General features: G+C 45.7%; 1 protein-coding gene and 5 non-coding genes across 6 annotated transcripts; 3 read left to right on the top strand and 3 right to left on the bottom strand.

Moving 5' to 3' along the window:
- Positions 1-46,433: 46,433 nt before the first annotated feature.
- trnak-uuu (transfer RNA lysine (anticodon UUU)) lies at positions 46,434-46,507 on the bottom strand. Its single transcript has one exon. It is a non-coding gene; the product is annotated as a tRNA-Lys (tRNA).
- Positions 46,508-48,479: 1,972 nt separating this feature from the next.
- On the bottom strand, positions 48,480-48,592 carry LOC128746868 (U5 spliceosomal RNA). The gene has a single exon (XR_008412610.1). It is a non-coding gene; the product is annotated as a U5 spliceosomal RNA (small nuclear RNA).
- A 2,119-nt stretch (positions 48,593-50,711) lies between these two features.
- On the top strand, positions 50,712-50,785 carry trnai-aau (transfer RNA isoleucine (anticodon AAU)). The gene has a single exon. It is a non-coding gene; the product is annotated as a tRNA-Ile (tRNA).
- Positions 50,786-51,992: 1,207 nt separating this feature from the next.
- LOC128746866 (U5 spliceosomal RNA) lies at positions 51,993-52,105 on the top strand. The gene has a single exon (XR_008412608.1). It is a non-coding gene; the product is annotated as a U5 spliceosomal RNA (small nuclear RNA).
- Positions 52,106-54,816: 2,711 nt separating this feature from the next.
- Positions 54,817-54,890, top strand: trnan-guu (transfer RNA asparagine (anticodon GUU)). The gene has a single exon. It is a non-coding gene; the product is annotated as a tRNA-Asn (tRNA).
- Positions 54,891-57,793: 2,903 nt separating this feature from the next.
- Positions 57,794-58,936, bottom strand: lmna (lamin A). Its single transcript, XM_053843988.1, has 2 exons — positions 58,609-58,936; positions 57,794-58,176 (listed from the first exon to the last, which is right to left on the bottom strand). The coding sequence occupies exons 1-2, from the start codon at positions 58,914-58,916 to the stop codon at positions 58,065-58,067; spliced, it is 420 nt and encodes a 139-aa protein (XP_053699963.1). The 5' UTR covers positions 58,917-58,936; the 3' UTR covers positions 57,794-58,064.
- Positions 58,937-72,089: the final 13,153 nt, after the last annotated feature.

Here is a 72,089-nt window from a genome sequence, read left to right as displayed (position 1 = left end):
CACCGGGAACAAGTCTGATTTACTGCCTGCAATGCGAACCATGCTCCCGCTCCAGTCATACAGGGACCGGGCAGCCCCTCGCAGAGGGCCCCGTACCCCATATTCTCAGAGCAGCCCCCACAGGACACCATGAGGGACACGGTCGAACGCCTTCTCCAAATCCACAAAGCACATGTGGGCTGGTTGGGCGAACACCCATGAACCCTCGAGCACCCGATGGGGGGGTATAGAGCTGGTCCAGTGTTAAACGACCGGGCCGAAAACCACACTGTTCCTAGTGAAGCCGAAGTTCGACTATTGGTCGAAGTCTCCTCTCTCGTACCCTGGAATAGGCTGAGGAGTGTGTTCCCCCTGTAGTTGGAACACACTCCGGTGCCCCTTCTTAAACTGGGGGATCGCCACCCCGGTCTGCCACGCCAGAGGCAGTGTCCCCGACTGCCTCGTGATGTTCCAGAGACGTGTCAACCACGACAGCCCTACAACATCCAGTGATTTTGAGGTCCTCAGGACAAATCTCATCCACCACAGAGGAGCTTATAAACAGCCTCGGTGACTACAGCCCAGGTGATGAAAGAGTCGTTCGAGTCCTCAGCCCCCGCTTCCTCAATGGAAGACGTGACGACACATAAAGGTGAACACGTGTTCAGCTCTATGGCTGTTCTCCATCTGTGACGGCTCAGACAAAGGGAACCCAAGCGCAGGAAGTACAGAAAAGCACAAACAGAGTTTATTACAAAAACGGCAGAGTCAACACAAATGGGACGCAGCCCAAGTCCAAATAACTAACTCAGTGAGTCTCCAACGGAGCAAGCTAATCGTAGCCCAGGGAGCAATCAAAGGAGTCTAGAAACACACAACAGGTCGGGCACGAGTGGCGAGGAATAAAGAAACAAAGAGAACATAAATTAGAATAAACTTACGAAAACTCTCAGGCGCAATGGCAGAAAACAGGGCAAACCAGGAAGTAACGACGGCGAAGTAAAAGTGCAAAAACGTTCAAAACAGGAGACCAAACGCATACCGCAGTGTAAAAATATTCACAATCTGGCGCTGCATCATCCTCCAGCTTCTCCTTAAGAGGTGGAGGTTCATCAGAGAGAAATTGATTGCAGCTGCCGATCGCGCCCGACACAGTCAAGACAGAAAGACACACACACAGGGGCAGGAAGTAGCTGACAAAATAAAAGTATGGCGGGAGGGGCCATGACACTAGTAGCAGCAGCACTAATTCTACCTCTCTGAAGTAGTTTCAGAGAGTTATCAACATTTTTATGATGGTCTGAAAACCACAGTCCCTCGGGCTGAAAACGCGTTATATGGACAGTTCACTCACTACTCAGTGATGCCACAGAACATGAAAATTTCACCCACCACTATAGCAGATGGAGTGTTTCTCGTAAGTGCCGAACGAATTCAACATGTTTGAAGTGGTTTCATTTTTATGTTTATTGGTCTGAAAACCACCGTCACTCGGGCTGAAAACACGTTTTTTGCACTGTTCAATCACAGATCAGTATAACATCAGAACATGAAAATATCACCTGCTACTACTAAGAAAAACAATCTTTAGAGTATATTCAGCACTAAATCTTCTGTATCTGAACTGTATTTCAGGGAGTTATCAACATTTTTTTTTGTCTCGGGCTGAAAACGCGTTTTCTGCACTGTTTACTCAATGCCCTGGGATGCCAGAGAACAAGAAAATTTCTTGTGCAACTTCAGGGAAAACACTCTTTTCTCGTACATTCAACACTGAACCTACATATGTGGACTGTTTTGGAGGGTTTATCAACATTTTTTATTTTTTTCTGCACTGCTCACTCACTGCTCAGCGATGCCTTAGAACATGACAATTTTAACAGCCAATATAGCAGAAGCGGTCATTCAAGTAGGTGCAGAACAAATTCAACATGTCTATAGTGGTTTCAGAGAGTTATCAACATTTTTATTTTTGTCTGTTTGAAAAACATCTTTTCTTGTGCTGAATACACGTTTTCTGCACTGTTCACTCACTGCTTAGGGGGGACTCAGAACATGGAAATTTCACCTGCAACTAAAGGAGAAAAACTCTTTCAAGTATATTCAACACTAAACCTACCTTTCTAAGCTGTATTTCAGAGGGTTATCAACTAGTTTTTTTCCTGGTCGGAAACCAAGCTTCTCTCGGACGGAAAACGTGCATTCTGCACTGTTCACTCACTCTGCTCGGAGATGCCTCAAAACATAAAGATTTCAACTGGAACTATAGGAAAAACTCTCATTCTCGTATATTCAACAGGAGAGTTATCAACAATTTTATTTTTGCCGGTACGAAACCCACTTCCTCTTTCGCCGGAAACCCATTTTCTGCACAGTTCGCTCACTGATCAGTAAAGCCTCAGAACATGAAAATATCACCTACAACTATAGGCAAAACGTTCTTTCTAGTATACTCGGGACTAAAATCTACCTTTCTCAACTCTATATCAGGGGGTTATCAACATTTTTTTCCTAGTTTGAAACCCAGCTTCTCTCGAACGCTTCTCTTCTCTGAAAACGCGTTTTCTGCACTGTTCACTCACACTGCTCATGAATGCCTCTCAACATGAAAATTTCACATGCCACTATAGCAGAAAGGGTCTTCTTAGTGGGTCCAGCACTAATTCAACCATTCTGAAGTGGTTTCAGAGAGATATCAACATTTTCATGTTTATGTTCAGTCACTGATCAGTATAACCTCAGGACATTGAAAATATCACCTGCAACTGTTGGAAAAACACTCCTCTCTGAACTGTTTTCAGAGGGTTATCAACAATTATAGTCTTGACCGAAACCCACATTCGCTCAGGCTGAAAACGCGTTTTCTGCTCAGTTCACTCACTGATCAGAATAGCCTCAGAACATAAAAATATCACCTGGAACTGTGGGAAAAACGTTCTTTCTAGTATATTCAGCACATTAAACAACCTTTCTGAATTGTATTTCAGGGGGTTGTCAACATTTCTTTTCCTGTATTGAAACCCAGCTTCTCTCAGGCTGAAAATGTGTTTTCTGCACTGTTCACTCACTGCTCAGCAAAGGCCTCAGAACATGACAATTTTACCTGCCAATATTACCAGAAAAGGTGTTTTGAGAGGTTGCAGAACTAATTCAACCTGTCTAAGGTGGTTTCAGAGAGTTGTCAAGAATTTTATTTGTGTCGGTCTGAAAACCACCTTTTCTTGAGCTGAATACGCATTTTCTGCTCTCTTCACTCACTGCTCAGGGATTACTCACAAAAATTTCACCTGCAACTATAGGATAAACACTCTTTTTAGAATATTCAACACTAAACCTACATTTCTGAACGGTATTTCAGGCCGTTAACTTTTTTTTTTCTGGTCTGAAACCCAGCTTTTGACGGGTTGAAAAGGCGTTTTCTGCACTGTTCACTGACTGATCGGAATAGCCTCTGAACATGAAAATATCACGTACAACTATCGGAAAAGCAGCCTTTCTAGTGTGACGCCCACTTATGTGTGGTCACAGAGTGTGTGTTAGATGTCATTTAATTGTTCAGCATGGAGTTGATTAACCGGCAGGTATATAATTAGGTCAGTAGAGTGCAGGATAGGACAGAGGTTGGGCATTGAATCTGTGGGGTTAAATAGGAAGTGACACTTTTTTTTCATTACTTTACTCACCATCGACAAATGTGGAAGCCTCGCGTGAATCTGTTCACATTTAGTTTCAGGTTAGTTGATTATATGGTTGTCATATCAGAATATAGTTTTTTGTGATTGCATTGTACAGTAGTTTTGTCGACCAAAGTGGCTTCAGGAGAGTGCAAGGACCGTGTTTTGTTGCATGAAAGCGAATAATTACATTTCACTGAGGTCCTGGTTCAACCGTTTAAACGAGAAAATCGAATGTCATCTATACATCATCTATACAAATACTCATCACATCTGTGACACTGCAGTCCTGAGTTTCAAACAAGATAAATATGATATTACTGGATGTAAGGCAGTAAAATTAATATTTTGCAAAATGTTTAAAAGAATAATTTACAATCATAAGAATCAACTGTTTATATTGTACAAAAACTGTATCATTTAAATGTAAAATCAGAGCGAAATACATGTCATGTTCTACTTTTATTTGAATTGTTTGATAAAAACAGATGGAAATGTGAATTGCAAACCTCATTGACATGATTTAAAAAGACAGCTTGTTGAGCAGATGTGATCTGCAGCAGCAGGGTCATTAGCACATCTTGTTTACTTCTCACTCGGTTGACAGCAGCATTTCCTGCCTATGGGACTGTGGATTTCCGGTCAGCAGACCCCACGCCCAAATGAAGCTCCATCCATCAACATGTACAAACGCCGGAGCGAAAAAAGTGCAGATGAAAACTTCTCCCACAAACTATTGCTTCATGTTTTCCATTGACAATGTGCCAACGTCGCTGTGATGCAAGCTAGGTCGGCCGCACCAGGGACCTCATCACTGGGGACCCAAAAACGCAGTTTATTTCCATGCTGCCTCCCAAGTCATGAGACTAGAGACGCTTAAAAGGGCCACTGTGGAGCAGCCAGTAAATGATGTGTTTCATGGGTGGTTTTTGAAGAGTTGATTAACCGGCAGGTATATAATTCGGTCAATAGAGGGCAGGAGAGGACAGAGGTTGGGCATTGAAGCTGTGGGGGAAAATATTAAGTGACACTTTTTTTCATTACTTATCTCACCATCGACAAATGTGGAAGCCTCGTGTGACTCTGTCCACATTTAGTTTCAGGTTAGTCAAATCCATTTGTTTATAATGTTTGTTCCACTTGGGATTGACTGATTTGGGGTCTGAGTGTGTGGATGGTGACGTGGTTTTTAAGTATATGGTTTTTCCTTCGTACTTTGAGTTTGCTCTGTGTGGATCTGGCGCTTGTAAGCTAATACTGACAACCTACGTTGACATGACACGGGTGATTGAGTTGTGTGGAGTTCGGTTTGCTTGTGGTGAATAACGGTGTTTGGTGAAAAGTAAAGTTTTATTATTTCTCAACACTAGCCAAAAGGTTTAATGGCAGAATTATACATTCAGATGAAAAGCAATTATGCATGTGGTTCATGATATCTGACAGTTGTTGTATGACAAAGTGAGATGTTTGTGAGTGATGTTTCAGAAAGAGATCTAATTGTGGTGTGGGTTACCACAATGGAAAAAAAAGAATCCCTTGGAATACTTGGATCTCACCATCGACACATGTGGAAGCCTTGTGTGACTCTGTCCGCATTTTGTTTCAGACGGCGTTCTACTGACCACATTGAGACACCACTTTTTAACTGTAGACAAGGTCACAGTATTCAGACCTGTTACAGATGCAAAGTTTTCTTCCTAAGCTTTTGGAGGGAGCAGAGGTGAGAGCAGCCGACTGGTCTCTCCAAGAGGAGCAGCAATGATCAACACTGCTATGATTTGGATGGGTGGGGTCACCCCGCCCCTTTGACCAGCGACGGTGTTCCCCCCCCCGGGCAGCGGCTGTGTGTGGAGTATGCGCCACGAGCGGAGCACCACGCTGACGGACTGTTGAAACTCCAAAATTTCTGGTCGAGTGAGAGAGGTTCTGTGATGGATGAGCCAGTCCACGGAGGTCATAAAGAGCACGATTATGTTCTCAAGCGCTGTGAGCTGGTTGCCGACGGCGTAAACACCATTCCACTGCGCTATGGTAGCTCTGTCAGAGGTGGGTGGGATGGTCACTCCTCAGGGGGGAGGTCGAGATTCCGGGACAAACGCATCAGGCATCGTGCATGACGGCTGAGTGAGCGGGAACGCCGCAACGCCAATCCAAACCCTGAACGTGGCAGTAAGCTCCGTACCTGACCAAGTGCGGTCCTAGTGGCAGTGGAGTGTCAGAACCGGGCCGGGAATAGTCCAGATTTCATGCAGTTGTGGGCAGACAACATGCGGTTGTGATCTGTGTGTAGTCTCGCCAACCAACGCCAGCTGGCCGTTAGTGAAGAGGGATGATTTTTGAGCTTCTGGTGGAGAGAGAGCTCAACTTCGATACGACGGCGGCGGATGACATGAGGCACAGGAGAAGATCAAGCGGGAACCTGACTCCACCATACGGAACTCAGCCAACTCTGGGAACACAATCTACAGATCCACCTCATAGCAGCGCCTGACTCTCGTCAAACTCATCCCATGGCTTGGAAGAAGGAAATGTGGAACGGTTCGACTGCTTGGAGGCCAGTCGCAGCGTCCTATTCGCAGAGGTTTAGCTTTGAATATACTAGAAATAGTTTTTTCGCTCTCGTTGCAGGTGAAACTTTGATGTTCTGAGGCATCGCTGAGTAGTGAGTGAACATTGCAGAAAACAGGTTTTCAGCCCGAGGCCAACAAACATAAAAATGTTGATAAGTCTCTGAAACCACTTCGGAGACATTGAATTTGTTCTGCAGCCACTAGAGAGACCCCTTTCTGCTAAGCTGGTGTGCGCTCATGACTCCTGTTTGGACTCTGGCTAGAATCAACCAGAAGTCCAGGTACGTCATAATCCGCAGACTCTGTCTCCTTAGTAGTTCGTGCCACTCCTCCATGCACTTGGCAAAAAAACGAGGCCCAAGACACTAGATACCATGTTGTGGAAGTAGGCGTCTGCAAGATCTATGGAGGTCATCGACTCTCACACCATGAATCACTCCAGGAGTCTGCTGGTAGTCCAGAACCGCTGTCTGGTCATGAATTGGTTGAGGAGACTGAGATCCAGAACAGGTTTCCACTCTCCTGTCTTCTTGGGTTCCAGAAAGAACCCGTCGTAAAATCCAGTGTAGGAGGATCGCTTTGGCACCAGCTCGATTATTTCCTTTGAGAGGAGATTGCGGTCCTCCTCCATCAGACGTGACCGCTTGTTCTCTGAGTTCACTCAGGTCCATGTGGTGACGCAGAACCTGGGGGTTGACTGTGAAGCTGAAGGGCGTGTCAATGACCGTTTATTTTCTCGATCCATATGGGGAGGTGAGGAGAGAGGTGTCCTGAGCACAGGAGCGGATCCGGCCTCCAGGGCGGGTCTAGGACGAAAGGGTTGTTGGTGCTCAGCGCCCACTCCTCTGGGGACAGTCCCGCCGGTTCTTCAAAAACAGACTCGCTTTTGTCATCTGAGTCGTCAGATGAATTCGGTTCACCAAACTTGCAGTGTACATTGATCTGACACCGGAGGGACTGGCCCAATCATCTTCAGAAAGAGATGACTCTGTAGATGACGATGTCCTACTTGCCTCTGAGAGGTTTGGAGGGCTGCAGAGAACAGAATCACAGACAGACATCGCATCAGACATCGCGTGAGGGAGCTGAGAACAGATCAGGTCTGGCACGCAGCGCCTACTGAGTGATCCTCTGACGAGGTGGCTTTCGCGGTCCTGTGGCGACCCCTGCTGGAAACTGGCGAGTCTGAGGAATAAGAAGAGTTAATGGCAGAATTGAAACTCTCCTGACTTTTGGCTGCAACCAGGATCTGTTGAGAGATGGAAAAGTGTTATTTGATGCCTATGCTTCTTATTATGGCGAATCTGAGGAAAAACTCCAGGCTCCAGAAACTTCCCCAGGTACAGTTCTGACGTCAGGGATAAGGTCGCAGATAAACCGTTACTTTACTGCTCGGTCTCATGAGACGATGTCAAACAAAAACAGATTTTTGAAGCCGGAGTTCGGACTGACTGGAACCGGAAGAGCAGGTGATGATCCCTAATTTTGGGCAGAGAAAAAACAGACCCGATACCAAAGTAATGAATCTTATTTTTTATCAAGGTAGACTTTGGTTTAGATGTATGCTTTTAGACACAAAGTTCTTCCTACGCTTTTGGAGGGCGGCGGCTGTGTGTGTAGGAGGCGCCGCGAGCAGAGCACCACGCCGACAGACAGTTGAATCTCCAAAATCTGTGGTGGACTGAGAGAGGTTCTGCGATGGATGAGCCTGTCCACGGAGCTCATATGGAGTGCGATGATGTTCTCAAGCGCTATGCGCCGGCTGGCGATGGCATAGACACGATTCTACTGTGCGATGGTGGCTCTGTCACCGCCAGGTGGGATGGTCACTCCTCAGGGAGGAGGTCAAGCTCCAGGGGCGAGGGCATCGCGCATCGCGCATTACGGCTGAGTGAGAGGGAACGCCGTGCCGCAAATCCAAACCCTCCACCTATTAAGCTCCGTACCTTTAGCATTTCAAATAGTGAACTGCACTTCGGGGGACAGAGGACCACCTGCTAGCCTTGAAGGAGCCATGCTGTGAGGGGACGCCCCAGGATCGGAGGTCCGCTCATAATTTCTGCCCCGTGCTAAAGGACTGTTTGGGAGGGAGGCAGACTCCAGGGACAGCTGGACACAAACATATTCTAGGAATATTACACCAGCCTTTCTACTTCACTGGAAGTGCCAGGGCACTCCGCAAAATGTGATTGTGAAATTACTGAGGCGTGAGTGAGTGACTCTGTAATTGTGAAATTACAGCCGGAGCTGGCGCACATGGCACATCAAGAGAAGAAGCTTGAGACTTGAAGAGGTGCGGAGCGGTTCATCTGGACCACGGAAACTTCATGCAGGACTGAGGTCTCATCGCAGTCAGGGGAGAACGATTGCCGCGCGTCCTGGCGAACCAGTCCACAGAAATATTTGTGAAAGTACTGCACCCCAAAAATTACTGCCAAGCCTTTATCCAACTGCGAATAGTTTTTTTCTGCTGCTGTGAGTTTGCGTGAGTCATAACCAATAGGCTTTTGTGCTCCCCCTTCCAGCCTGTGTGCCAAGACTGCCCCCACCCCATAAGGTGAGGTATCATATGACAGCAATAAGTTTTTGTTCATCATAATGAACCCACACTTGACTGCTTTGTAGTAACTTCTTTGCCTGCTTAAAAGCCTCTTCTAGCTCAACCTCCCACCTTCATTTCTCATCTTTCCTCAGTAACTTGTGTAATGGAGCCAACAAAGTAGACAAATTCGGCAAGAATTTGTAATAAAAGTTTAGCAGACCTAGAAAAGCTTTAACCCTCGTATTATGCTTAGGGTCTATTTGAACCATATCCGTTTTTGTGTTCATAAAAGTAGTGGTATCCTGACTTTTTCTTCATGAAATTTTGTGACTTTTCCTCATCAAGGGTCTTGAACAGGTGTGAAAAATCTGGACACTTTGATGTCAAGTGACATGTCTGTGCACAGTTTGTATACAAAGATGATGTTGCGGGTCATTTTGACCCGGATTCTTTAATGTGGGTAAGTGGCTGTTCAGATCCAAAATAAACATGTCTCTTTGATACACCTATTTAGACTGCCCAGCTATGTGTATTTTGATTGATTTGATTGTCTGAATAGCCATTCAGACCCCGCTGGCGTTGGATGGCGAGACTACACACAGGGCGGGACCGCATGTTGTCTGCCCACAACTGGAAGAAATCCGGACTATTACCGGTTCTGACACTCCACTGGCACTCGCACCACACGTGATCAGGTGCGGGGCTTACTGCCAGGTGGAGGGTTTGGATTTGCAGCGCTGTGTTCCATCTCACTCAGAAGTCATGCGCGATTTGCGATGCGCGATGCCCTCGCCGCTGGAGCTCGACTTCTCCCCTCAGGAGTGACCATCCCACCATCACGCAGTGGAATGGTGTATACGCCGTAGGCAACCAGCTCATAGCGCTTACGGACATTATTGTGCTCTTTATGAGCTCCGTGGACAGACGCATCCATCGCAGAACCTCTGTCACTCCACCAGAGATTTTGGAGATTCAACGCCTCCTCCACAGACAGCCGCCGCCTGGGTCGAACACCGTCGCTGGTCGAAGGGGCGAGGAGAGCCCAGCCGTCTGGATCATAGCCGCACTGATCATCACTGCTCCTCCTGGAGAAACCAGTTGGCTGCTCTCACCTCTGCTCCCTCCAAAAGTGTACGAAGAAAACTTTGTATCTAAAAATATGCATCTAAACCAAAGTCTAACTTGAATTAAAAATGAGATGTAATACTTTGGTATCGGGTCTGTTTCTTCTCTGCCCAAAATTAGGGTTTCTCACCGGACAAGTTCTCTTCCGGTTCCAGTCAGTGCGAACTCTGGGCTGAAAGATGTGTTTTTGTCAGATCAAGGTACACTGCAAGTTTGGGGGCCCTGCTTCCACTGACGGCTCAGCTGACAAAAGCAAGTCTGTTTTTGAAGAACCACCGGAGTTGAAGTGCCCTGAGGAGTGGGCGCTGAGAACCGACGACCCTTTCGTCCCTCGGTCATTGACACGTCCTTCAGTTTCACAGTCAACCCCAAGGTTCTGCAACAGCACGTGGACCTGGGTGAACTCAGAGAACCAGCGGTCATCTCTGATGGAGGAGGACCGCGCTCGCCTGTCAAAGGAAGTGATCGAGCTACTGCCAAAGCGATGCACCTACGCTGGGTTTTACTCCAGGTACTTTCTGGCATCCAAGAAGACAGGAGAGTGGAGACCTGTTCTGGACTTCAGTCTCCTCAACCAACTCATGACCAGACAGCAGTTCCGGAGTACCAGGAGACTCGTGGAGTGCGTCTGAGAGTGAGAGTGGATGACCTCCATAGATCTTGCAGACGCCTACTTCCACAACACGGTCTCTAGTGTCATGTGCCTCGTACCTTCGCCAAGTGCGTGGAGGCGGGGCTCAAACCACTAAGGAGAAAAGGTCTGAGGATTCTGACGTACTTGGACTACTAGTTGATTCTAGCCAGGTCCAAACAGGAGTCATGAGCGCACACCAGCTTTGTGTTGGACCACATCGCGCTAATGAGGCAGCGGGCCACGCCTTGGTCCGGCTGGGTCTGCTCAACATGCAAAGTCTTGAGAAGTGGTTTGGCGGCCTGCACCCTCACCCGAGTTGGGATCAGAGACCAGAACACAAATCTCGAGTCACGGGAATCGGGCCTGACCCGAGACAGAGTCCAGCATGAGCCCCAGGAAGGTCGTGCTCTGACTGGGACTCAGCGCGCTTTTCAGGATCCAGCAAGTCCTACAAGTCTTTACAGATGCATCTCTGTGAGGCTGGGAGGCCACATGGTTCAAATCAGCGTCAGCGGGATCTGGAGCAGTTCCGAAGGTCGTCACATTAACCTGCTGCAACTGTTGGCAGTTTTTAAAGTGTTGGTGGCTCTTTCTCCCTATCAAAGTGGGAACCACGTTATGGTGAGATCAAACAGCTCTGTCAACCGCCAGGGTAGGGTGAGGTCGTCTGCGTTACACAACCTAGCCAGAAATAATTGGTTCTGGGCTGATGTACATTTAGCCTCATTGAGGGCTCTGCATGTGCCAGGTGTCGACAATGTGGCAGCAGATGGATTATCTCGGAGACCACTGCCAGAAGAGTTGAGTTTATCTCACTGGGAGTGGACGCCCTGGCTCATCCAAGGTGGCCAAAAGGCCTCCTGTATGCCTTTCCTCCTCCTTCCCTTAATCTAAACAGCCCCAGCTCCAGCTGGGATCCAGAGAAGTGTCAGATGCGGATCAAAGGCGCCTGGGAGTTCCCTCCATCGAGGTCAGCACTTCTGCAAGCATCAGGACCCCCGAAGGCTCCCCCAATAAGTGGACGACCCCTCAAGGTTTGGCTTCTCCAGGGATAACAATCAGTCAATGCCCTGATGTCCAATTGACTCTTCAGAATGCTAAGGCTCCGTCAACCCTCAGAGCATCCAATGCTGATTGGACATTTTTCCCCGGTGGTGTGGAACCCAGTCAGCCTGCCCAGAATCAGCACCCGTTTCTCTAATCCTCTCTTTTTCTGCAGCAACTGGTTTACGAAGGTCGGAGCAGTGCTACATTACAGGTTTATGTAGCAGCCCTTTCCATGCTACACAATGGTCTGGACGACCACCCGGTCTGTGAGCTTCGTCTAGTGAGCCGTTTCATGAGAGGAGTGAAAAGGCTTAGACCAAACTCAAGACATTTATGTCACTTCTGGGACCTGCAGCTGGTACTCAATTCACTCTCCGAAGCCCCTTTTGAGCCACTTGATCAGGCCTCCAAGGAGCTAGTAGCTCTTTTTCGATCAGCCCTGATTGCATCTCTTTTGGAGACGATGACTCGGCGGAATCACATAGACACAACCCTGCCTTCGCACCCAAATGTCTCTCTTCTTCTTCACAGGTCAGCATCTTGGCAGTAAAGACTTTCTGCCCTCCTCCACATTCAGACGAGGAGCATGACAGTTTCCACAAAATGTGTCCGGTTAGAAAGCTAAAAGCTTATTTGGATCAAGTCCCACCCTTCAGAAAGTCGGACACTCTGTGGGTGGCTCTCCCAGGTGGAAAGAAGCGGCAGGCACTGCGCCCTCACAGGTTGTAAAATTGGTTTAGAATTTCCATCATGAAAGCCTATGAGACAGCGGGAAAACAGGCAGCGGACTCCCTGAGAGCACACTCGACCAGAGGCCTGGAAACATCTGTTGCTGCTTTCAAGGGAGTATCTCTTAACGAAAACTGCCAGGCAGCTTCTTGGTCATCAATGTCTACTTTTGCTGAACACTATGTGTCTAATGTGTCTGCATCCTCCTTCCCTCATGTCTTTCTGTTTTCAGGAGCAGCCGAACCCTGCGACCAGGAGGCCCTCATTCACAGCACTGGCTCTGGGACACCGGTATCTGCTTCATTTCAGTGCAGTGGAGTGTGCAGCGTCCCAAGATCCACCAGATTCCTGCATAATTGTTTATTCATTTGTGAATAAACTCCCTCTTTCTTGCTCAGCTCAGACGAGAACCCTGACTGTAGCTGCTCAGTAAATGTTTTCTCTCCAAGTATGGAGGATTGTTACTGCCACTTTCTATTTCAGCGGTATATTCGCTAAAAGAGAGCATCGCAGTCCTGCCACCCGGGGTGTAAAATTACACTCTATTTATGAGGGCTTGTTAAAGCTACATCTTCACAACCCATTCATTCATTCAGGCTGGATAGACCCTGGGAGTGGCGGTGAGGAAGGAACTCTCATAGGCAGGTCCCGTGTGAGGCCCTGGCCATCCGAGATAGCGACAGGACGCTGGACACACCACCTTCCGTCATACCAAAGCAACATCACCGGTGACATTGCAGGCGCTTTAGTGCAGTAAAACGTGCATCTCCTTGACGGCCGTCTGGCAAAGGAGCAAGCGGCGCAAGTTAGACGTCCGGTATGGAAAGCCATGGTAATTGCACATGGTTCTCAGGTCAGGCCACATTGCAAGGCTGGGGGTTAAGCTTTGTGGTCAAGATGACCTCATAGGTGTTCCAGAGTCCGTGGAGGTGTTCTGGACTGCGCAACTCTGCCACCTGTGCTCACACTCACACTCACACAAGGGTGTGCTGCAACCTGTTCATGTCCTGCAAACAGTCCTGCAGCAGGGGGCAGAAATTATGAGGGGACCGCCTATCCTGGGGCGTCCCCTCAAAGCATGGCTACTTCAAAGCTAGCAGGTGGTCCTCTGCCCCTGAGGTGCAGTTCACTATTCGAAATGCTAAATCACCACTCAAAGCATATAATGCTAAATGGGTGGGGACTGCTGTCCGTGGGGTAAACATCCACTGCTATTCCCATTCATGCAGGGATCTCGAAGACTCAGACCCACCTCCAGACGCATCTGCCCCTATTTTCCCAATAGGGGCAGATGCGTCTGGAGGTGGGTCTGAGTCTTCGAGATCCCTGCATGAAGGAGTCTTCAATTGGTATTAAAGTCTCTCCCTGAAGCTCCCTTCGAGCCACTTGATCAGTCTCCTTTAGAGCTGGAGGCTTACATAGCAACTCTCCTCCTAGTCCTGGCCTCCATCAGGAGGGTTTGGAGAACTATGTGCCTTCTCGATTAGTCTTTTTTCCCAAATTTATTTGTGCCTCTTCTGTGGTCAGGAATTTTTCAGTGAAGGCTTTCTGTCCTTCGCCCCACCCGGATGAGAACCACTAGTGCTTGCACCAGGTGTGTCCTGTGAGTGCACTGAGAGCATATCTGAATGGAGTCAAGGCCATCAGGAAAACATAGAAGCTGTGGGTGGCTCTGGCGGGTGATAAAAAGGGGCACCATCCATAGCTGCCTTCAGTGGGGTTTCTTTGGCAGAAACCTGCCAAGCAGCCTCGTGGGCTTCCGTCTCAACTTTTGCAGATTTCTATTTGTCTGACGTAGCAGCTTCTTCTTTGCCTCACGTTCCTTCCAACAGCTCTGGACAATAGATGAGAGAATCGCTTGCTGACCGAGGGGAGGCTCTCTTCATCTAAATGCACCTTTTTCCTTCGGTCAGGTGGTGCAACGCCCTCCCTCCTGACCGGAGCGAACTTTAAGAGGGCTGATGCTTTTGTGTTTTTGGTGCAATAAAGTGTTTGTCTTCGGCAGCGCTTCTTCATGGGCCAAACGTCTCTACGCTGCCGAGTTCTCCCTCCAAATATGGACGGTTATCAGTTCCATGTGTGTTCTTCCACGTTGGGCTCAAACTAGTGCTCTGGCTATGGGATGGCATCAGGTTCCCCTGTGGAGTCACCGGAGCAGGGAAGCACCTGATTTGGCAACGAGGGGGCCCCAGGGGGACACCCAGACCCACTGTATGGAGGGTTATTGGTGCCACTAAACTACATTCGGACTAACAATATTTTGCTCGACCTTTGGGGTGAGGTCATTGGCGCAAGACGTCTAGTAGGCCGGTAGGCCTGTTTGACACAAAATGTGTGACCACAATTTTTGTTATTAAAAATATATATTATAGTATTCAATTTTTTTTTTTTTTGTAGATAAGTTGGTTGCTTTTATTGGGGGCGTGGTTTCGGTGCAGGGGAAACACTTATAGTTAAATTTATTCAAGTATTTTATAAATTTAGATATTCTTGTCCTTTCCGTTGTTACGGTCCCATGGCCAGCAGGAGGCGAAGTGGTGCTGTTTGCATCCGGGGACGCTCTTGATTAACAGCATCGTCAGCACTGATCAGTCTGCTGAGCTGCGCTGAACGAAGTGGAAGCAGGTGTCGCCCCTGATCATTTCTACTGTTTTAAAACAGGTTTGTGAGAGTTCAGAGCTCATCTGGGTGTTATTGAACCTCATTGGTGAATGGTGGAATACAAATATAGTTAATTAAGATGTGTAGGAGCGAATATTTAAGTTTTCCCTTTCACGGACGATCCAAGATGGTGCACCCTATGCGAGTTCAGTGAACATGTGCCTGAGTAAACGTAGTTGTTTAAACTTTGTGGATTTGTTGTTTTGCCTGATGTGATTAGTTATGTTTATATGCAGAATGTTATTCCGTCTTTTGCTCAGAGACTTTTCTTTAATTGGTGTGACGTCGAGTATCATGAACAAGGTAGAAGGATCAACATTAAACCTCATTGATTTTCAGGAGATTATGAACCTGTTGTATTATGATGAATGCTTAATGAGTAATTATTATATGACGAGAGGACATCATTATTTTTGTTGTAGTATGTGTGTTGTGTATGATGGTAAGAACAGAGAAATGAATGTTTTGTTGTAATGTAAATAAAGTCTGCTGAGCTGCGCTGTACGGAGTGGAAGCAGGGGTCGCCTCGGATCATTTCTACTGTTTTAAAACGGGCAACTCATCTGTTGCTGGGCCTGGTAACTGAGACCTGTAACAGATTTGTGGGGTCTCGTCTGGGATCAGTGACCATCGTGAGCGAAGGACATCATCGATCCAGTGATTCCTGAATCCGTGGACCAGGGTGTTACACGTTGTTGGGCTGAGAGGTCCAGACCGTCTGCTGTCATCAGAGCGAGGGACTTCAAGAGGCCATCCGACAAGTGTTCATCATGACTGACGTCGAGAGGAAGAAGCTGGTGTGGGAAATCAAGCGGAAGCTGTTTTGTCTTCCTGCTGAAGAACTGTTCCAGCTTGCCACAGATCTTCCATCAGCACCAGGACTTGAACAAGATAAGTTGTCTCGACACGACGATGAGGGATGTATCAATCATATCTGTTCATACATGGACAGTACACTTTTACTGGAGTTAGAGGATGAGGGGATGTCACAGTTACTCAATCTGAACGAGGTGATCACCAACATGATTTTCAGAGATGAAAATCACAAGTTTTCGATCAAGGGTGGGGTTGAGACAACAGAGAAGAATGCGCTAGTGGCCACTACAGCTAATATTGTCCATACAGACCGACAGGAAGAACACATTCACACTGAACTAAGGTCTGAGGAGTAAAGCCCTCAAATCAATACAGTCGAGTCAAAGTTTAATCAGCTCCTCCTGAATTATGAAGCACTACGCACTCAGCTGTAACAGAGTAATGCTCCACCCAATCTATCCCAAGCCAACATCCATGACACAATGGATCAATGCTGCAGTCTCCCCATGATCCAAAGTTGATGCGTTCCCCACTTCCAAACACGGATCAGCATTCCGTTAACATCAATGAAAGTAGGGTTTCCCTGAGGGACTTTTCCCTGCTCCAGAGGAGAGAATTTAAAATTCACGGTGGACAAGTTGGAGATAATACCTCTGACATAACCTACAGCAACATCAGCAAGCAAATTGACCAGGGACTTAAAGAGAACTATTCAGAAGTCGAAGTTGTGAGAGCAGTGTTCCGCATCATAAAGCCTGGGAATTTCAAAGACATGCTCATTAGCAAAGATGAAATGAGCTGAAGAGTTTGCTACAATCACACCTGGGCGAAAGGAGTAGCACCGAACTATTTCAGGAGCTGATGAACACTAAGCTGTTTGAGCGTGAGACCCCACAACAGTTTCTTTATAGACTGATTGAGCTGAAGCAGAAAGTCATCTTCACCTCCAAACAGACAGATGGCGACATTAAGTGTGAGCCGACGACTGCCCAGAATGTTTTCCTACGAACAGTCTATCAGGGTTTGAGTGAAAAGCATGATGACATTAGACGTGAACTTTGGCCCCTCCTCTCTGACCCTACAGTTACGGATGAAGCACTCTTACGACAAGTCACAAAAACCACAAATGAAGAGAGTGAAAGGAAGCGACGGTTAGGGCGCAGCACTCGTTCAAAAATTACGCATGTACAGAGTAATGAAGTCAACGTGAGTAACTCAAACCAAGACAAGTGCAGCAATGACTCCGATACGAGGGACCAGATAATCCATCAACTCAACGCCCAAGTCCAGGCTCTAACTCAAGCAGTTAATTCTCTTCAATCAAATGCAGCAGCAGCAAAGCCGTCAACTCCTGAGTCTCAAGCAAAGTGTACCTGCCAATGCATTCCTAAACAGAATAGACAACCAAGGCGAGAGAGACCATATGGCTGCTCTACTTGTATCGCAAGGAATCGCACAGATTGCAATCACTGTTTCTTCTGTGGGAACGAAGCACACTAGGCTGTATGATGTCTGAAGACAAACACGATGTCGGGAATCGCATCTCGGTTACAGTCGGGGGCCAACCTGTGACCGACAGTGAGATTCAGTCCCACGCATGCTCCATTGAGCCAATGATAACACCAAGAAGCAACGACTCTGTAGTTTCTCCACCACCACAAACAAATGAAGAGGCAACATCACAACGAATAGCTAACTTAATTGGAGGAAAATGTTTATTGAAATGCAACTTAAGTTGATATGCCGTGACTGCACTTTTGGATTCTGCGGCACAAGTGAGTATTATTGATCAACCATGGAAACAAAAACATTTACCCCAGCAGGAAGTCCGTCCCCTCAGTGAGCACCTAGGAGACAGAGAACTTGATCTCACTGCCGCAAACGGGGCACCGATGCCATATGAGGGTTGGGTTGAACTCACCTTTAATCTGCCAAAAAATGAAGACCCAAGTCTCACTGTTCGGGTGCCATTCCTGGTCAGCTGTGTGGACTTAACAAGACCGACAGTCGGCTTCAACGTCATCCAAGAACTCATTCAGTTACAGACAAGTAGAATTAGAGCGAAAGCTATTGTGAACCATGTCCAGACCTTTGTGCCTACATGTGACCATGCACTAGTGAAAGTTGGTCGGCAAGATATCGTCACGCACCCTGGACAGGTTTTCCACCTCAAATGTAAAGTGCCAGTTGAGTTCAGCCACCCTCTTGCTTTGTTCGAAGTCACTCACCCAGATGTGAAGCTGGATCAGTTGGATCTGGGTGACGGATTGGTTGAAATTCATAACACCAGAGTGCCCTACGTTGAGATTCCAATCTCGAACCATAACAACCATGAAGTGACTTTATACAGTTCGACTGTGTTGGGTAGCATACAGTCAGTCGAGAAGATTTTGGAAGAGAGTATTAAAGTCAATGACAAGACCGCATCTTTCCTAGAGGGAGATAAACATGACTCAAGACAACAATCTAATCTCTGGCACCCTCCTGTTGATGTGAGCCACTTGAAGGAGGAACAAGAGATTGTGAGAAAAATGCTCTTCGAGGAGTCGAATGCATTTGCACGGGATAACAATGACATTGGATGCATTCACAACTTACAAATGAGCATAAATTTGAAGGATGGCACACCGGTGCAAAGGTCCTACTCACCACTTCCCAAGCCACTGTATAAAGAAGTGAAGGACTACATCCAACGTAACGTGGAGTGAAGAACACCAGAGGGCCCTGGACCATCTAATTCATTCCCTGTCCAACCCGCCAGTTCTGGGTTACCCTGATTTCAAACTCCCGTTTATACTACACACTGACGCCTCAGAACAAGGGCTTGGTACGGTGTTATATCAGAGGCAAGCAGGGAAGCTCAGGGTTATTGCCTATGTGTCGAGGACGCTGACGCCAGCTGAAAAAAATTATAACTGGCATTCAGGCAAACTTGAGTTTCTGGCTTTGAAGTGGGCCATCAGTGAGAAATTTCGAGATTACCTGTATTACGCATCTCACTTTATTGTCTATACAGATAATAATCCGTTGACATATGTGATGAGTACTGCTAAGCTCAATGCTGTTGGTCACCGTTGGGTGGGTGAGCTTGCAGATTTTCACTTTGAAGTGAAATATCGACCAGGGACGGTAAATGTGGATGCGGACACGCTGTCCAGACAACTATTAGATATTGAGTCATGCACAGAAGAACTTCCAACAGAGACTGTTTTGGCCAAACAGCGAGATGTTGCTTATGTTGTGTTGATGGACCTGTCAGAGAATGCCGCCACATGACAGAGCTGTTCACCGGAATTGCTCCCTGGCATAAAAAGAGATGATCTTCTGAGATCTCAGAGAGACGATCCAACCATTGGTGAAGTCATTAAACTGAATAAACCAGCAACATCTTGTCAAGTAATATGAAGAAAAGTGTTACTGGCCTTGCAAAGAAGCTGTTATATGAATGGGAAAAACTCCACATTAAGAATGGCCTACTGTATAGAAAAACCAACTTGAGAGATCAACTGGTTTTGCCCCCAACGTACCAACCCGTGGTAATGAGACATCTTCTTGATGATATGGGGCATCTTGGCACAGAAAGGGCTTTGGATCTTGCTCGGGACCGTTTTTATTGGCCATATATGAAACGTGATATTGAGACCTATGTGACCTGAAAATGTCCCTGCATTAACCCTTGTGTGGTGTTCGGGTCTGTGTGACCCGTTTTCATTATTTATTAAAATAAAAATGATACAATGAATTAATTTTTCAAACTGAAACTCACTGGCTTTGGCTCATAGGAACATCTATCAGAATACATATTTAAGAATCACACACCGTTCACCCCCCCTACACATTTCTATTACATATAAGATGTCCGCGTCCCCTGGACCCGGGGCCAATAGAAGTGTGGAAATTGATGTTCTGTGTACCATACACACACAGAGCATGGCTAGATTGGGGGAAGACAGAGCTACACAGGACATCAAAGGGTCAAATGTGCCAGAAAATGAGACCTTCTGACCTTGTGTGGGAACCGCAGGTACAGAAACACAAAAGCGCAGTTGCCACAATTTTCTCACAAATTTGACCCTTTGACTTACGAGAATGTTTATTTTGTCACTCTATTTGCTACAAATTGGAGGTGGACACTATAATTACAGCTTTGCCAGTGTGGTTTCTTATCGTAACTGATCAAGATGGCCAAAAGGTACTCTGCGCAGGTACTCTGCGAGGGCCCTGGAATTGATTTTGGAAGAGAGAGAAGTTTCTGATAATGATGTAGAGGGAGAGGATTCAGAAAAAGAGGTTTCAGAATTTGAGGATCACATTTCTGAAAATTCAGAATCTGACAGTGACTCTGAAGAAGATGATGAGATTGAGCATCAGCCAGTTCCAAAAAAATGATGCCATCCAAATGACAAAGGCATTTGAACCCAGGGTGGAACCGAGTGAAGCTCCAGAGAAGACGGCTGTTTCTTGTGGATCTGGGAAAGGCACTGGTGAGACCAGAAATCGAAAGAAGAAAGCATATCCCCAGAATCCCTGCCTCTGCAGCCATGGTGAGGAGGATTCAGGAGGAGATGCTGGTGTCCTGTCCACCCAACCTACAGAACCACAATCTGGAGAGCCTGAAGTAAGTGTATGATGCTGTTGCAGTACATGTCTGGCACTCATGTCTTGTGTGCTCTCGTGTGTGTGTGTGTGTGTGTGTGTGTGTGTGTGTGTGTGAGTGTGTGTGTGAGAGAGACAGAGAGAGAGAGAGAGAGAGAGAGAGAGCGAGAGAGAGAGAGAGAGAGAGATGTTAGTAAAATTCCTGCTCTTTTCATTATTCTAGGTTGTGAATACCAGCAACAAGAGGAAGCGGTGCAAAGTGTGCAGACCCAAGATGGACAGGAAAACACAATACACATACATCAAGTGCAAAAATTATATCTGCGACACACAGAGTAAAGCTCTGCCCCTCATGTGTTGTATAGGCTCGTGGCTAAAGGCCATGTGTTCAATTGGGCTTGTGTGTTGTCTTGACTGATATGTTTACTTTGTTCATGTGTTCTGCTTGTGTTGTGCAATGGTTAAAATTTCAAGTTCAAAGAAATAAAAGTGAATAGTTTTGAAAAACCTTGCTTCACTTGTAAATTTGTTTCCACTCATATCTTGAATGTAATTGATTTTCGTCATTACGTTTTAAATAATAACTTATAAATTTGACCTCACTAAGGTAAAGGGCAAATATTAACAATATATATTGTTTATACTGCTTGTAATTGGGATAAGGTAAACATCTGTTCAGTATTTTAACATAAAGTGTTTGATAGTGATGCATTAAAAGCCACAGAATGCAACGGGTCCATCAGACGCACAAACACTGGCTGAGTAACAACAACATGAACATTACACAAGGGTTAAACAGAAGAAGCCTTTCTCACAAATTAGAGCACCCATGGGGAGCATTACCACCAACTCACCCCGAGAGCTAGTATCGATTGACTACCAGCATCTAGAATCCAGCGAGGGAGGGTTTGAATGTATTTTGGTCGTTGTAGACCATTTCAATAGGTTTGCCCAGGCATATGCTACGAGGGACAAGTCCGGGAAAACTGCTGCCGAGAGACTCTTTGATGATTTCATTCCAAGATTTGGCTACCCCTTGAGACTCCACCATGACCAGGGGAAAGAATTTGCAAATGAGCTCTTCAAAACATTGCAACAGTTGAGCGGAGTGGGTCGCTCTAGAACAACTCCTTACCATCACCAGGGGATCCCAGCAGAGCGATTTAATCGTACCCTGTTACAAATGCTGAGGACCATGAAAGAGAAGGAAAAAGAAAGATGGCGAGACCACCTTCCACAAGTCATCCATGCCTACAACTGTACAAGACACGAGGCAACTGGCTTTTCACCATTCTATTTGATGTATGGACGACAACCTCGTCTGCCTGTGGACATCATACTTGGCTTGTCGGTTGATGAAGATGCCACCACCCCTAAAGGGTACGCTAACAAGTGGGCTGTGAGGATGAAAGAAGCGTACAGGTTGGTGTCTGAGAATAGCCAACAAGCACTATGTACTTACTGTAGTACTAAAGTACTATGATCGTCACATGAAAGGTGTGGTGCTTGCGTCGGGTGACAGGGTTTTAGTACGAAATCTGAGTCAAAGAGGGGGGCCTGGTAAGTTACGATCATACTGGGAAGATACAGTCCATGTGGTGAGAGAGTGAATGGGGGATGGACCAGTGTATAAAGTTGCCCCTGAGACCGGCGGAAGCACAGCACGAACACTACACCGCAATCTACTTCATTTGGTTAATGAACTGCCCGTACTTCTACCTCAACTGTCCCTGGACTCGCGAGAGGGTCGAAAGAGAGGTCCAAAACAAAACACCAATGTTCTTGTAAACAAACCCCGAAGACGACAGGGAGTGGATAAAAGGGAGTCAGGTGTAGAACAGAGTGGATGGAACTCAAACAGTGAGTCTTCTGAGGAAGATGAACCTCGATACTGTCTGAGGATACCAGTCAGGAGGTCACACTCAAACACAGTATAGGGGTAGGGTTCACAGTAATCAAAATGGGGTGACATCTACTGAGAAGATCGATCATGGCCGAACACTTTTGCAAGAAGTACATTAGTCAATGTCCCTATCTTTGAGAGCACAGCTGGAGCAGAAGGCCAAGATACATGGCAGGAATATCAGAATCTGGACAAGAATATGACCACTTACTGGTTGATCCAACAACCATGGAATGTGAACAAGGGGTTGTGGCTCAAGATGGGTGAAGAAGCTTGTTTTCCATCAGTAAATGTACAACGGAGTGATGACCCAGTAAGACAGTTTCAAACTCAGACAAGAAAGCCTATTCAGCTCCTCACCTATGACACATTAGGTCAACCTTCTTACCGACCCCAAGCAATGTGTAGTACAGTCACTGTACCAGAGTATCCAGGAAGGTCATTCTGTGGGGGGGGGCAACTTATCCCGTAATGAATCGACCCATGTTTCAACTGGCGTCATATCCCATTCCGCATCAAGACCAACAATACACATACAAAACCCCATTGATTGGCGTACAGTCTGAACGCTTTGCCACTTACGTAACTGGAGTTCAGGAAAAAAAAAAAAAGTTATGATATTTAGAAAATTTTAGGAAGTCATTTCATTTTTTTTTGTCAGGGAGTGTGTGACCCGAAATGTGTGAACACAATTTTTGTTATTAAAAATATATATTATAGTATTCATATTTTTTTAATGTAGATAAGATGCTGGTTGCTTTCATTGGGGGCATGGTTTCGGTAGAGGGGAAACACTTATAGTTAAATTTCTTGAAGTATTTTAAAAATTTAGATATTCTTGTCCTTTCCGTTGTTACGGTCCCATGTCCAGCAGGAGGCGAAGTGGCGCTGTTTGCATCCGTGGACCCTCTTGATTAACAGCGTCGTCAGCACTGATCAGTCTGCTGAGCTGCGCTGTACAGAGTGGAAGCAGGTGTCGCCCCTGATCATTTCTACTGTTTTAAAACAGGTTTGTGAGAGTTCAGAGCTCATCTGGGTGTTATTGAACCTCATGGGTGAATGGTGGAATACAAATATAGTTAATATAGATATGTATGAGCGAATATAAGGTAATAATATTTTTCCCTTTCACGGACGATCCAAGATGGCGCTCCCTATGTGAGTTCAGTGAACATGTGCTTGAGGAAACGTAGTTGTTTAAACTTTGTGGATTTGTTGTTTTGCCTGATGTGATTAGTTATGTTTATATGCAGAATGTTATCCCGTCTTTTCCTCAGACACTTTTCTTTAATTGGTGTGACGTCGAGTATCATGAACAGGGTAGAAGGATCAACATTAACCCTCATTGATTTTCAGGAGAATATGAACCTGTTGTATTATGATGAATGCTTAATGAGTAATTATTATATGACGAGAGGACATCATTATTTTTGTTGTAGTATGTGTGTTGTGTATGATGGTAAGAACAGAGAAATGAATGTTTTGTTGTAATATAAATAATGTCTGACCTGCGCTGTAGGAGTGGAAGCAGGTGTCGCCTCTGATCATTTCTACTGTTTTAAAACAGGCAACTCATCTGTTGCTGGGCCCGGTAACTGAGACCTGTAACATATGCACTGTTCACTCTCTGCTCAGGGATGCCTGAGAACATGAAAATTTAACCTGACTTCACAGCAGAAGCCGTCATTCTAGTAGCTGCAGAACTAATTCAACCTCAGAACTAATTCAAATGGTTTCAGAGAGTTGTCAAGGTTTCTATCTTTGTTGGTCTGAAAACTCCAGTGCCTCCGGCTGAAAACGTGTTTTCTGCACTGACTGCTTAGAGGGGTGACTTAGAACATGAGAATTTCACCTACAGCTATAGGTAAAACACTCTTTCCAGTATATTCAACACTAAACCTCTACGAATAGGGCGCTGCGACTGGCCTAAAAGCAGTCGAACCGTTCCACATTTCCTTCTTCCAAGCCATGGGATCAGTTTGACGAGAGCCAGGCGCTGCTATGAGGTGGATCTGTAGACTGTGTTCCCAGAGTTGGCTGCGTTCCGTATGGTGGAGTCAGGTTCCCGCTTGATCTTCTCCTGTGCCTCATGTCATTCGCCGCCGTCGTATCGAAGTTGAGCTCTCTCTCCACCGGAAGCTCAAGAATCATCCCACTTCACTAACGGCCTGCTGGCGTTGGATGGCGAGACTACACACAGATCACGACCGCATGTTGTCTGCCCACAATTGGAAGAAATCTGGACTATTCCCGGTGCGGTTCTGACACTCCACTGGCACTAGCACCACACGTGGTCAGGTACAGAGCTTACTGCTTCGGTGGAGGGTTTGGATTTGTGGAGCTGTGTTCCCTCTCACTCAGAAGTCGTGCGCGATTTGCGATGCCCTCGCCCCTGGAGCTCGACTTCTCCCCTGAGAAGTGACCATCGTAACATCGCAGTGGAATCGTGTCAACGCTGTCCGCAACCAGCACATAGCGCTTGAGAACATCATTGCGCTCTTTATGAGCTCCGTGGACAGACTCATCCATCGCAGAACCTCTCTCACTCCACCAGAGATTTTGGAGATTCAACAGTCCGTGGGCGTGGTGCTCTGCTTGCGGTGCCTCCTCCACACACAGCCGCCGCCCGGGTGGAACACTGTCGCTGGTCGAAGGGGCGGGGTAAGCTCAGCCATCTGGATCATAGCCGCACTGATCCTCGCAGCTCCTCTTGGAGAAACCAGTCGGCTGCTCTCAGCTCTGCTCCCTCTAAACGCGTACGAATACATCTTTCTATGTAAAAGAATGCATCTGTACCAAAATCTAACTTGAATAAAAAAGAAGATGCATTACATTGGTATCGGGTCTGTTTCCTCTCTGCCCAAAATTAGGGTTTATCAGCGCCAAGTTCACCTCCAGTTCCAGTCAGTGCGAACTCCGGCTTCAAAAATGTGTTTTTGTTTGACATCGTCTCAGGAGACGGGGAAGTTTCTGGACCCAAGAAGTTATGTTTTTCCTTAGCTTCTCCACAATAAGAAGCATAGGCGTCAAATAACTATTTCCCGTCTCTCCCGTCTCGTTCTAGTCAAAAGTCAGGGGAGTTTCAATTCATGCCATTAACTCTTCTTATTCCTCAGACTCACCAGTATTTAGTCCTACCTAGTCATCTCTTTCTGAGAATGGGCCGGTCCCTCGGGTGTCCATCTCAGAAGAATTGCAGTGTCAGATCAAGGTACACTGCAAGTTTGGTGGCCCTACTTCCTCTGATGGCTCAGCTGACAAAAGCAATTCTGTTTTTGAACAACCAGCGGGACTTGAAGTGCCCAGAGGAGTGGGCCCTGTGCACCGACGACCCTGTCATCCTTGACCCTCCGGCGAGGCCGGGTCCTCTCCTGTGCTCAGGTCGCCTGTCTTGAAAGAGTATCTTCTGAATTGAAAGCGCCTGTCTCCTCACCTGCCCATATGGATCGAGAAGATATTTGGTCATTGACACTTCTTTAAATTTCACAGTCAACCCCGAGGTTCTGCGACACCACGTGGACCTGGGTGAACTCAGAGAACCAGCAGTCATGTCTGATGGAGGAGAACTGCGCTCTCCTGTCAAAGGAAGTAATTGAACGAGTGCCAAAGCGATCCAGATACGCTGGGTTTTACTCCAGGTACTTTCTGGCTCCCAAAAAGACAGAGTGGAGACCTGTTCTGCACCTCAGTCTCCTCAACCAATTCATCACCCGACAGCGGTTCCGAAGTACCAGGAGACTCCTGGATTGCCTCTGAGTGTGAGAGTGGAAGACCTCCATAGATCTTGCAGACGCCTACTTCCACAACACGGTCTCTATTGTCTTGTGCCTCCCACCTTCACCAAGTGCGTGAAGGCGGGGCTCGAACCACTAAGGAGACGGGGTCTGTGGATTCTGACGTACTTGGACTGCTGGTTGATTCTAGCCAGGTCTAAACAGGAGTCATGAGCACATACCAACTTGGTGTTGGACCACATCGTGCTATTGAGGCAGCAGCCCACGCCTTGGTCTGGCTGGGTCTGCTCAACATGCGGGGTCTCCAGAAGTGGTTTGGCCTGTGGGTGGCTCTCCCTGGTGGTAAGAAGGGGCAGGCACTGTCCCCTCACAGGTTGTCACATTGGCTTAGAATTGCCATCATGAAAGCCTATGAGACTGCAAAAAAACAGGCACCGGACTCCCAGAGAGCACACTCAACGAGATGCCTGGCAACATCTGTGGCTGCTTTCAAGGGAGTATCTCATGTCTCATGTCATTCTGTCTTCAGGAGCAGCCGAACCCTGCAAACAGTCGGCCCTCATTCACTGCACTGGCTCTGGGACACTAGTATCTGCTTCATTACAGTGCTGTGCAGTGAGCAGCGTCCCGAGATCCACCGGATTCCAGCACAACTGTTTATTCATTTGTGAATAAACTCCCTCTTTCTTGCTCAGCTCAGACTAGAAACCTGACTGTAGCTGCTCAGTAAATGTTTTCTCTATAGGTTTGGAGGATTGTTAATGCCACTTTCTATTTCAGCCGTATAGTGGCTAAAAGAGGCCAACTCAGTTCCTGCTGATCCAGAGTGTAGGGTACACACCATATATGAGGGGTTGTTAACGCCACCTTCTATATCAGCTTAAGGTAGCAAAGGCGAGGCAGCAGCTCCTGCCACCCAGAGTGTAAAATTACACTCTATGTATGAGCGGTTGTTAAAGCTACATCTTCACAACCCTTTCATTAATTCATTCACGCTGGATAGACCCCGGGCGTGGCGGTTGCATAGGAAGTCTCATAGGCCGGTCCCGTGTGAGGCCCTGGCTATCCGAGATATCGACAGGACCATGGGCACACCACCTTCTGTCATACCAAAGCAACATCGCCGGTGACATTGCAGGCGGTTCAGTGCAGTAAAACGTGCATCTGCTTGAAGGCCGTCTAGCAAAGGAGCCAGCGGTGCAAGTTAGACGTCCGGTATGGATGGCCATGGTAATTGCACATGGTTCTCAGGTCAGGCCACATTGCAAGGCTGGGGGTTAAGCGTTGTGGTCAAGATGACCTCATAGGTGTTCCAGAGTCCCGGGAGGTGTTCTGGACTGCGTAACTCTGCCACCTGTGCTCACACACACACTCACACAAGGGTGTGCTGCAACCTGTTCATGTCCTGCAAACAGTCCTGCAGCAGGGGGCAGAAATGATGAGGGGACCGCCTATCCTGGGGCGTCCCCTCAAAGCATGTCTACTTCAAGGCTAGCAGTTGGTCCAAAATGCTAAATCACCCTCAACACTCAAAGCATGTAATGCTAAATGGGTGGAGACTTCTGTCCGTTGGGTAAACATCCTCTGCTAGTCCAGTTCATGCAGGGATTTCGAAGACTCAGACCCACCTCCGGACTCATCTGCCCCTATTGGGATCTTCAATTGGTATTAACGTCTCTCTGTGAAGCTCCCTTCGAACCACTTGATGAGGCTCCTTTGGAACTGGTGGCTTAGAAAGCAGCTCTCTTCCTGGGCCTGGCCTCCCTCAGGAGGCTTTGGAGAACTATGTGCCTTCTCGATTAATCTTTTTTCCCAAATTTATTTGTGCCTCTTCTGAGGTCAGGAATTTTTCAGTGAAGGCTTTCTGTCCTTCCCCCCACCCGGATGAGAACCACTGGCGCTTGCACCAGGTGTGTCCTGTGAGTGCACTGAGAGCATATCTGAATGGAGTCAAGGCCTTGAGGAAAACAGAGAAGCTGTGGGTGGCTCTGGCAGGTGTTAAAAAGGGGCAACGTCCATAGCTGCCTTCAGAGGGGTTTCTGCCAAGCAGCCTTCTCGGCTACCGCCTCATCTTTTGCAGATTTCTATTTGTCTGACGTAGCAACTTCTTCTTTGCCTCACGTTGTCCTGTTTACAGGTGCTTCCAGCAGCTCTGGACAATAAATGAGAGAATTGCTCTCTTCGGCAGTGCTTCGTCATGGGCCAAACGTGTCTCCGCTGGTGAGTTCTCCCTCCAAATATGGACGTTATTAGTGCCTAGTTCTTCCACGTTGGGCTCAAACTAGTGCTCTGGCCATGGGATGGCGTCAGGTTCCCCTGTGTAGTCGCCGGAGCAGGGAAGCACCTGATTTGGCAACAAGAGGGCCCCAGGGGGACACCCAGACCCACTGTATGGAGGGTTATTCGTGCCACTTCACTACATTCCGACTAACAACATTTTGCCCGACCTTGGGGGTGAGGTCTAGACGTCAAGTTGGCCGGACTGGCGTGAGACATGGCATTTGGAGATAGCAGCAGGTCTCTTGGCACGCCTCCCCTCTGTGATTAGAGACAGGCCACCGGTGAATCTTCACCTACTTTGTTGACGCTTCTCCTGCGCACGTATCCGCAGTGTTGGCCCCCACGCAAGGTCCAGTTGCAATCCTTAAGGCATCTGGACGTTGTTGTTCTGTCCTGTTTGCACTCCGCATGGTTTATCTCAGGTCAGTCTATGTGGTGAGGATTCTCTCTCCACCTAGTCAAGTTGACCTGCCTTGCGAACCTGGAGTTACGAGCGGATCCCCGGCTAGCGCATCTCCACATTAGCCTAAGGTTCTCCCATCTCTGGGAGAAGCGACGGAGCAATCCAGCTGGGTCACACAAGGTTCCTGGTGGGGGTGCATCCATCGCCATGTGGTCTCCTCTTCTCCACGGTCAAGTTCTTGGTCAGTGAGACAGACCAGCAGGCGAAGCGAGGGCTTTGCCTCCTGATCTCAATATTCCTTCCATTTCTGCGACACTCGGACTACGGTCAAAGAGAGATGGAAATAAGGAACGATTGAAAGCAGATAAAGAGCAGATAAAGGTGTTTGGCGATCCGGAACCCACCATATCTCAGACTGAAAAAGCGTTTTCTGCATTGTGCCATAACTTCTCAGGGAAGCTTCAGAACATGACATTTTCACATCCCACTATAGCAGAAAGGGTCTTTCTAGTGGTTGCAGCACAAATCTATGCTGTCTGAACTGTTTTTAGAGGGTTATCAACAATTTTATTTTTGCCGGTCCCAAACCCACTTTCTCTTCGGACGAAAACGCGTTTTACGCACTGTTCACTCACTGGACAGCGATGCCCCAGAAGATGAAATTTTCACCTGAAACTTTAGCAGAAACGGTATTTCTACAAGGTGCAGAACTAACTCAACCTGTCTAAAGTGATTTCAGAGAGTTAACATTTTTATTTATGTTGGTCTGTAAACCACCTTTTCTTTGGCTGAAAACGGATTTTATGCACTGTTCACTCACTGCTCAGGGATGCCAGATAAGATGAAAATTTCTCGAACAGCTATAGGAAAAACACTCTTTCTAGTATAATAAACACTAAACCTACATTTCTGAACTGTATTTCAGACGGGTTATCAACTATTTTTTTTCCTGTTTAGAAACCGAGCTTCTCTCGGGCTGAAAACGTGTTTTCTTGCACTGTTCACTCACTGATCAGAATATTTTAAGAACCTCAAAATACTACCAGCAAAAACAGTCTTTCTAGTATATTCAACACTAAACCTATATTTCTGAACTGTTTTTAGAGGGTTATCAACAATTTTATTTTTGCCGTTCCGAAACCCACATTCTCTTTGGCCGGAAACGCGTTTTACGCACTGTTCACTCACTGCTCAGCGATTCCCCAGAAGATGAAAATTTCACCTACCACTATAGCAGAAAAGGTATTTGTACAAGGTCCAGAACGAACTCAACCTGTCAACATTTTTACTTGTGTCGTTCTGTAAACTACCTTTCCTTTGGCTGAAAACGTGTTTTATGCACTGTTCACTCACTGCTCAGGGATGCCTCACAACATGAAAATTTCACCTGCAACTATAGGAAAAGCACTCTTTCTAGTATATTCAACACTAAATGTACATTTCAGTACTTTTTTTAGACTTTTTCTGAGCGATGCCTCAGAACATGAAAATTTCACCTATACTATAGCAGAATCTGCTATAGTCTTTCTAGTAGCTGCAGAACTAATTCAACCTCTCCTAAGTGGTTTCAATGAGTTATCAACATTTTAATGTTTGTTGGTCTGAAAACCACTGTCCCTCGGGAGAAAAAGCATTTTCTGCACTGTTCACTGACTGATCAGAATCGCCTGAGAACAGTGAAAATATCAAGTGTAAATATAGAAAAAACACCATTTCTAGTATATTCAGCACTAAATAAAACTTTCTGAACTGTTTTCAAAGCGTTTTTAGCATTTTATATTTTGAAAACGGCATTCAGTGCACTGTTCAAACACTGCCCAGGTGTGACTCAGAACATGAAAATTTCAACTGCAACAATACGAAAAACACTCTTTCTAGTGTATATAGCACTAAATGTACCTTTCTGAACTGTTTATCAGTGGGTTATCAACCTCAGAACATGACAATTTTACCTGCCAATATTAGCAGAAAGGGTGTTTTGAGAGGGTGCAGAACTAATTCAACCTGTCTAAGGTGGTTTCAGAGAGTTAGCAACATTTTTATTTTTATTTGTGTCGGTCTGAAAACCACCTTTTCTTGAGCTGAATACGCATTTTCTGCTCTCTTCACTCACTGCTCAGGGATTACTCACAACATGAAAATTTCACCTGCAACTATAGGATAAACACTCTTTTTAGAATATTCAACACTAAACCTACATTTCTGAACGATATCTCAGGCGGTTCACTTTTTTTTTTCTGGTCTGAAACCCAGCTTTTGACGGGTTGAAAAGGCGTTTTCTGCACTGTTCACTGACTGATCGGAATAGTCTCTGAACATGAAAATATCACGTACAACTATAGGAAAAACAGCCTTTCTAGTGTGACGCCCACTTATGTGTGTTCACAGAGTGTGTGTTAGATGTCATTTAATTGTTCAACATGGAGTTGATTAACCGGCAGGTATATAATTAGGTCAGTAGAGGGCAGGATAGGACAGAGGTTGGGCATTGAAGCTGTGTGGGTAAATAGGAAGTGACTCTTTTTTCATTACTTTACTCACCATCGACAAATGTGGAAGCCTCGCGTGAATCTGTCCACATTTTGTTTCAGGTTAATTGATTATATGGTTGTCATATCAGAATATAGTTTTTTGTGATTGCATTGTACAGTAGTTTTGTCGACCAAAGTGGCTTCAGGAGAGTGCAAGGACCGTGTTTTGTTGCATGAAAGCGAATAATTACATTTCACTGAGGTCCTGGTTCAACCGTTTAAACGAGAAAATCGAATGTCATCTATACATCATCTATACAAATACTCATCACATCTGTGACACTGCAGTCCTGAGTTTCAAACAAGATAAATATGATATTACTGGATGTAAGGCAGTAAAATTAATATTTTGCAAAATGTTTAAAAGAATAATTTACAGTCATAAGAATCAACTGTTTATATTGTACAAAAACTGTATCATTTAAATGTAAAATCAGAGCGAAATACATGTCATGTTCTACTTTTATTTGAATTGTTTGATAAAAACAGATGGAAATGTGAATTGCAAACCTCATTGACATGATTTAAAAAGACAGCTTGTTGAGCAGATGTGATCTGCAGCAGCAGGGTCATTAGCACATCTTGTTTACTTCTCACTCGGTTGACAGCAGCATTTCCTGCCTATGGGACTGTGGATTTCCGGTCAGCAGACCCCACGCCCAACACAAATGAAGCTCCATCCATCAACATGTAGAAACGCCGGAGGGAAATAAGTGCAGATGGAAACTTCTCCCACAAACTACTGCTTCATGTTTTCCATTGACAATGTGCCAACGTCGCTGTGATGCAAGCTAGGTCGGCCGCGCCATGGGCCTCATCACTGGGGGCCCAAAAACGCAGTTTATCTCCATGCTGCCTCCCAAGTCATGAGACAAGAGACGCTTAAAAGGGCCACTGTGGAGCAGCCAGTAAATGATGTGTTTCATGGGTGGTTTTTGAAGAGTTGATTAACCGGCAGGTATATAATTCGGTCAGTAGAGGGCAGGAGAGGACAGAGGTTGGGCATTGAAGATGTGTGGGTAAATAGGAAGTGACACTTTTTTTCATTACTTATCTCACCATCGACAAATGTGGAAGCCTCGTGTGACTCTGTCCACATTTAGTTTCAGGTTAGTCAAATCCCTTTGTTTCTAATGTTTGTCCTCTTGGGATTGACTGATTTGGGGTCTCGGTGTGTGGATGGTGATGTGGTTTTTGAGTATACTGTTTTTCCTTCGTACTTTGAGTTCGCTCTGTGTGGATGTGGCGCTTGTAAGCTAATACTGACAACCTACGTTGACATGGCACGGGTGATTGAGTTGTGTGGAGTTCGGTTTGCTTGTGGTGAATAACGGTGTTTGGTGAAAAGTAAAGTTTTATTATTTCTCAACACTAGCCAAAAGGTTTAATGGCAGAATTATACATTCAGATGAAAAGCAATTATGCATGTGGTTCATGATATCTGACAGTTGTTGTGTTTGTGAGTGATGTTTCAGAAAGAGATCTAATTGTGGTGTGGGTTACCACAATGAAAAAAAAGAATCCCTTGGATTACCTAGATCTCACCATCGACACATGTGGAAGCCTTGTGTGACCACATTGAGACACCACTTTTTAACTGTAGACAAGGTCACAGTATTCAAACCTGTTACAGATGCATAGTTTTAGATACAAAGTTTTCTTCCTAATCTTTTGGAGGGACCGACTGGTCTCTCCAAAAGGAGCAGCGACGATCAGCACGGCTATGATTTGGATGGTTGGGGTCACCCCGCCCCTTCGACCAGCGACGGTGTTCCCCCCCGGACAGCGGCTGTGTGTGGAGTAGGCGCCATGAGCGGAGCACCACGCTGACGGACTGTTGAAAAGAAAAAAAATTTCTGGTCGAGTGAGAGAGGTTCTGCGATGGATGAGCCGGTCCACGGAGCTCATAAAGAGCGCGATGATGTTCTCAAGCGCTGTGAGCTGGTTGCCGACGGCGTACACACCATTCCACTGCGGTATGGTGGCTCTGTCAGAGGTGGGTGGGATGGTCCCTCCTCACGGGGGAGGTCGAGATTCCGGGGCGAACGCATCAGGCATCGTGCATGACGGCTGAGTGAGCGGGAACGCCGCGCTGCCAATCCAAACCCTCCATGTGGCAGTAAGCTCTGTACCTGACCAAGTGTGGTCCGAGTGCCAGTGGAGTGTCAGAACCGCGCCGGGAATAGTCCAGATTTCTTCCAGTTGAGGGCAGACAACATGCGGTCGTGATCTGTGTGTAGTCTCGCCATCCAACGCCAGCAGGCCGTTAGTGAAGAGGGATGATTCTTGAGCTGCCGGTGGAGAGAGAGCTCAACTTCGATACGACGGCGGCGGATGACATGAGGCGCAGGAGAAGATCAAGCGGGAACCTGACTCCACCATACGGAATGCAGCCAACTCTGGGAACACAGTCTCCAGATCCACCTCATAGCAGCGCCTGGCTCTCGTCAAACTCATCCCATGGCTTGGAAGAAGGAAATGTGCAACGGTTCGACTGCTTGTAGGCCAGTCGCAGCGTCCTATTCGCAGACGTTTAGTGTTGAATATACTAGAAATCGTTTTTTCGCTCTCGTTGCAGGTGAAACTTTCATGTTCTGAGGGATCGCTGAGCAGTGAGTGAACAATGCAGAAAACAGGTTTTCTGCCCGAGGGACGTGTAGCTTTCAGACCATCACACATAAAAATGTTGATCAGTCTCTGAAACCACTTCGGAGACATTGAATTTGTTCTGCAGCTACTAGAAAGACCCCTTCTGCTAAGCTGGTGTGCGCTCATGACTCCTGTTTGGACTCAACCAGTAGTCCAAGTATGTCATAATCCGCAGTCTCCTTAGTAAGTCGAGCCACTCCTCCATGCACTTGGCGAAAAAACGAGGCCCTAGACACTAGAGACCGTGTTGTGGAAGTAGGCATCTGCAAGATCTATGGAGGTCATCCACTCTGACACTATGATTCACTCCAGGAATCTGCTGGTAGTCTGGAACCGGTGTCTGGTCATGAATTGGTTGAGGAGACTGAGATCCAGAACAGGTCTCCACTCTCCTGTCTTCTTGGGTTCCAGAAAGAACCCGCCGTAAAACCCAGTGTAGGAGGATCGCTTTGGCACTAGCTAGATTATTTCCTTTGACAGGAATCGCGGTCCTCCTCCATCAGACATGACTGCTTGTTTTCTGAGTTCACTCAGGTCCATGTGGTGACGCAAAACCTGGGGGTTGACTGTGAATCTGAAGGGCGTGTCAATGACTGTTTATTTTCTCGATCCATATGGGGAGGTGAGGAGAGAGGTGCCCTGAGCACAGGAGCGGACCTGGCCTCCAGGGCGGCTCTAGGACGAAAGGGTCGTCGGTGCTCAGCGGCCACTCCTCTGGGGACTTCAAGTCCCACTGGTTCTTCAAAAACAGACTCGCTTTTGTCATCTGAGCCGTCAGAGGAATTCGGTTCCCCAAACTTGCAGTTTACCTTGATCTGACACTGCAATTCTCCTAAGATGGAGACCCCAGGGACTGGCCCAATCATCCTCAGAAAGAGATGACTCTGGAGATGACGATGTCCTGCTTGCCTCTGAGAGGTTTGGAGGGCTGCAGAGAACAGAATCACAGACAGACATCGCATCAGACATCGCACAAGGGAGCTGAGAACAGAGCAGGTCTGGCACGCAGCGCCTACTGAGTGATACTCCGAAGTGGTGGCTTTCGCGGTCCTGTGGCGACCCCTGCTGGAAACTGGCGAGTCTGAGGAATAAGAAGAGTCAATAGCTGAATTGAAACTCCCCTGACTTTTGACTTGCACCGGGTTCTGTTGTGAGACGGGAAAGAGTTATTTGACGCCTGTCCTTCTTATTGTGGCGAAGCTGAGGAAAAACATAACTTCTTGGCTCCAGAAACTTCCCCACGACCGTTCTGGCGTCAGAGATAAAGAGGCAGAGAGACTGTTACTATACTGCTCGGTCTCCTGAGACGATGTCAAACAAAAACAAATTTTTGAAGCCAGAGTTTGGACTGACTGGAACCGGAAGAGAACTTGGCGTCTAATAAACCCTAATTTTGGTCAGAGAAGAAACAGACCCGATACCAAATTAATGCATCTTATTTTTTTTCAAGTTAGACTTTGGTTTAGATGCATACTTTTACATACAAAGTTCTTCCTACGCTTTTGGAGGGAGCAGAGGTGAGAGCAACCGACTGGTCTCTCCAAGAGGAGCGGCGATGATCAGCCCGGCTATTATACGGTGTTCCCCCCAGGCGGCGGCTGTGTGTGGAGGAGGCCCCGCGAGCAGAGCACCACGCTGACGGACTGTTGTGTCTCCAAAATCTCTGGTGGAGTCCACGGAGCTCATAAAGAGTGCGATGATGTTCTCAAGCGCTATGAGCTGTTTGCCGACACCATTTACCATACTACTGCGCGATGGTGGCTCTGTCAGTGCCGGGTGGGATGGTCACTCCTCAGGGGGGAGGTCAAGCTCCAGGGGCGAGGGCATCGCGCATCATGCATGACGGCTGAGTGAGAGCGAACACTGGCCCGCAAATCCAAACCCTCCACCTATTAAGCTCCGTACCTGACCACGTGCGGTGCTAGTGCCAGTAGAGTGTCAGAACTGCGCCGGGAATAGTCCGGATTGTTGTTTTTGTTGAAAATTTGTTTTCAATAAAATCATTGCTTGAAGCATCGTATTTGCGTTTTTTTTATTATTATTCATATTGAATTCGCTCCTGCCAGCGCCTCGGCCTCGACCTCTCCTCCGGGTCTGGTCGCCTGGGGTCCTGTCCGCGAACCTGGCGACACTGCTCAATGATGGTCCAGACATTTGATTCGTTCTCCCAAGAGGGTTGAAGAGACACACCTTATGGTAGCCAAAGCTGAAAGGAAAACACACAGGACCTATCAACACAGCAGGTTTTATTCACAGTTCCAACTTCCAAATGATGACACGGCAACATAACAAGAGCGCCCCGAATTTGTGACCCCAAATAATCCCATGACGCATCACAACACGTCCACTGTAGAACTTCTTCTCCGGTTTGCTGTGGCGGCTGAATATGAGGCCTGAGGCATTTTGAGGACTCATGCAATGACACCTACGAGAGACGCACTGGACCCTGGAGCAGAGGATGGTCCGATGTTGGCAGTCAGCTGCACCTGGGTCACCTCATCCCCTGGACAGAGTTGTCTTGAGAGCACAAAAAGGTCAAACTGTTGGCCATCGCTCTGATCTGTGCACCTCCCTTCCGCCCTTTCCCCCATGCAGGTCCGGTAGTAGAGGCGAGCCGTTGTACGATCTCCGGACACTGAGAGGGCTCCGTCCCAGCCAGGTTTTGGCCGAACCCCGGCATCAGCGTGGCTCTCATTACGTCGCTGATTGAGGTGGCACTTTCTTCTTACCGGTCACATGCGCCGCCGGAATATAATTGCAGAACTGTGCTGGATTTGAGATAGTAGAACAACCTAACAATATGCTTATTAACATTGTCTTTGTTTGAATGAACCGCGGGAGACAAGTGATCCAAACGCAAAAGCACAGCTTGACACAAACAGTACAAGAAACAACGCAGTCCTTGGCCACTCTGGGGCCAGGGGGCGATGAGTTCAACTCCTCCATCCTGCAGTGACCGGAATCCAATTGTAGCCAGGATGAAGGGGGAGCTCAGGTGAGCAATCCAAAACCCATCCGGAACTCTGAATCACCCATGAGGTCAAACTGGACCTGCCTATGACAGTTCCGATGCCACCGCCACACCCGGGGTCTATCCAGCCTGAATGAATGAATGTATGGGTCGTGAAGATGTAGCATTAACAACCCCTCATAAATAGAGTGTAATTTTGCACGCCGGGTGGCAGGAGATGCTGCCTCAACTTTGCCACCGTAAGCTGAAGTGGAAGGTGGCATTCACAACCCCTCATATATGGAGTGTAACTTACACTCTGGATCAGCAAGAACTGCGTTGCCCTCTTTTAGCCACTATATGGCTGAAATAGAATGTGGCATTAACAATCCTCCATCCCTGGAGAGAAAACATTTACTGAGCAGCTATAGTCAGGGTTCTAGTCTGAGCTGAGCATGAAAGAGGGAGTTTATTCACAAATGAATAGACAGTTATGCAGGAATCCGGTGGATCTCAGGACGCTGCACACTGCACAGCACTGTAATGATGCAGATACCAGTGTCCCAGAGCCAGTGCTGTGAATGAAGGCCTACTGGTTGCAGGGTTCGGCTGCTCCTGAAGACAGAAAGACAAGAGGGAAGGAGGATGCAGACACAACAGACAAGTAGTGGTCAGCAAAAGTAGAGATTGATGACCAAGAAGCTGCCTGGCAGTTTTCTTTAAGAGATACTCCCTTGAAAGCGGCAACAGATGTTTCCAGGCATTTTGTCGAGTGTGCGCTCAGGGAGTCTGGTGCCTGTTTTCCCGCAGTGTCATAGGCTTTCATGATGGCAATTCCAAGTCAATGTGACAACCTGTGAGGGGACAGTGCCTGCCCCTTCTTTCCACCAGGGAGAGCCACCCACAGACTGTCTTTCTGAAGGGTGGGACTCGATCCAGTTAACCGACCATATTTGGAGGGAGAACTTGGCAGCGGAGAGACATTTGGCCCACGAAGAAGCGCTGCGGAAGAGAAACACTTTATTGCACCAAAAACACAAAAGCATCAGCCCTCTTACCCGTTGCACCGCCTGACCGAAGGAAAAAGGTGCATTTAGATGAAGAGAGCCTCTCCTCGGTCAGCAAGTGATTCTCTCATCTATTGCCCAGAGCTGCTGGAAGCACCTGCAGACAGGACAACATGAGGCAAAGAAGAAGCTGCTACGTCAGACAAATAGAAATCTGCAAAAGTTGAGGCGGAAGCTCAGGAGGCTGCTTGTAAGATTTCTGCCAAAGAAAGTCCTCTGAAGGCAGCTATGGATGTTGCCCCTTTTTACCACCTGCCAGAGCCACCCACAGCTTCTATGTTTTCCTGAAGGCCTTGACTCCATTCAGATAAGCTCTCAGTGCACTCACGGGACACACCTTGTGGAAGCGCTAGAGGTTCTCATCCGGGTGTGGGGAAGGCCAGAAAGCCTTCACGTAGGCAGACAGAAATTTGGGAAAAAAGGTCGGAGTGAGACCACCGAATTACCAACACCAAATCAAATACAGTCAGGACTAATCGAGAAGGCACATAGTTCTCCAAACCCTCCTGATGGAGGCCAAGACTCGGAGGAGAGCTGCTTTGTAAGCCACCAGCTCCAAAGGAGCCTGATCAAGTGGCTCGAACGCAGCTTCAGAGAGAGAAACCAATTAAAAATCCCAATAGGGGCAGATGCATTTGGAGGTGTTTAGCTTCAGCCGAGCATCGTGGCATGTTGGACTTGATCCGGTAAACTGCAGGGTGGCCGTCTCCCTTTAAATTCTTACCGGTCACATGCCGACGGAGTCGCCGCATTTGGCACATCAAGCGAAGAAGCTTGAGACTGATGAGGAGCGGAGCGGCTCATCTGGACCACGGAAACTTCAGGCAGGACTGAGGTCTCATCGCAGTCATGGGAGAGACTTGTCGCATCACCGCAGGAGCAGATTTAACCGGAGGAGACTCAGCGCTTGTGGAGCTCCGTGCGTGGACAATGGCATCTTCGGCAGCAGCTTCTCCCGGGGCAGTCGGCTTTGAGTCTCTGACCAGAAGAAATTTCTGTTTTGTGGAAAATTTGATTTCAATAAAAGCATTGCTAGAAGCATAGTACTTCCAGCGCCTGAGCAGCGCAGAAAATGCATTTTCTGCCCGAGAGAAGGTGGGTTTTGGACCGTCAAAAATACAATTGCTGATAACCCTCTGAAAACAGTTCAAAAAGGTAGATTTAGTGGCGAATATACAAGAAAGAGTCTTTTTCATATAGTTGCTGGTGATATTTTCTTGTTCTCAGGCTATTCTGATCAGTGAGTGAACAGTGCAGACAACTGCAGGTAACCTATTGTAACTGTTGTTCTCAGAAGTGTGCGACGCCCTCTAGTGAGGCTTTGCTATTGGATATTCTCCCAGAACCGTGTTCCAACACTGAAGAAAAAAAACATGAACTTGCCACCTAATGGGGGCAGACTACTCCCCTATATAGGAGGTGGTATAATAATGCCTCACCCTCCATTCAACTTCCTCATTGAGTGCGGTAGCTGCGTGACGAGACTAGAGGGCTTCGCACACTTGGGAGAACAATGGTAACAATTGGGAACCTACAGTTCTCCTTCAGAGTGCTCCGCCCTCTAGTGAGGCTTCGCTATTGGATAACCCCAAGAGCTAAGCGAGGGGAGAAATGTACCCCCAGCTAGCCGCCACTAGTGAGTAAGTACGACCCCTCGCAGTGAAAAACCCCACCTAGTGAGGACGGCGGCCCGAGCCATAACCACCCAAACTCCAAACACTGCAACACACTGCACCTAGGAGTAGTCATAAACTCCTTCTCCGAGTCTTGAACGGGCAATAACTGAAATTATTTCAGGGACTCGGAGGGTCCCCAGGGCTTCCGTTATGCAACCTAACTCCAAATGAGGAAAAAAGGGAGGAAGGAACGGAATTAGCGTGCAGAACACGCACTCTGAAGCCGGATGGCCAAATCTCCAACAGCATTTAGGTGAGACTGCAGGAAGCTTGTATAAATGCCTCATACATAAACCTAAAGGGGAGGCCAACCATCTCTGGAGTCCCAGGGTAGCGCCTGTAATGGAGAGGGATCATGAACCAATCTTGGAAACAAATGCAGGCTCAACATGACACCAGAACCTGAATCTACAACAGTGTCCTTGGCCTGTAAGAAACAAAGCCCCAAAAGGAGAATTAATTTACCCATGTCCTGTCCATCATGAGTCCCGCAAATGAAGGTGGCGGACGGGAAGCGAGCCTGGTTCACCTGCGAGAAAGGTGAGCGAGGTGTCACTGAGCCACAATTTTAGCAATACAACACTATAAGAGAGGTTCAAGTGGCTTAACATGTTGGAAGGAGATGTCCAAAAGGGGAATTCTGGTCTTTTCTTCCCAGACCAGACGTTGTAAAACTGTGGAAAAAAAACAAAAACAAATAGTGAGGGAATGATGTATATGATGCTGGAGTATGATTGGATCTGTGATATCAGCATCAAGCTCCCATGGAATTCATAAGAAGGTGAAGGATTGTAACTGAAGAGCATGCACCTGATCAGACCTCCATGATCCACGAATGGGCCATGGAGTTCGCTGACGCCTCCACAAGATAAGCTCTGGCAAAGGTGGAGACCAAAGTCCATGACGCTGTGGAACATTTATCTGTGGAGGAAGCCATGCTACAGGGAGAGTGTGTCTGAGTGCCCTCCAGTGCAGCCTGAGTAGAGAGTGCTACCCCGTGCTGGCAGCCGCCATAGCAGATAAGGAGACTCTCTGACCATCTAAAACATTTCACCCTTTGTAAGTAGCAATCCAGTGCCCTCAATGGCCACAGAGTGTGTAGGAGAGCCTGTGATGCATCCTCATGTGGAGTTGATGCATGAACTGATGATGAACTGATCTGTGGGAGGAAGAGTTAACTTCGGGTTGGATGGCTGGATTGGGACGGATGGTGACTGGGGAACCATCAATACGAAAACAAATACAGTCAGGGTGGACAGACAGGGCACGTAGGTGCGGGGGTGGTGACTTCAGGGCTCCTCCTGCTTGGACCAGGTGCAAGTCCCAAAACTCGCCCTTCACAAGTTGCACTAGTTCTGGAAACCAGAGGCACTGGGGCACACCAGGGTCACAATGATCGCACGTCGAACCTGAGTTTTCAGGGACTCAGGGACAGGCTTACGCTGAATCTCTATTGCACGATGTGCTCCAACACCAAGCTGGTGTGCGCTCATGATTCCTGTTTGGACCTGGCTAGAAACAACCAGTGGTCCAAGAATCCAAGACACTGTCAGAATCCGCAGACCCTGTCTCCTTAGTGGTTCAAGCCCTGCCTCCACGCACTTGGCGAAGGTGTGAGGCACTAGAGAGTTGTGTAGATACACCTGACCCTCTAGCCCAAACTGGAGAAACTTTGTATGACTCGGCCAAACCGTGTTGTGGAAGTAGGCGTCTGCAAAATCTATGGAGGTCTTCCACTCTCACACTCTGACTCACTCCAGGAGTCTCCAGGTAGTCCAGAACCGCTGTCTGGTCATGAATTGGTTGAGGAGACTGAGGTCCAGAACAGGTGTCCACTCTCCTGTCTTCTTGGGTTCCAGAAAGTACCGAGAGTAAAACCCAGTGTAGGTGGATCGCTTTGGCACGAGCTCGATTACTTCCTTTGACAGGAGAGCGTGCCTCCTCCATCAGAAATGACCGCTGGTTCTCTGAGTTCACCCAGGTCCACGTGGTGTCGCAGAACCTCGGGGGTTGACTGTGAAACTGAAGGGCGTGTCAATGACTGAGTATCTTCTCGATCCATATGGGCAGGTGAGGACACAGGCTCTTTCAGTTCGGAAGATACTCTGTCAAGACAGGCGCCCTGAGCACAGGAGAGGACCCGCCCTCCGGGTCGGGTCCTGGTCGAAAGGGCCGTCGGTGCTCAGCCCCCACTCCTCTCGGAAATTTCTGTCCCGCTGGATCTTCAAAAACAGACTCGCATTTGTTAGGTGAGCCGTCAGAGGAAGTAAGGCCCCCAAACTTGTGATGACTTGTGTGATGAACTCGGGCTGCAGTGTACCTTGATCTGACACTGCAATTCTCCTGAGATGGACCCCGAGGGACCGGCCCAATCATCCTCAAAAAGAGATGACTCCGTAGATGACGATGTCCTACCTGCCTCTGAGAGGTTTGGTGGGCTGCAGAGTACAGAATCACAGACCGACATCGAATCAGACATCGCGTGAGGGAGCTGAGAACAGAGCAGGTCTGGCACGCTGCGCCTACTGTGTGATCCTCTGAAGAGGTGGCATTGGCGGTCCTGTGGCGACCCCTGCTGGAACGTGGCGAGTCTGAGAAATAAATAGAATTGAAACTCTCCTGACTTTTGGCTGGAACTGGGATCTGTTGAGAGAAGGGCAAGAGTTATTTGACGCCTATGCTTCTTATTGTGTCAAAGCTGAGGAAAAACATCATTTCTTAGCTCCAGAAACTTCCCCAGGGACAGTTCTGACGTCAGGGGTAAAGAGGCAGAGAGACCGTTACTATACTGCTCGGACTCCTGAGACGATCTCAAGCAAAAACAAATCGCACTGACTGGAACCGTAAGAAAACGTGGCCGGTGATAAACCGTAATTTTGGGCAGAAAAGAAACAGGCCAGATACCAAAGTAATGCATCTTATTTTTTTATTTTTTTTCAAGTTAGACTTTGGTTTAGATGCATACTTTTAGATACAAAGTGCTTCCTACGCTTTTGGAGGGAGCAGAGGTGAGCGCAGCCGACCGGTCTCTCCAAGAGGAGCAGCGATGATCAGATTGGCTATGATCCCCACGGCTGGGCTCAAACCGCCCCTTAGACCAGTGACGGTATTTCCCCCGGGCAGCGGCTGTGTGTGGAGGAGGCGCCGCGAGCATAAGAACACGCCGACGGACTGTTGAATCTCCAAAATCTCTGGTGGAGTAAGAGAGGTTCTGCGATGGATGAGCCTGTCCACAGAGCTCATAAGGAGCGCGATGATGTTCTCAAGCGCAATGAGCTGGTTGCCGACAACGTAGACACCATTCTACTGCGTGATGGTGGCTCTGTCAGCGGGTAGTCACTCCTCAGGGGGTAGGTCAAGCTCCCGGGGCGAGGGCATCGTGCATGATGGCTAAGTGAGAGGGAACACTGCGCCGCAAATCCAAACCCTCCACCTTGTAGTAAGCGCCGTACCTGACCATGTGTGGTCCTAGTGCCAGTGGAGTTTCAGAACTGGGCCGGGAATAGTCTGGATTTCTTCCAGTTGTGGGCAGACAACATGCTGTCGTACCCTGTGAGTAGTCTCGCCATCCAACGCCAGCTCGTCGTCAGTGAAGTGGGATGATTCTTGAGCTGGCGGTGGAGAGAGAGCTCAACTTCGATGCGATGGGCGGCTGATGCCATGTAGCGGGGGTGACAAGTGGGAACTTGCGTGACTCCACCACATGGAATTCAGCCATCTCTGGGACCAAAGTCTCCGGATCCACCTCATAGCAGCGCCTGGCTCTCGTCAAACTCATCCCATGGCTTGGAAGCAGGGAATGTGGAACGGTTTGACTGCTTGTAGGCCAGTCACAGCGCCCTATTTGTAGAGGTTTAGTGTTGAATATACTAGAAAGAGCGTTTTTCCGATAATTGCAGGTGAAATTTTTACGTTCTGAGTCCCCCTTCTAAGCAGTGAGTGAACAGTGCAGAAAACGCATTTTCAGCCCGAGGCACTGTGGTTTTGAGACCAACATAAAAATGTTGATAACTCTCTGAAACCACTTCAGAGAGGTTGAAATAGTTCTGCAGCTACTAGAATGAAGGCTTCTACTGTGAAGTCAGGTTAAATTTTCATGTTCTCAGGCATCCTTGAGCAGTGAGTGAACAGTTCAGAATATAATATAATAATAATATAGTGATTTCAGCAAAAAAGAAAGTGGGTTTCGGACTGGCAAAAATAAAATTGTTGATTACCCTCTAAAGACAGTTCAGAAATGTAGGTTTAGTGTTGTATATACTAGAAACAGTGTTTCTCCTATGGTTGCTGGTGACATTTTCATGTTCTGAGGCTATTCTGATCAGTGAGTGAACAGTGCCGAAAATGCGTTTTCAACCTGAGAGAAGGTGTTTTTTAGACCGATAAACATAATAAAGTTGATAACTCTTTGAAACCACTTCAGACAGGCTGAATTCGTGCTGCACCTACTTGATAGATCCCTTCTGCTACAGTGGCATGTGAAATGTACATGTTTTGAAGCTCATCTGATCAGTGTGTGAACAGTGCAGAAAACGCATTTGGGTTTCGGAACGAAAACAAAAAAAAAATGTTGATAACTCAGAAAAATTTTCAGAACGGTAGATTTAATACTGAATTCATTAGAAAGAGCCTTTCTGCTATAGTTTGATATTTTCAAGTTCTGATACTTTTTTTTTTACGTATCAGAGCCTGAACCAAGTCCGTTTGCAACCTACACCAACACACAACCAGTGAAACAGCCAACTTGGCCAGACACAAAGCATCGCCTGAACGGGGACTTGAGCCTCAGATTAAAAGTCTGATGCTCTACCGACTGAGCTATCCAGGCTCCTAGGCAAGAGTCACGTGTGTAACCTGATGCAATGTGTGTGTTCCTATGTCTTAGCCGATGTTTGTGGTGAGCACATGACAAACCTGATATCAGCTGTGTTTTGTAACTCGTGGCGACAAACTGCTCATTTTGCTCAACTTCCTTGAACCAGGTCACTTTCATCGTTAGGTCCCTCAAGGAGATTGGAAGACGTGACTTGTTGGTTTTAGGAGATGACATTACCTCCATGTTAGCAACCGTTATCTTGATACCTGCTCAATAGGGGAACTTCTGATGGCATTATGACATTGAACTAGGCAGAGTCTGGAGGAGTGTACACATTCATGATTCTCACTTTCTTGTTCCAGTCAAAACATTCCACCAATAAAACTCTTCCTGGGATTATTTCTCTGGATCTTATAATTTCCCAGGTGTTTTTAAAGAATATTCCCACCCTTGTCCCCACACAATGGACAGTCAGATAAAATATTCCTGAAATAGAAAAAGAATGTACCACAAAACTCTTTTGACAGAGATGTGAACAGAGATCTAAACACTGCTGACAGGATCCTTGTTAGTATAGTGGACCTGCATGAGTACGTCCACCCGTACTTAAGAGCGATGGCAGCAGATGTTTTTTTTTTTTTTTAATTCAATCTCTGGCACTGCTGCAGGCCACACAAATAAGGATAACTCTGTCCCAGTGTTGCTGGTTCCCAACCCAGGCCGATGACCGTGACTTTTCTAAGATTATTTTGTTTTTACTAGTTACTTTGAAAGTAATGAGTAACTTAAGTAACAAAGTTACTTTTCAATGAGGTAACTAACTAGCTGTAACTAAGTTACTGATTTAAAGTAACTTGCCCAACACTGGTTACCAGGGCTCTACTGGGGAGGCGGGGTCCTGAGACGCTGCAGCAACGATGAAGGAGACACATGTGATACAGGTGATCCGAACTTCTGACTAGTTGCCATCCATCGTCTGTTCAACATGTTTGCATCTCCCTCGTAGATGAACATTGGACTTTAGACTGCATTTAAAAGGAAGATATCTTCAGATGGTCGCGGAGGACAAGTTCAGATCAGCTTGAGCACCAATGCTTGATACTCTCCTCACAAACAGAAGAGCTCCTCAGAACTAATTTTATAAAGCTGGCCAGCACAAGATATATAGATATATACATTCATACATATATCTGCATTTGTATCTTTCCAAGACAAACCAAACTGTTTAAATATCAGGACAATTTATTTGTGGTTTAAAAGCTTCCATGGAGAAAACATATTTCTGTCCCTTCTTTGGAGCAGCACTTTATGTCACTGGAAAACAAAAATCTTATTATTTTTTTGTTTTTGATGCTCATAAATATTGTATGATGTGTGATGTGATGGATGTCATCCGATTTCAGAAGTTTCATAAATCTGAAATAGATAGTACACTGCTATCAGACCCGAACTAAAGATCTTCTCTGGTTACACTGACACCAGCTGTCTGAGGCAGTGGTTGATAAGTTGACGTGTTTATTTAGACGGACACAGGTTCGACAACAAAGATATCAACTGAATGTTACAGTGCTCGTTTGGCGTGTGAAACGTAGCGGGATTTATGCCTTCTCTCGAGTTAACGGAGGTTTGGAACAGGTGAGTAATGACAACAATCTGTCTTTGAACAACATCAACAAACCATAATGATGGTAGTTTTCTGGGTGAAAACCAGGAATCCTGACCACTAGACCATATGGGACTTGTGGGAGTCTATGTCTATGTCTCTGTCTACGATCATGGGACAAGGGACTGTGAGGATATATTTATAATAATAATCATAATAATAGAAGTTGTTCACATATGTTCATGGAACGATGGTTAAGAGTTGGGGTCTCCAAATTGACACCTGATTGGTTAAACTGTGTGTTTGGTTGGTTGGAACAAAAACCTGCAGCCCTTTCTGGGACAGTTTGGTGACCCCTGTTTGAGAGGATTGGTTTTATGGAGATCAACATCATGTCTGTCAGAGTGAGTACATGAATGATGTTTTTACTGCAAGATAAAGCAGGTCTCGTCCCTGGGTGGGCTCAAACCACCAACCGTTCGGTTAAAAGCCGAACGCGCTAACCTATTGCACCACGGAGACATGCTGATACAGAACAAATTGTGGATCTGTGAACAAAAGTTTTTCAGTTTTCAAGGATTGAAGAATGTGCAGAAGGATTGTGTGATTGAAGTCAGTGATAGCGATGTGTTTTCAGCAAAGAGAGAGTGTGAAAGAAAGATGGTAGCAGTACTTTAGGGAATAAATGAGTAAAGAGAATGAGAGCAAAAGGTTCCACCATTTCATCTTTGAATTGACCAACACGGTCTTCCACTTCTTTGTCACAAACCTCATTGAACCGATCGCATGGACATTGTGTTGTCACATGGCTCGCATCACTTAGTCGTGTTGAAAAGCTTGTGTCCCAAAACAGTTGTACATAAATACCAATGGTGACAGTGAATCGCTCTGATGCTGAAATCTTATCTCAGTGTTTTGCATTCAAAAGTTGTTGTCAAAAGCACGGATTACACATGTTAAGTCAAAGTGCCAGCACAAGGTCAGAAGCTCCAAGCTAATAGTCAACGCTGGTTGTCCTGGGCAAGAACCAGGAAAACGACAACCTATGGGACAGGGGTCCACCCAAAGGGGTTTATGGCTTGATCATGATCATGGTGACTGATCGATTGGAGCGTCCCGATGTGGTTCCCATACCAGGGGCCAAACTACGACACCATATGGGACGTACCTGGAATAAATGAGGAAGTTTAGGAAAAGGGTGATCACATCATTAACTGTAGCTAGGATTTGGAAGTGTAAAGCTGTCACAAAACAAGAGTAAAGTTTGTGATACTGTGCTTCAATATTTCAGATCATCTGTTCAGATGATCTACCCAGACGAGACACTGGAAAATTACGCCTGATGTTCCAGAATGCAACCAGATTCATTCAAAACCAACACAAACTTTTCACTTCACCAGCTTTCTACAACAGGTGTAGAGCTGTAACTACTTCAAGCTCCATGTTTGCAGTTTGGCTAGTCACAGCTTGGTGAGTCCATCCACTACTACATGCCTTTCCACCAAGCATTACAGGTTGGGATGCAGTCGAAAACTCAGGGAGAAGGTTAGGAATGAAGAAGGTCACAGAGAAGGTCACAGAGTTTTGTGTTTTGGCAGATTTAACTGGTGAAATTAGTTCAAAGTACTCACGATATGCTTTGCAGGTGAGTCAGCGATTTTGGCACAATTACAAATCATGATGAAAAAAATTAATGAAGAACTGAAGGAAATGAATGAAGGACATTCTACAATCTTTCGGACTTCTGAGTCAGTAGGAATCCAAAATAGGCAAAAGAGCGACAGAGAGGGGCGAGCAGGGCAGACATCACAACATTTAGAAAATGAAGCTCAAGTATTCCAACCCACATTCAGAACACTCACACTGCTATATTTTGGCTGATGCATCAATTTATGTACAGAGTGGAACTGAGTAGATACATATCTTGAGCTGACATGGACTTAAAAAAATAGAGAAGCTGAGGGGCCGAACTGAGTCGGCCAAAAACCTCATCTCACCGCATGTTTGTTCATCCGCTATTTTCGATTTCTCTTTGTGACAGTGAATGTTCATTGACAGGAATCTGTGCAATGGTGTTCTTGTGTAAACTGTAGCTTCCTTCCAAGCAGTTGACCTGGGTTCAATTCTCAGGCTTTGCCAATTGTTTTTGCCATCTAACCATGGATGGCAGAATATTTGTGCCTCAACTGTCAACACCACAAATGTCCCATTAAGGCTGGACGCGGACGACCAACACGTAGGTCTCAATGGGATGAAACAGCCAAACGTGCTGACCAATTACGTCACAGAGACATGAGAATGAGGATCTCTACAAAAAGAGAGACACTTTGAGAGCAGGAAAACATGTTCTGAAAACCATGGAAATGGAGTGATGGCTCAATTGAAGTTAGACAACACACTCTGCTGCTTCATCGATACACATCTTGGGAATAACAACTCTGCACTTGTGATCCAAAGTTATTGACGTGACGAGTTACATTGAACACAATAAGAAGCCCTCCAAGAGCAGAGTGTGAAAAATTAGTATAAGCTCATGCTGTTGCTCTCCACGGAAATCTTTAGTAAAAGGCGAAAGATATATATACGATCTGAAGAGAAACATGAGTGAACTACTGACACTGAACCAGAGAAGGAGGTGTATTCTTCCACATCAACCTTTAACTCATCGTGTTGTTCAGCATTTCAACAAACCAGCACTTCAAGACAATCCTCTGAACCATCGTTTCATTAACATCTGTGAACTGGTGACCGTCTTCTGTCGTCAGTGAACTGTTTTGCACACATATGAGTGATCAGAACACAAAAGAGAATTTTCCCGTGTTCTGCAGTCATCCATGCCACATTGTGCTGGTCTCGGTTGCAAACATCATCCAAAACTGTCGTGATGTACAGGAAGAGGGGAAAATGGACACATATCGCTCTGTAGAAACATACCATAAATAAAGGTCGTGCGAGGAGTCATGTTGCAAAGCTTGTCCCACAAAACAGTTGAACGTAAATGAATGGGATGGAAATCCATATCACTTTTCAAAAAGACAGTGCGCCTTGTTAGACTCACCACCTTCAGATTACTAGACTGACGCGCTGCCTACTGCGCCAACGAGGCTTGGTTGCAGCGTGACTCACCAACCCAACCAGGGTTGGTGGTTCCAGTCCACCCAAGGATGTGATCAGCTTGCAATTAAAATACAAGATTGCACTCACTGTTCCAGAGATGATGCCGATCTCCACGACACACATATCAATCTGTGTCAGAGGGTTCAAACTGATGCACAAGTGGCTCAGTGGGTGCAGATTTGTGTTCCAACCCTGGAAGCACATCGAAGTTAACCGATGAGGTGTCAGCATTTTTTTGTCTTCTAAAAGAAGAAGTGTGAAAAGTTGGGAAATGTCAGTGAGGCACACAGTGGTTTTTGTTGACATCATATCTTCATATCTTATTGCTTAATATACACAGGGCACACTATATATTGGCTGTGGAAACTACGCATGTCGTCGGCACATTAAACATAAATCTATATCATGAAAACTGTCATCAGTTGGTTGTGAGGCGTGACCTTGGCTGTGTCTCTCAAGCGACTCAGCGCTAGATGCTGAAACTACGTGTACTCAAAATGCAATAAAGGATCTGATCGCTCTCTGGGTGGACAACAAACAAAGAGGGAAGATGTCTTTGTATTCATCCAGTTTCTCTAAAACACACATATAGGTTTTCTGATCCTTGAAATGTCTCCTTGTACAACTTGTTCATCACCTTTGTGATCATGGTTCTTCTCCTGCTGTATAGAGAACATAAATAGGGCTCCTTGGTCGAGCAGTGTGATAATGGCTTGGGCTGCGAGAGGTCCCAGGTTCCAGTCCTGGACGAGCCCATGATTATCATCTCAAGGTCACAGATGAGCCGCTCGGTTTTGGAACTTCTGTATCGGCCTTGTTTGAGATTAATCTTTCAGCTGTTACTATAATCCCCTTTCACCCCTCATTTCACTGCCACATCTGACATCTGACTCTCCTGGTGGCCCATTGCAGAGAATCACAAGAGGCAGCTCAGCAGTCTGAAGCATGAAGCAGGTGACCACAGAGCTGCTCAAAACACTGGAAACACATGGCCACGCTCTCATGCCTCTGACCACCTGTAGTTCATTGTTGAGTCCAATGAAAGATCAACTGTGTCGTCTGTAAACGCCAATGTCTCTCATTGATCCATTTGTTTATGCTCCATATATTTAGCGCATGAGCTTGATTTGTGCGTGTGTTGAGCGAGAGACAAAGACCAAATAACATATATTACAAACATAGCTGAGTCACCATCTATTTCAGGAATAGACTCTCAGTGATGAACACAATGTTCATGTTGTGGTACGTGATGTTTCAAAGGTCAATGTGATTCAAAGGCTTCGATCGGTGCTGAACATTGAAACTTTGCAGGTAAACTACTTTTACTATTTTGATACATTTCTTGTATGAATAATAATCTCAGCTCCAACTTCAGATGACTCACGCCTGTTTCAAAGGCGCGGTTTGGTGGCTCCTTCAAAAAGAATACACCTTTAATCTGCTTCCTTAATCTGCCTGTAATTTGGATCCGTTTCAATCAGGAAGATGGAATTGAGAAAGAAAGGCCTTGAATCCTTGCTGGAGAAACAGACACTGTTGTGACAAGTCCAACTCCAGCTTGCTATATGATAATATCACCTGAAATGTATGAATAATAAGTCCTGCAACTGGCCGGTTAGCTCAGATGGTTAGAACGTGGTGCTAATAATGCCAAGGTCATGGGTTCGATCCCCATACTGGCCACTGTGACATAAAGCTTTAAGGTATTTCTGTTATTTTATCCTGTACATGTGCAACTTCCCCCATTTCATCTCTGTTATTCAATGCTCATGCCTCAGTGAAGCTTCTCATAGAGGAAATGCCTCTCCTCTTCTGTATTTGCCTGACACCAGTCCCTGAGATCACATGCCTCATGCTCCACTGACTAACTGTTTTATTGACAGGATATTGCACATCCCAACCTTAAAACTGATCTGAATTCAGGCTAAATATGAAAGAAAACATATAGAGCTTTCTGGATCGCTTTTTTGTGTAGTAGTTCACTTCAAGTTTGACTTTTTTACTGTGTGTATTGGATGAGTATAAATGAATGAGTTCTTTTATTTTATATTTTGCAAATAAGGAGTTTGATATTGAACATTTCTTTTTGTGTAAAATGGCTTCACAGAAAAAAATCAAAATCAATCAAATGTCAACAAACTGAGTTGAACACAGCTTTGTTTTATTGCAGAGATGAATTATAATATGCAAGGACCTTTGCTCTGTTAAACAGGTAGGTGACTCTTGAACGAGCAGTTGTGGTGCACTGATAACTGTTTGTTCACAAAGGAGAGGCTTCATCTGCGACAAAAACATGTGGTCTGTGCCAGTGGTCCTCTGGTCAGCTCCTGGAAGTGGACGGTCTCACCAACACTGAAGCAGTTGGTGATGAGTCTTCTGTTACAGAATTTCTGCAAAATATAAACCATACATGGATATGTAAACATATATATGTAGGTGATAATTTAACAAAGTATATATCAACCATACAACAGCACATCAACTCACAGGATAAATAGATTTAACACAATGCATTTAACTATTGTATTAAATGATCACCACAAAGTTGTGTAAACTGTTTGTGGTATGTTTCCACGGAGCGATATGTGTCCATTTTCCCCTCTTCCCGAACATCAGGAAAGTTGTGGATGATGTTTGCGACCGAGACCAGCACGATGTAGGATGGACGACTCCAGAACATGAGAAAATTCTCTTTTGTGTTCTGATCACTTATATGTGTGCAAAACAGGTCAATGACAACAGAAGACGATCACTAGTTCACAGATGTTATTGGAACGATGGTGCAGAGGATTGTCTTGAAGTGCTGGTTTGTTCAAAGGCTGAACAACACCATGAGTTAAAGGTTGATGTGGAAGAATACAACTCTTTCTCTGGTTCAGTGTCAGTAGTTCGCTCATGTTTCTCTTCAGATCGTATAAATCTTTCGCCTTTTACTAAAGATTTCCGTGTAGAAGAACAACATGAGTATTTACTAATTTTTTGAAGCCCAGCTCTTGTAGGGCTTCTTATTGTGTTCAATGAAACCTGTCTGATTAACGACTTTGGATCACAAGTGCGGAGTTGCTATTCCCAAGATGTGTGTCGATGAAGCAGCAGAGTGTGTTGTTTAACTTCAATTGAGCATTCACTCCATTTCCATGGTTTTCAGAACATGTCTTCCTGCTCTCAAAGTGTCTCTCTTTTTGTAGTGATCCTCATTCTCATGTCTCTGTGACGTAATTGGTCAGCACGTTTGGCTGTTGTGGGAAAGGCTGGTGGTTAGAGACCACAGGTGTTCGGTTGGTAATTTCACAGTGCTGTCAGCCCGTACGTTTGCCAGGGGACTGGAATTTTTTGATTTCTGCATTCAAAGGGTTTCACCCAATACTTTGAAGAGACTTCATGAAAATATCAGACCCTGCCTTGAATTGTTGGACTGTCACAGCATACAGTCTGGTTGAACTCCAGTCAGCTGAAGACCAATGAAGTCACACACACTCTGTTACGTGACGGTTCCACAGAGCGATTCCTGGTGGGCACAACATCACTTCATGCGGCGTATTCCACCTCAAGGCACAACACTATTGTCATGTGACAGTTCTGCATACTCAAAATGACCAAAGCATCCTAAACACACACCAACGTTATTGGTTGGACTTGAACCTATGTGGGTACAACCCAATGGATTTCTAGTCCATCGCCTTAACCACTCAGCCACAACAACACTGTTACTCAGCCACTTCATCAGGAATTTAGTTTTGGGTGAATTAGAAATCAGTTCATCACATCATCTCTTCCTCATCTTTCAAGCAACAATGATGATGGCTGCCTTTCAAGCACTTGACCTGGGTTCGATTCCCAGCCACTGCACGTAGCCCATTCCATTCACTCGTGATTCAAAGAACTGGTTTCTTCTGACCATTCACAAATCCACTGAAGGCACGAGTGATGAAGGCCATGGAACTGAAATCCATTGGGGATTTCCCCCGTAGCTTCGAGTCCTTCCAACAACGCAAGGCAGACATTGATTTTTATCCCATTGAGACCTATGTGTTGGTCGTCCGCGTCCAGCCTTAATGGGACATTTGTGGTGTTGACAGTTGAGGCACAAATATTCTGCCATCCATGGTTAGATGGCAAAAACAATTGGCAAAGCCTGAGAATTGAACCCAGGTCAACTGCTTGGAAGGAAGCTACTGTTTACACAAGAACACCATTGCACAGATTCCTGTCAAGGAACCTTCACTTTCACAAATTGACAATAGCAGATTTTCAAACATGCGGTCGACTCAGTTCGGCTCCTCAGCTTCTCTATTTCTTTAAGTCCATATCAGCTCAAGATATGTATCTACTCAGTTCCACTCTGTACATAAATTGATGCATCAGCCAAAATATAGCAGTGTGATTGTTATGAATGTGGGTTGGAATACTTGAGCTTCATTTTCTAAATGTTGTGATGTCTGCCCTCCTCGCCCCTCTCTGTCGCTCTTTTGCCTATTTTGGGTTCCTACTGACTCAGAAGTCTGAAACGTTGTAGAATTTCCTTCCTTCATTTCCTTAACTTCTTCATAAATTTTTTTCTTCGTGATTTGTAATTTTGCCAAAATCGCTGACTCACCCGCAAAGCACACAGTACTTTGAACTAATTTCACCAGTTAAGTCTGGCAAAACACAAAAATCTGTGACCTTCTCTGTGACCTTCTTCATTCCTAACCTTCTGCCTGAGATCGACACAGTTTTCAACTGCATCCCAACCTGTAATGCTTGGTGGAAAGGCATGTAGTAGTGGATGGACTCACCAAGCTGTGACTAGCCAAACATGGAGCCTGAAGTAGTTACAGCTCTACATCTGTTTCAGAAAGCTGGTGAAGTGAAAAGTTTGTGTTGGTTTTGGATGAATCAGGTTGCATTCTGGAACATCAGGCGTAATTTTCCAGTGTCTCGTCTGGGTAGATCATCTGAACAGATGATCTGAAATATTGAAGCACTGGATCACAAACTTTACTCCAGTTTTATGACAGCTTTACACTTCCAAATCCTAGCTACAGTTAATGATGTGATCAACCTTTGCCTAAACTTCCTCATTTATTCCAGGTACGTCCCATATGGTGTCGTTGTTTGGCCCCTGGTATGGGAACCACATCGGGACGCTCCGATCGATCAGTCACCATGATCATGATCAAGCCATAAACCCCTTTGGGTGGACCCCTGTCCCATAGGTTGTCGTATTCCTCGTTCTTGCCCAGGACAACCAGCATTGACTATTAGCTTAGTGCTTCTGACCTTGTGCTGCCACTTTGACTTAACATGTGTAATAAGATTGACAGAGATTTGAATGCAAAACACTGAGACAAGATTTCAGCATCAGAGCGATTCACTGTCACCATTGGTATTTATGTACAACTGTTTTGGGACACAAGCTTTGCAACACGACTAAGTGATGCGAGCCATGTGACAACACAATGTCCATGCGATCGGTTCAATGAGGTTTGTGACAAAGAAGTGGAAGACAGTGTTGGTCGATGCAAAGATGAAATGGTGGAACCTTTTGCTCTCCATCTCTTTATTCATTTATTCTCTAAAGCACTGCTACCATCTTTCTTTCACACTCTCTCTTTGCTGAAAAACACATTGCTATCACTGACTTAAATCACACAATCCTTCTGCACAATCTTCAAACCATGAAAACTGAAAAACGTTTGTTCACAGATCCATATATTCTTGTGTATCAGCATGTCTCGGTGGCGCAATGGGTTAGCGCGTTCGACTGTTAACCGAAAGGTTGGTGGTTCGAGCCCACCCAGGGACGAGACCTTTTTATCTTGCAATAAAAACTTCATTCATGTATTCACTCTGACAGACATGATGTTGATTGAAAAAAAACAGCCCTTCAAGACAATCCTCTTCAACAGGGGTCACCAAACTGTTCCAGAAAGGGCTGCAGGTTTTAGTTCCAACCAACCAAGCACACACAGTTTAAGCAATCAGGTGTCAATTTGGAGACCCCAACTCTTAACCATCGTTCCATGAACACATGTGAACCTGGGATCGTCTTCTGTTATTATGATTATGATTATAAATATAATATCCAGACAGACAGTCCCTTGTCCCATGATCATAGACATGGTTCATCATACCTGAAGCTGTGTGTGCATGGTACTACTTGTGCTATTTGAGTGTTTTTACAGATATATTTGACAGTTGAAATCTGATCTGAACTGCTGAATGTGTTCCATTTTGCCGAAATCGCTGACTCATACAAGTTCTAAATGGTCTAGTGGTCAGGATTCCTGGTTTTCACCCAAGCGTCCCTGGTTCGACTCCCGTTATGGGAAAACTACCATCATTGTGGTCTGTTGATGTTGTTCAAATGCATTGCAGCTATTTCATCATCCACTTTCTAGAAGACAGATTGTTGTTGTTGTTACTCACCTGTTTCAAACCTCTCTTTACTCGAGAGAATGCAGGTTGCTTCTCTCAGGTTGAAAACGAAGCAGCGTTCTCCAGACAAGAAGGACCACCTTACCATGCAGCTTGTCAACTGGACCTTCTCCTGGTCCTCCAGAACCTCGCCAACAACATGACGTTCCTGTACAAGGCAGTGTTTGAACAGATGGGCTAAGTCGAGGAACGACTGTGTACCCGGGCGTGTGTTATTTGAATCTATTTTATGGTGTCATCACTGTAAATTAACTTTTTCTTTTGTTGTACAACTGAATTATTTGACATTCAGAGTTGTTTGAAACTGACAGACTGTAGAATGTAACAAGTTAATTGAAATTTTGCACATCTTCTGGCCTGCTTAGGTCAGGTTTTTTTGGAGTTCGGATCAAAGGATTCCTGATACGTCGGGTTGGATCGACATCCTACCATCCTACCACAGAGACAACAGTGTGTCAAGACTGCACCACGTGAGGAATTCCCAGTGTGCACTGGGTGGCGAGCCACAGGAACCAGAGGAAAAGAAGATTCATCCACAAGATTGGAGTCGACGACCACATTCCCACTTGACAAGTGGTGGGATTGGACCAAGCACATTTGTTCATATATGGGCCCCAATGTTACAAACTTTGGGGAGGGAAACAAGGATTTTTTTTTCTTTTTTTTGGCGCCTTTTGTTTTGGTAATTTTCCATATATTTTTCCTTATATAATTATGTTCTATTGCTATGTTGAATTCACCAAAGCTCTGTGAAAGTTTGTTTTCTTTCTGATTTGTTCACTAAAAGATTGACAAACATTGTTGTTGTTTTTTATTGAGGTGTACCACTGGCTATAACAAGCTGAGGTTTTCTTATCTGGTCCATTATCATTATTATGCAAGAGTTTAACTGTTTCCCACTTCAAAAAGGGTAAGAAGGGTTACAACCCCATCTGAACCCAGTTAAGATTGAAATTGGAATTTGCCCCTGCAGCCAAAAAAATAATTCAAACTAAAAATCTACCTGAGGAAAGAAAATTCTGTTGATCAACACCCGCGATAGGACTGTAAGCCACGGAGGAGGCTTTCATGTTTCATGAGGAGGAGCCCAGTCACATAGGGACTGTAATGTAAAGGGAATAATATATGACAGAACCTAAGCCTAGAATTCTGTCACTCATCAGGCCTGCTCATGTGTTTTGAGCGGCTCCCCTGCTGCAGCAGGGAAAAATGTCTCACATGGTTAGCAGAGGTGTTCACTGCCAAGACACACGGAACAGTGGAGAGTGTGTGTTTAAGGTGGAGCTCTCGTGGAGGTGTGTCGCTCTTTTCAAAATCCCTCAGGGCGGAATGTGACACAACTGTACTTGCTAACTGAAGAGAAACACAAACTCGACGGTGAAGAAAGGGATCCGCCGTGCTCAGCGACACATTCCAGGAAGAAACATTAGGGAGTTCCACTACCTGGAGCCGTTTTAAAGGAGATAACTACTGTGTTTAACAGACACACGTTCAGGTGTTTTGACGGGGTGGCTGCCTTATACTTTACTTTACTATATTTGCCATATTTGACGAGAAACCTGGGCTTATAACCACAGTTAGGATCAGTCCTCAATCCTCATCTGCCCTGCTTTACTCTCAAATAAAGCTTTGATGGCACCAACTTGACAACTCTTCAGTCCTAAACTGAAGTCACAGAGAGCAGAGAAGTATGGTAAGGTAAGGTAACTTTATTGTCAAATATGCTACAGTACGAGACATATAGCATGGATGAAATATCTGTTCTCACAGACCTGGACACGACATACAATCACAGACGAACATAAAGATCACAGACACCACATAAAGATCACAGACAGCAGGATACATGCAACAAAATCGTCACATCAGTCCATCAACCACCGGGAGGAGCACCTAGCTCATGGCAGCATGGCAACATCCTCTGCCCCTGTGGATGGAGCCAAAAGTGCCTGGTGCAGACCCGGGGGCAGAGTAGGAAGGGAGTTCAGCATCATGACAGCCTGGTGGATGAAGCTGTCTCTCAGTCTGCTAGTTCGTGCCCGGTGACTCTGGAACCTTCCCCCTGATGGTAGCAGCGTGAAGAGGCGGTGCGACGGGTGGGTGGGGTCTCCTGCGATCCTCAGGGCTCTCCGAGTGAGGCGAGTCCTGTAGATGTCCAGGAGGGATGGAAGAGGGACCCCGATGATCTTCTCAGCAGTCTTCACCACGCGCGGCAGGGTCTTGCGGCAGGCGATGGTACAAGAGACGAACCACACTGTGATGCAGCTGGTCAGAACGCTCTCAATCGTGCCTCTGTAGAAGGTGCACATGATGGGGGACGGAACTCCGGCTCTCTTCAGCTTCCGCAGGAAGTACAGGCGCTGCTGGGCTTTCTTGGCCAGTGCCGTGGTGTTGGTGTTCCAGGTCAGGTCCTGGGAAATGTGAACACCCAGGAACTTGGTGCTGGTGACCTGCTCCACTGCAGCACCAGCGATGAGAAGCGGGGGATGCAGGACAGGTCGTCTCCTGAAGTCCACCACCATCTCCTTGGTCTTCTCCACGTTCAGGCGAAGGTTGTTGTCATCGCACCACTGGACCAGGCGGCACACCTCGCTCCGGTAGTTGGATTCGTCGTCGTTCCTGATGAGGCCCACCACGGTTGTGTCATCAGCAAACTTAATGAAGAGGTTTGAGTCAGACACAGGTGCACAATCATGCGTTAGCAGAGTGAATAAGAGAGGACCCGGAGGTACTCCTGCCAACTCGAAGAAAGATGAAACTAGAGATGAAACTAAAGATGAACTAGAAAGATGTCTTTATATTGATCAAGGGTAAAAAAAAATGACGAAATAATATGGAGTTTAAAACTAACACAAATAAAGTGTGACGAAAGAAGCTGTACAGTATGTTTCCAAATAAACATGTTTGACAGTAAACTCACTTCCAAACAATCACATTCCTAGCAGCAATGAATGAGTGAAAGACAAATACCAGCTGAAGTCTGCTTCCATTTCTTAAGGTGCACATCAAAGAATAACATCCCTGAAAATGAGTGAACTGACCTGAGACACTTCTACGAACCACACAGCAGAACTAGCTCTTCCTACCTGGCCTTCAGCTCCTTGTGCTCCTCCCTCAGCTTGCTGAGATCCAGCTGCAGGCGGGCCCGCTCACTGCGGGCATTGGCCAGCTCAGTCTCGTAGGCGGACTTGATCCCGCTCAGGTCGCGGCTGACCAGAGACTCGGACTCTGTGATGCGCAGTCGTAGCCCGGGGTTCTCTGCCTCCCGGGAGCGCACCTTATCAATATCGATGGCCAGCCGGTCGTTGAGGTTGCCAAGGTTCTCCTTCTCCTGCTGTCTGGTGATGCAAGTAGGGGAAGTGGCACCGCGTTTTTTTTGGCCCGGCGTTTCCATTTTTTTCCACTTTTAGAGAGGGTGACTCACTGTCTGCGGGAAAAGAATGAAAAGGGGTCAGGGTTGGCACTGGACAGTATTGAAATCTTCACAACCGTATTGCTAACTAAACACCCGTACAAGCTAACGTGAGTCACAAGAACAATTTGTTTTTAGTCTCTGTCCTCCGGATGTTTTAACAGCTCAGCATGTTGTCCAGCAGGTCTCAGGTGGCTTTCTCCAAAAACTACAGCCTACATATACATGTACATTGTCTGGCCCATTATCACTCTGGAAAATACGAAATATTCTGCTGTGTCATCTCAGGTCGATGCTATGCTAACTACTCACTAGCTAATGTTCACCAACAGTATTGACTCAGTGATACTGCATCAATATCGTACAGTTCTGTTGTAGTGGATCAAGTACGTGTTTAAGTCGCTTAGCAACTGTCAACAATCACACGCTGAGCTATACTTGAATAACTGCACCTGAATATAAAGTCTATGATCAGCCACTCCTCTCGTAACAGCCAGGTTGTTGCTTGAATAGCTTCAGCTCACTGGCATCACGCTTGCCCGCGATCTACAAATACCCATCTCGCCAGCCTACATCAAAAAAAGTCTGCGCATCTATTTCTGCCGTTACGGTAGCGACTTCGTAAGCTCCAGTAAATTGTAGTTGTGTGTTAAGGAGATGATAAATATTATTAAATATTATATAAATTATATTTTATAAATAAATATTATTAAGAATACATATTACAAAAACCACAAGAGTTTAGTGAAAACTTCCACTGGATTCCTGTTCAGGGAGCTCTCCTATCCCTGTGAGTTTGGAGTGTTTTTACAGTAGAATTATGAAATAAATTGACTTTATGTACTGTAATAACATGTGTATTATAAAAAATATATATATTAGAAAAAAAAACTAAAAGAGGATAGTGAAATCTTTCACTGGAATCCTGTTCAGGGAGCTCTGCTCTACTATCCCTGTGAGTCTGAAGAGTTTTTACTGTAGAATTGTAAAATAAATTGACTTTATGTATTGTAATAACATGTATATTATTTAAAAAATATGGAAAAAAAAAACAACAAAGGTTAGTGAAATCTTTCATTGGATTCCTGTTCAAGGTGCTCTTGGCTACCATCCCTGTGAGTTTGGAGTGTTTTTCCTGTAGTATTATAAAATAAATTGACTTTATGTACTGACTGTAAGACTGTTGAATTTGTGATCAGCCTTTATTGTTTATTTTATTTTATTTTATTTTATTGACAGCACTTTAATCCAAAGCACTTTCCTAGTTGGTGGGATCCCCACACTGACCATGGCAATAAATTTGATTCTGATTCTGAAAACAACCTTAATAAAGTTATTTTTCATTGGAAGTTGATCTATATTACTTTCTATTTTTCTTGTCTTTATTGTTAACAAGGATACAATGTTATGCAGAACTGTACTTATAATAATTTTATAGACAAATGACACCATTTACAGTGGCGGCGGAGAGTTGGGGGATCGCAAAACATTTTCTTCATTTACTTTAGTTATTTACTTTTCCCTACACATATCAGCTAAAAACCTAAATATTTCCTATTTAAGTTATTATATCTCTGGCAATATTGTGTTTACTTCTTTATACTTCATCACATTTTCGTACAACATGATAAAATAGCATTCATTGTGGCAGATTTTATGATTGTTCCTGCTCCTTTGCCTATATGACACAATCAGTTTAAGTTTTTTGCATCTATAGTTCTGACCGTATCCAGAATGAGGCTTTGTCATACATTTCAGTACGTCTCATTTTATATGTCTATAGAGAGATGAAGGAGACCACTATATGTCAAATCTGTATGATTGATGGTCCCCCGGGAGTAATAAAACCCTCCCCTTCCGGAAGTAATAAACCCCACCCCTTTTTATATCAAAAAGAAATTAAAATAATTACCCTCCCCATTTTTATATCAACAGGAAATTAAAATAATAACCCTCCCCCCTTGTTTTTGACAGGAAGGAAAATAATTAACGCTACCAGGGGGTGGAGGGTCGAACAGCTGTATAAACATCACCCCTGTGTGTGTGTGTGTGCGTGTGTGTGTATATATATGTACCCTTCAGACTGTTGCCGGGAACAAGGCCCCGTCGAGCACAACCAACAAACAATGGCTGTCCCGGTGATCAGCGAGACGGCTGTGACTGTTATTGAGGACCCATGGATGGGTGCAGGGGCTCCCCGTAAATCCGTAATGTACCTATGGCGTACGCAGGCACCACCCGGGGAATCTTTGCAGGACGAGTGGTCTCTAGAGCCTTACGGACGTCGTGGAAGATGGGGGTACGTGTTTAAGTACGAAACAGCTGAATTGTGCATTTACCAGCTGGAGGATGGCGAAACCTTGAGTGCCTGTACGGAGACGGCTGTGTTATCGTCTAACGACTGGGGCGTGCTGAGAGAGGTGAAGCCGGAAAATCTTCCCAGGGTTGAAGAAGAAGAACAGCGTCAGAAGGCTGGAGCCGTGTCTAACAAACCTGATAGAACGGAGAGGAAGCCGGCCATCATGGCTATTTGGCTGGCTAAAATGTCAGGATCAGGACGTTGGTCTTTCAGGGCCGTCCATAAAGTATCAACAGGAGTCACGGGTGAAGAAGAAGAAGATTTCGTCCTGGAATATTTTAATTCTGATTGTGGTGTATTTCGTACTCTGTTAACCATACCGATGGATGCTTGGAGTGAGAAAATCCAGGAGATTTCTCCAAAAATCGACGGTCTCTTCTACCATAGCCGCTTATGGGATGATGCCATTGTGTTGAAAAAAGCACTGACCTTTTAGACCCACCCCACTTTGGACCGCCTACTTGTTAACGGTTGCTATAAAGAGGGCTTTTTCCAGAGCAACACCCTGCAGACGTGCCCGTCGGGACAAGAGAGAGACAACGATGAGGCCAGAAGGTGTTCCCAGACGTATTGGCACTATCTTCCTCGGAGCTGCTACAGGCGGTATCGGGTACGGAATGAACAACTCATCGTCGCTCCCTCTACTACCTGTGGCAGAACACGGGGTGGGTGACGGTCATAAGTACGACGGTTCTAACAACGACACGCCAGACAGAGAATGTCCTTCATTGGCCATCAAAGACGACGCAAATGACTCTGATGCAGCTGAAATGGAAGATGTGGATGGTGACGAGGAACCTGTAGGGAGAGCAACAACCTCCTACACCGAGAACGAAACTGTCTGCGTGCATCCGCCTGCTTCATCCTCAGCTTCTCAAGACCAAGAACCAGCAGCTAATGATGAAACGGATGGATGGATAAGCGGTTTCTTCCTGAAAGCTGTAAAGACAGTTGTATTTCATCTACTAGGTAAAACCATGCGCATGTACTGGAGGGAGATCTGCTACGGCTGCCAAGTAGACCATCCCAGCCAACTACAACACAGCTGTCTTGAAGAGATGGAGGATGATTTCTACAGCCTTAACTTCCATCCGTTGATGAAGAGACTCTGTAACAAGAACTTTCTGCCTGCTGTACAACACTACTTGACCATGAATGACGTACAACCGGAGAAAATGAGAACCAAGGCTACGGCTGAGGCAGTCTTGCTTGAAATGAGGTCTCCGAAATCAACTGTCTGGAATGAATACATCAAACACGAGCCTGAGGATCTTTTAATTGAACGTCTGGAATCAGCAAGTAGAATCTGGAATAGAACGCCGGTCCTGGGTGATGTCACAAACACGAGATTCCCTCGTATGTGATTTACTTTTTTTCTTTACTCTCTTTGTATAACATTACACTCGAATCCTGACATAAGCTGTTTAATAAAAAACATTAAGAAGCATATTCTGATCTCAGCTCATTCATTTCTCGTTTAGCATGTCGGTGAAACACATCATTAAAAGAGTTTATTACAATCCTCTTCACCCTGGGAGCTATGGAGGTGTGGATCGCCTTCGCCGAGGGGTGCAGGTTGAGACTGGAAAACCAGTCAGTTCTAAATCTATTAAAGATTTTTTATCAAAACAAGATGCTTACACCCTGCATAAACCAGCCAGAGTAAACTTTCCGAGAAACAGAGTATTTGTTCACAGGCCTCTTCAACAATTCCAGGCTGACCTATGCGACATGCAGGCACTGGCTAGATATAACGACGATCAAAATTACTTGTTGACCGTTATAGATGTATTTTCAAAGAAGGCCTATGTACGCGTTTTAAAAAGAAAGACTGCGATTGAGACAACAAAGGCGTTTGAATCAGTGCTGGAGGAGAGCGGGACGCCTGCAAAGCTACAGACGGACGACGGGAAAGAATTTTTTAACAAGAGTTTCCGGGCTTTGATGGAAAGGAAGGGTGTTAATCATTTTTCAACAGCGAGTGACGTTAAGGCCTCTGTGGTTGAGAGATTTAACCGCACTCGTAAAAATCGGATGTGGAGATATTTTACAGCTAAAAACACTCTGCGTTACATCGAGGTTTTACAGGATCTAGTAAAGAGTTATAATCACAGCTATCACAGTAGTATAAAAATGACACCGATGGAAGTAACTAAAGAAAATACTCTGCAAGTGTTTGACAATCTTTACATTAGACCGTCGAAAGGTCTCCAGAAGCCGAAATTTAAGGAGGGCGATCATGTTCGGATATCAAAACTGCGAGGTGTATTTGACAAAAAGTATGAGCAGAGTTTTACAGACGAGATATTTACGATAACTGAATGTATTCACCGCAACCCGCCTGGGTATAAATTGAAAGATTTCGACAGTGAGCCCATCCAGGAGTCATTTTATGATCAAGAATTACAAAAAGTACAACTCATAAAGGATAAAGTATTTCACGTGGAAAAGATTCTCAAGGAACGCCGCGTTACAGGAGAGAGACAAGTCTTTGTCCAGTGGAAAAACTGGCCTGAAAAATTCAACAGTTGGGTAAAAGCTTCAGATATAAAAAATATATAAGACGATCCTCCTTTACACAGGGAATCATATCATCATGTGCAGCTCAAACAACGCAGGCTTCTATGTGACTTTACCATCAAACGCCAGTGCAAAAGTTTTTAAAGACAACTTGATTGGTACTTTCCGGGTTGATTTAGCACAACATATCGATTTAAACGGAAAATGGGAGGTTGCTTTGACGGAGATTACATACCCTCACACGTGGCATAATATTCCGGAGGATGCGGCGTCATTTTACTGGAAACCGAACCCTAGAGGACCTGATTCCAACACAAACACGGCTCCCTCGAGAGGATCAGATACAGATGCTAACACGCCGCGACGGCATAAAGATGAATTTCATAGAGCCATGGCGAGACTTAGGGCTCCGGATCCTGACGCTGGCTCCTCAACTCAGAGGAAAAAAGACGAACCGCGAGGGGTTGATCGACATTTCAAAACCGCGGGGACAGATATTTCCAAACTGAAGTTCAAGGGTGGATATTACAACTCTATTAATCAGATTACCACTGAGTTGGCGCAAACCTTTAAAAAAAACAATAACGATATACGCTTCCTGTTTGACAGTGCACGGCAAAAAATTGATCTTCAAGGAGACGGTCAGAGCCTAGTGCTTTTTAACTCGCCTTTGGCTTACATGTTAGGTGTAGAGCCTGTAGAGCAATTTTTGCGACTACAGAGCGCCCCATCCAGTTGATTTAAAAGCGGGGTTTTACCATCTTTACTGTTACAGCGACGTTGTAAGACCGCAGCTTGTAGGGGATGCATATGCACCGCTTCTAAGAACGGTGGAAATCAAGGGTAGTTACTCAGATATAATCACACAGCATTTTAACCCTGCTTACTATTTACCGGTTGCCAAGAACCATATTGAAAATATTCAGATCCAAATTAAATCAGATCTTAACAAACCAGTCAATTTTACCTTTGGAAAGGTCGTGGTGACTCTATACTTTAGACCTGTTACTTGAGAGGATATTATATAGCCCTTGCATCATCGTCTGGAAATTCATTCATCACCACAACACCAGAGAGATAACCAGCCTTTGCAGACCGAGGCATAAACAAGCACAATGGTTCACGCAGGCTTAAGAGACGACCCGCACAGATTTGTACAATATTATGAAAAACAGGTGGGTGGAGATCTACCTGGTTTCTACGGTGCCCCGGTTATATACGGACGAGGCATCGGTTCCCTCTTCTCAAAAATGTTTCGGATTGTATCACCTCTGTTGAAAAGAGGTATTGCCATAGCAAAACCCCATCTCAAATCAGCGGTGGGTAACATAGCCGCGGATATGTTCACCCGTACCGTGAGAGGAATGAGCGATCAACAGAGACAGGAAGGGTCTGGCGGTATAGCCGTCTTATCACGAAGGACAAAGAGACGCCCTCCAGGTCGCCGTGTAACACAGAGCTCTAATAAACGCGCAAACAAAAAAAGAAAGAAGTCAGTTGACAGAAGCAAACGGGCCAAGAGGAAGTCCAGAGGGAGCTCTGATATATTTTAAAAAACCTTATATACAGTAACATGGCGCTCCTACATCAGAAATCTGCAGAATGCACATTGGCAGAACTGGATTTATTTACGCCGCCGATGACGCAGCTTTCCATCGAGGACAAAATTTACACTGAAATTGCTCCAGTAGCCACTATCAGGGAAGGAGGCCCGATTGAGTTTTTTATACCGGGAGATGGCGAAAAGTATCTAGACCTAAACGACACCCTTCTACACGTGCGTGCAAGAATTACTAACGCCGATGGCACCCCGCTGGCTAACGACGCCGCTGTCGGTCTCATCAATTATCCTCTAAACACAATCTTTGATCAGTGCGATGTGGTTCTGGGGGATCGGATGATTTCGCAGTCCAGTTCCACACACCCGTACAGAGCTATGATCGAAACACTTCTCAACTTTTCAGGCGACACTCTTAAAACACAGTTTAGCGCCGGTCTTTTTTACCGAGACACACCTGGGTCAGTTGACTCGATCGTCACTGTAAACGGTCCTAACGCAGGCCTTAACAAAAGGGCCGAGTTCACGAGCAGATCCAGAGAAGTACATCTTCTCGGTCCTCTCCACAGCGACATATTTTTCTGCGAGAGACTGTTATTAAACTCGGTCGATTTAAGAATTAAACTCACCAGGGCGAATGACGCCTTCTGCCTGACCGGACCCCGCGACTCCACCTTTCGTCTGAAAATCCTCGGCCCCCCTCTGTTTGTGAAGAAAGTCACTGTTTCGCCAGCTGTGAGAATAGGTCATGCAGCGGGTTTGTTAAAAGGAAATGCTCTCTACCCACTCTCACGAGTCAATGTAAAAACATACTCCATTCCAGAAAACTCAAGAATATGTACCCAGGAGAATTTATTTCTGGGTTCAATACCTAAATACGTGGTTTTAGGGTTGGTACATCATGAGGCATTTACCGGTAGGAGAGATCTCTCCCCGTTCAATTTTCATCATTACAACACCGAATATCTCGCCCTCTGTCAGGACGGTCGACAGATCCCCGCTAAAGCTTTTCAACCTCAGTTTAATAACGGTATGGCGGTCAGAGAGTTTTATAACATGATTCTAGCTACAGGAAGACATTTGAAGGACCTACCTCTAAGCATTGACCGCGAAGGTTTTAACAGCGGTTATTCGTTGTTTGCATTTAATCTCAATCCAGCCAACGACAACGACGCTCTCTCCCCTGTCTCAAATGGGAATTTAAGACTGGAGATGAGATTCAGAGTACCCTTACCGAACACCGTAACACTGATTGTGTACGCTTGTTATGATTCCATTCTGGAGATTGATGCGAAAAGACAAGTGCTGGTGGACTATTATTAAAAAGTTATGGATAGTCTCCAGTTACAGAGGCTGCTGAGAGGTCTCTTGGGCGACACATTTTACGGTGTATGGCCGTCGGATAAGTTGCCTCAATTGACACAACCCCTCAGACCGCCTGCATATTTCATCGTCAACACACATCCAGCACATAAACCAGGAGAGCACTGGTTGGCTTTAACTCTCGAAGAAGACGGTAGAACAACTTTCTTTGACTCATTTGGAATGGGGCCCTACTTTACACATTACCCTGAAAATATTTTAAAGTTTCTCAAGAAACATTCAGGCAACATCGAGTACAACAATGGCCAACTACAGAACCCTCTATCGTTTGTATGCGGACATCATTGCGTCTTCTACCTCTGTCATCGCGCTAGAGGGTTGTCTATGGGAGAAGTATTAAGTCTATACAGTGACGATACCTTAAAAAACGACCTCATGGTATACAACTTTGTGAAAGGACATCAGCAATGTCTAAAAAGATGTGCACACTGTCCGTGGAAACAACAAAACTGTTCTCTTCTGTATTTTAAAGACTATTGTAACCCGTGACTAATCTTATTTTGTTTGTACGTGTGTTGAAAAGAAAATCTGTAATCTCATAGTAATTCAATAAAACATTTTATTGATGAAAAGACAATAACTGTGTACAAGACAATTATTCAGGAAACCCATCGAGGCGTTAGAGACAATTTCTTCCCTTTGGTCACTACATGCGTCAAGCGTCGTCGAGGCGTCACTTTAGGGTCCTTTGGGTCGGGAGACCAGCTCTCAGCTATACTTTTCTTTCGCGAGATAGAATTCGATTTAAGTCTCTGATATTGAGCCTGTGCTTCAGGATTGGACAGCAGGGTGAGAGGGATGTTTAGCTTTAATAATGTGACGAGAAACTCGGACCATCCCTCAGGTAATGAAGAACTTGTTTTCTTATACGGTAGAGAAAGGTACTTGAATATATCGATCACATGAGAGCCTTTTACAGCATTTCCTTCATACATAAATTCGCCGTTCGTATTCCAACCGTCGCCGTTTTTGGATATCCTCCGGATAATGTATTCAGCATTTCTTCGAGCTTTTGACGGAGACTATTTAGAATATCCTTACCCAGGTCATCTGTTACAGAGGGTGTTTTTAGAACACTTTCGACACGTCTGTCAGAGTCGAGGGGATGATCGCTGACCCCGTCTCGTTGTAAAGTCAGAGTTACTCTCTTTTGGTCTCTCTGATCCTGTTTAGTAAAGGTTAAATATCTCTGCAATAGAGCATCATACTTTTTAATCTTCTCATACGAGTTTAACTGAGAATCATTCAGAATGGTCCTCATCTTCTCATTCAATTCATCTTCGGCAGTTTCACGGATGTCAGAGGTTGGATGTGATAACTGGTTAATTTGCCGAGGAGAGACGAGATACATTTTCTGGACAGTCTTCATAGCGTTTTACTTCTTTAAAAGCCCCCCTATTAGATTTCCAATGATTGGAACGGCAGCCGCTAGCAACGGCAACAGGAATCCACCCGATTGCTTTTTAAGAATCCTTCGTTTACGCTTCAAGCACGCTTTTTTATTAGCCAAGAGTCTGATGTTTTTCTTCTGTTTTTTCAGTTTTTTTAACTGAGCCTGCGAGAATGGTACATTCCCCTTCAAAACATTCAGGGCGATCTCACCGAGAGCTTGAATAAAGTCCCGGGAACTACGTGTTAAAATGTCTTTACGTTTCTTTGACGGAGCTTGGTATAGTTCCTTAAGTAAACCAGCGTTTCTTTCTATACGCGCTGACATAACTCAAGCAGACGTTTTTGGTATGTACACAGTGTGACGCTGATGAGGTAGTATCCCAGTCCTTAGTCTGTAGCGTTCTGGACAGGAGGGTGTTAGATCAACGATTAAGTACCCGTGAACGCCAGCTGTAGCATCTTCAAAGCTTTCTAGAAAGAAAGCTCTTTGAGACGGGTAAACCTGTTGAGCAAGAACTTTTATCTGCATTTTATCACGAGGATTCTTAAACAATACAAAGTAATTGCTGTTCAGACTAATAGTACGACTATATTTACCGCGATGAAATAAGTTTTGCGTCAGCATTATAACACTCATATTTTTATGATGCCTGTACTGCGTAAAAATGCGAACAACCTCTGGGTTTTCAGAAGCTTCAAAAATAACGTCGTCAAGAATAATCAAATGTTTTCTATCAGAAGGAAATACATCTTCATTTTCAAAAGATTCAGGTAAACCTTCAATGAATTTGATATTTTTATTCATCTTTTGCAATTCACTGTACATAAGTTGAAAAGAAGTATAAATCCATACAATATTTACATTGACATCATCCATAACATTTTCACAATTTTCAAGTATACATTTTACAAAATGGGTCTTTCCCGACCCCGACGGTCCCACCACTAGACATGAAAATGGTGTTTTCAAACGCGGATAGAAATTAATTCCTTCCATAGTGACCCCTCATCCACTCAAAACTCAGAACCCGAAAGGTTTGGTTGTGCCGTCCGAAAACAAGCGCCTCTTATCGTACACGACCCGGAGTTTTTTCGTAACTGATCTGTTTTTTAAAGTGATGTTCTTTTTATCCCTGACAATGTTGCGTTGCTGGGTCTCAAGCACCCCATCAGGTGAATTCTGCAAATAGCCCTCTACAAGATCTCTGACGGAGTCAAAGTTTATCCGCTGACAAGATTCTTTTGTTTGCGTGATACCTTTAACTTTCATCACAACCTTCTTCTGTCCTTTGGTCCTATAAGCATACGTCTTAGGACCCGCCGAAACAAAGTCCTCGATGCTATCCCCATCGAGTTCATCAGTCAGATCACCGAGATAGTTACCTAATTTTAAAGGTGTCTCGCCGTCTTTCACCACATATATCAAGCTGTCTGTGTCAACATCGAGAACACTCTCCTGCAATTTCTCCATGTAACTGTACAACTTCAGACGAGCATAAGCAGTGGTGAAAGCTCCGATAAAAACATTGCTGCTTTTACCAGGAGGGTAGAGACCCTTGTAACGCCACTGGATCACAACTTTTTTCTCATCCAACACGTTAAAGTAGCTGACCTCGTATTTCCCTGAAAACAAGAAACTGAAAAACTCGTTGGGGTCTGACACTACAGAAACCTGAGACATGTTCTCCCTCTGACAGAACTTGCCCCACAGGCTGTTAAGACAAGCCTTAGCCACCTGTCTCTTTGCTGGGTTGTGACAAACCTTATCAGCACAAAGCAAAATCCCCTGATGGGCTTGATAATCCCGAATGTATTTGTCGCGGCTTTCCTGATCAACGGCCTCGGCAGGGTAACCAGAAGCCTCCTGCTTGCCCTTCAGGAATGTACGGATGTAACCTGCGAAAATACAATCGCTAGATCTATCAAAATGCCATACTTCGATAATCTTGGCCACCTTGTATCCCTTGTCCAGAGCCTTGTTGAACTCAACCGAGACCCAGACCCCCATCAAAGCACGCTCGTCATCGCTATGCGTACAGTCACTGTCTTGAGCATTACGACTTGAACAGATACTGCATAACGTGAAGTGTAATTTACCCCCTGGTCCTCTATAGGGTAAAACAGGTACATATAAACCTCTAGGAGGATAGACAACCGCCTTGATCAGACCAAAGTACTGTCTGGGATCGCCAAAGTCCTTGTGGATTATGCGGGGATGACCTAGGGGGTACGAACACGTGCTGTTGACGTAAGGATACAGAGAGGTGACATCGGCGTAAAAAACTTTTTCACCAGGCTTTGTCGTGTAACGCAACTTTAAAGCACTGGTTCTACCTCCGTAGAGGGCATTACGAGGGTTGAGAGGCTCAGGGGTGTCAAAATCTAAGAGAAAATCTCTGAGATCATCACACGATTGTCGAAGAGAACGCCATTCGTGTTCCCAGATGGTAATAAGACGCACCTCGTGATTAGACTTTAACATCTGCTCTCTCTCCATTGTAGCAGAGTAGAATTCGCCATATGGTCTACCTCTTAATGGGCAGACGGCTTGAGGGTCAACACATGAAGGACAGCCGTGAAAGAAACAGCCGTAAAACTCCCAGACCTGCTTAACACCGTCAACTTCAGCATAACCGTCAACAAAACACTGGCCAAACGCCATCTCCCCATGGTTCAAGGCATGTTGTATGAAAATGCCCTGTCTGTGTGATTCCCATTGCAACCACTGGATGGAAGCATCTGAGAACCTCTTGTTACCGCTTGTTACATAATTGTTGGGACAGGGTATGGCTAATGTGTCTGGTTTTAAAAAGTTGGTCCTGAAAACAGCCATACACGCAGAGGCGATTGTTACGGATGAGAGCGCATCAACACCTGTTTCTTTAAAAAACTCCTCTCTAAATATCATGCATCCTCTGGCCAGAATGTCAACATCGTTTTTGCAATAGTGAATAGCTTCACTCCTGAAATTGAAAGAATTCCTACACACAGATTCATACCAGCTGTAAAAATCTCTCTGTTCAGGGTCTGACATGTCCTCAACGCCGTAGTCTGAGAGAGGAGGATAGGTCCCTATGTAATGCAGATGATCTTTTGAGCTAAACTTGTGTGGAAAAAAACCCTTGCATTGGTCGGTGAAACCGAGAGCTTTAGGCATGGAGCTGAGTCGCATGGTTAGGAATGAGAGAGAGTCGATGAATTTTAGCTTGTAGTGAGGATCCTCAAGACAAAGTATCTTACTACCAGTCATGATTATCCTCTTAGGTATTAACCCTTCATCAAGCATACCTCTCAAGACAATGACGCTGTCAAAACCCCTGGCATTATGCGCAACAAAAACACAGCCTCTAAACCGGTTCTTTCTGAAATATAAAAGAAACGCTCGAACACAGTCGAGACCATAAAACACCCGTTCTTCACCTCTCTGCGTCTTTACACACACTAAAAAAGGGACATGTCTACCTTGGTCGTCTGTAAACGTTTCAAAATCATAAAAAAACAGATCAGGATGCTCAGTCTTCCTGGCGACGGTTTGAATGTAGCACTGATGGACCTCGTTAGTCGACGATAATTTTACACCGCAGATGTTACATTTAAGCACAACGCAGCAATGGGATATACCGGCACCTTCCGCATTTTTCACATTTTTTGTATCTCTGGCAGAGACTCGAGCCGTTAGCGCCGATCTCTTTGTGTCTCGCAACGCAGGAAGGTGTTCTACAAACCCTGCGACAGTCGTCACAAGTTACAGGGTCTGGGACCTCTGTAGAGCAAACAGGATCGTGACAAACGCTACAGTGACCTTTGCATATGTGTTTTGATTTATCTTCATACCCTTTATGACAGCTGACACAAAAGTAATGTGTTCCTAAAAAACCTTTTGGGTTCTTCACCCCATAATAGTGTCCCTGAAGTAGAAACAAGTATAAGGGCTCCGAACCAT

This window comes from Synchiropus splendidus, chromosome 15 (assembly GCF_027744825.2).
Source record: "Synchiropus splendidus isolate RoL2022-P1 chromosome 15, RoL_Sspl_1.0, whole genome shotgun sequence".
NCBI lineage: Eukaryota > Metazoa > Chordata > Actinopteri > Syngnathiformes > Callionymidae > Synchiropus > Synchiropus splendidus.
Note: the sequence above shows the minus strand (reverse complement) of the source record. Positions and strands in the feature narration are given on the sequence as shown.

Excerpts from the sequence above, each read along its gene's own strand:
- lmna (XM_053843988.1), bottom strand. The coding sequence starts at position 58,916 with ATGGAAACGCCGGGCCAAAAAAAACGCGGTGCCACTTCCCCTACTTGC. Across the intron at positions 58,177-58,608 it reads CACAAGGAGCTGAAGGCCAG|TTTGCTGATGACACAACCGT; the intron begins GTAGGAAGAGCT and ends CTCTTCATTAAG.